The sequence below is a fragment of the Carcharodon carcharias genome, chromosome 9, assembly GCF_017639515.1.
Source record: "Carcharodon carcharias isolate sCarCar2 chromosome 9, sCarCar2.pri, whole genome shotgun sequence".
Taxonomy (NCBI): domain Eukaryota; kingdom Metazoa; phylum Chordata; class Chondrichthyes; order Lamniformes; family Lamnidae; genus Carcharodon; species Carcharodon carcharias.
The window spans coordinates 100,622,444-100,694,532 of record NC_054475.1 but is presented as its reverse complement, the minus strand read 5'-3'; the positions used below and the strand labels follow the sequence as shown (position 1 = coordinate 100,694,532).

The window sequence follows — 72,089 nt, the reverse complement described above, 5'->3', positions numbered from 1 at the left end:
CACTCATTCTCTAAAACATCCGATTTTCTTTCCCATGAAAGAAAGAATACATTGATATAATGCCTTTCATGGCCTCTGGACTGCCAAAGCACATACAGCCATTTAAGTAATTCTAAAGTATATTCATTGTTGCAAAATGAAGAAGTGCAGTAGCCAATTTGTGCACAGCAAGATCCCAAAAATATCACTGAGATAAATGCTAGAAAATCTGTTTTAATGATTTTTGCCGTGTGGTAAGAGTCCCCTGTTCTTCTTCAAATAATGTAATGCAATCTTTACATCTCCTTCAAAGGGCAGATGAGGATTCAGTTTAATGCCCCACCAAAAGTAGCATCTGCAACAATGCAACATTCCCTTCATACTGCATTGGAATGCTAGCCTTGATTATTTCCTCAAATCTCTAGTGTGGGGCATGAAGCCTGTTGTATGGTGGCCGAGTTGTATTATTAGTGATAGAGTTGATGTGCAGATACTTCTTGGGTGGAAACATTAAGGGCAAGATTTTTCACTCGCCTGTTGGATGTGCACCCCTCCTAAACAAGCATAAAATGACGTGTGATGATGTCGGGCGAGTGTCCCGATATCATCGCGTACTCGCGCGATATGTCAGTCAGCGGGCATGTGCGGGAGTTGGCAACATGCCCACCAAAAATTAAAAGGCCTATTAAGGCCATTAAAGATATAATTGAAAGAAATTTTTCGCTGCCCATCCAACCTTATGATTGGTGGGCAGGCAAAAAGGCCAATCAGCCTTTGAATTTTTTGCAAAACCTCATCCACAGGTGGGATGAGGTTTCGATCCATTATTTAAAAAAAAAATTTCATACTAATTTCTAACATGTCCCTGCTCATGTAACAGAGTCCCCACACAGGCAGCGCTGAGCGCTGCAGCACATGTTTCATGCTGGGCGGGCCTCACTTGTTGCAGGATTCCTAGCCTCTGACCTGCTCTTGTAACCATAGTATTTATATGGCTAGTCCAGTTCAGTTTCTGGTCAATGGTGACCCCCAGGATGTTTATAGTGCAGAATTCAGTGATGGTAATGCCATTGAACATCAGGTGGTGATGGTTGGATTCTCTCTTGTTGGAGATGGTCATTGCCTGACACTTGGGTGGCGCGAATGTTACTTGCCACTTGTCAGCCAAACCTGAATATTGTCCAGGTCTTGCTGCATTTGGGCATGGCCTGCTTCAGTATCTGAGGAGTCACGAATGGTGCTAAACATTATGCAATCATCAGTGAACATCCCCACTTCTGACCTAATGATGGAAGGAAGGTCATTGATGAAGCAACTAAGATGGTTGGGACGAGGACACAGCCCTGAGGAACTCCTGCAGTGATGTCCTGGAGCTGAGATGACTGACCTCCAACAACCAAAACCATCTTCCTTTATGCTAGGTATGCCTCCAAACAGCGGAGAGTTATCCCCCTGATTCCCATGATTTTAGCTTTACTAGGGCACCCTGATGCCACACTCGGATCAAATGCTGCCTTGTTGTCAAGGGCAGTCACTCTCACCTCACCTCAGGAGCTCAGTTCTTTTGTCCATGTTTGAACCAAGGCTGTAATGAGGTCAGGAACTGAGTGGCCCTGGCAGAACCCAAACTGGACACCAATGAGCAGTTTATTGCTAAGCAAGTGCCACTTGACAGCACTGATGACCCCTTCCATTACTTTGTTGATGTTCAAGAGTAGACTGATGGGTGATAATTGGCTGGGTTGAATTTGTCCTGCTTTTTGTGTACAGGACATACCTGGGCAATTTTCCACATAGCCGGGTAGATGCCAGTGTTGTAGCTGTACAGGGACAGCTTGGCTAGGGGTGCGGCAAGTTCTGGAGCACAAGTCTTCAGTACTATTGCTGGAATATTGTCAGGGCCTATAGCCTTTGCACCATCCAATGCTTTCAGCTGTTTCTTGATATCACATGGAATGAATCGAATTGGCTGAAGACTGGCATCTGTGATGCTGGGCACCACTGCAGGAGGCCATGATGGATCATCCATTCAGCACTTCTGGCTGAAGATTGCTACAAATGCTTCAGTCTTATTTTTTGCACTGCTGTGCTGGGCTCCTCCATCATTGAGGATGGAAATATTTGTGGTGCCTCCTCCTCCAGTGAGTTGTTTAATTGTCCACCACCATTCACGACTGGATGTGGCAGGACTGCAGGACTTAGATCTGATCGTTGGTTGTGGATCGCTTAATTCTGTCTATCACTTGCTGCTTCTGCTGTTTGGCATGCAAATAGTTCTGTGTTTTAGCTTCACCATCCAATTGGTCTGAGCAGGGTTGGGTGGCAAAAGCTGCACCATGTTGACACCTCATATTTATGTATGCCTGGTGCTGCTCCTGGCATTCCCTCCTGCACTCTTCATTGAGCCATGGTTGATCCCCTAGCTTTATGGTAATGTAGAGTGAAGGATATGCCGGGCCATGCAGTTACGGATTGTGATCAAGTACAACTCTGCTGCTGCTAATGGCCCACAGAGCCTCATGGATGACCAGCCTTGAGTTGCTAGATCTGTTCAAAATCTATCCTACTTAGCATGGTGGTAATGCCACACAACACAATGCAGGGATTCCAAAATGTGAAGGCAAGAATTCTTCTCCACAATGACTGTGCAGTGGTCACTCCTACCGATAATGTCATAGACAGATGCATCTGTGGCTGGCAGGTTCGTAAGGATGAGGTCATGTATGTTTTTCCCTCTTATTCGTTCCCTCACCATGTGCCACAGACCCAGTCTAGCAGCTACATCATTTAGGACTCGGCCAGATCAGTTAGTGGTGCTACCAAGCCACTCTGGGTGATGGACAATGAAGTCCCCTCCTTCTGCACCCTTGCCACCCTCAGTGCTTCCTCCAAGTGGTGTTCAACAAGGAGCAGTGCTGATTCATCAGCTGAGGGAGAGCGGCACATGGTAATCAGCAGGTTTCCTTGCCCATGTTTCACCGGATGCCATGAGACTCATGGGGTCCGGAGTCAATGTTGAGGACTCCCAGGGTAACTCCTTCCCAGCTGTGCCACCACCTCTGTTGGGTCTGTCCTGCCGGTGGAACAGGACATACCCAGGGATGGTGATGGTGACGTTTGGGACATGGTCTGTAAGATAAGGTATGATTCTGTGCAGATGACTATGTCAGGCTGTGAGACAGCTCTCCCAATTTTGGCACTATCGGCAATCTGAAATTGGCATTGTCATTGCATAGGTTGATGGCGGGTGGTCTGTCCAGTTTCATTCCTTTTTTCTTCTTTGTATCAGTTTGATACCACTGAATGGCTTGCTAGGCCATTTCAGAAGGCAGTTAAGAGTCAATCACATTGTTGTGGGTCTGGAATCACCTGTAGGCCAGACCAGGTAAGGACCACAGATTTCCTTCCCTAAAGGGCATTCGTGAAGCAGATGGGTTTTTACAACAATCGACAATGGTTTCATGGTCATCATTAGACTTTAATTTCAGATTTGTATTGAATTCAAATTCCACCATCTGCTGTGGTTGTATTCAAACCCAGGTCCCCCAGAGCATTACCCTGGGTCCCTGGATTACTAGCCCAGCAACAATACCACTACACCATTGCCTCACAATATCTTTCAGGTGGTTTCCTGGTATGTGTGGAATGTCGCAGCTCCACAGCTTCAGATTCTTCGTCAGGAACCTCTTTTCTAGAGTTGCCTGAACATCAGGTGCTTCACTGGGCACTTGCAGTTCTGTATTCTCAGCTCTTACAGGAACATTAGACATGTCAGTCCTGGGTTGATTATCCTCAACAGGAAAAGCAGATCGGGTCATAGTCACTGGTGGAATCATATCTTGATGATTTGTCTGTCTCTTCCTTAAATGGTCCACAGGTGTACGAGTGATCCAGTGTTCCATGTGGTAAGTTAGAGGTGCAGCCACTTATTTCACCTGGTAACCACTTTGGTCCTTCCCCAATGGTTTTCACATAAACTGGATCTCCCACGGTAAATTTCCTCTCACAACTATGCCAGTTGTGTATAGTTTTCTGGCTTCCCTGACTCCTTTCCACCTTGCCCTCTAAATTTGGGATTAAGTTCAATCTCGTCCTGAGACGGCGTTTCAACAATAACTCCGCAGGTGTAATAGCTGTTGTTGTGTGAGGGGTAGTCCTGTAATGAAAAAGAAAGCGTGCTAGCTTGGTTACCAAAGAATCACCAGTTAGCTTTATCATGCCTGCCTTGAATGTTTGAACTGTCCTTTCAGCCAGTCTGTTTGAGGAAAGGTGATATGCAGCAGTTTTCGCGAGTGATACAGTTGAGGCTGATAAACCATTGAAACTTAACACTTGTAAATGTCGCGCCATTATCAGAAATGACTAGTTCTGGTAGTCCGTGAATGGCAAAACTCTGACATAGTTTCTCAATTGTAGCGCCTGACGTTGGTGACTTCACCTCATATACATCCAACCATTTTGAATATGTCAGGAAGATGTAATAATTGTCAAAATGTTATTGGGATTTATTGTAAAGTAGAGTAATAGTGGGGTCTGGGAGGGAGGTGGTGGCGTGTTTGTGTGTGTGTGTGTGCGTGTGTATGTGTGTGGTGTGTGTGGCTTAATTGAATTAAAGACAGCTGCTCTGAAGGCTTTGATATACAAAAGATAAGCTAGGTTTAAAATGTTGAGTAGGTAAACATAGGTTAAAGGGAATATTTGGGGAGAAAGCGGGAGCAGGCTATTGAGTTGGATGATCAGCCATGATCATAATGAATGGCGGAGCAAGCTCGAAAGGCCGAATGGCCTACTCCTGCTCCTAGGTTCTATGTTTCTATGTTTCTATTTGCATTTTTAAATAAACCAGACTAGATTGATTTCAAAGGGGGGTTTCACATAGTCAGGGAAGTTAAGAAACCATGTGTTTATTTTTCCCAAAAATTTCTGGTAAAATTGGTACTATGAGAGATTTTTATTATTAGAAAGGTAAAGTCCAAAGAATTAGAGAAACAATGGGAATTTGCATTCAAAGGAGAAAATATGGATAAAGGAGAGAAGGCTGTATGCAAGGAAAGGTTTTCTAAGGTCTAACAAGTGTGAAAAGCCTTCAGCATCTACACCTCGAGCTGCTGTCTACAAAGAACTGAAGTTAGAAAACTCACTTTGAATTGAATTGTTCAGAGTCTTGTGTTTCTTTGCCTGGGTGTTTTAAAATCTATGGGAAAAATTTTCCCCCATCGGTGGGGATGTGCAGCAGCGGGCATGGGCAAGCCCACCTCCAATCGGCACCCCTGATTGGGTGCACGCTGCCATTTTACATGGTCGAGCCAATTAAGGCCCACCCAGCGTGATGTCTGCCAGGAAGCACTGTGCGCTCCCTATGTGGGTGAGGGGGATTCCCTTAGCCAGGAGTGCGCTTTTTCGCACATGCGCACAAAGGAGCGCACTGATCTCCCTGAGGCTAAGTGCTGCCTCAGGAAGATCGGCTCCAAATTAAAAATTGTTAAACAAATGATGGATAGATTTCCCTGACATGTCCCCTTAAGTGACACTGTCACAAGAGTTGGGACATGTCCATAACTTTAATTGAAATCTTTCTTTAATACTTAAATACCCTCATGAAACCTCATCCAGCCCGTGGATGAGGTTTCATGCTTTTTATGAAACCTGCCAGGGCTCCCGGCCTGCCCGCCAACCCTAAAGTTGGACGGGCAGGTCCATTAATGAGGCTAATTACTTTTTAAATGGCCTTAATAGTCTGTTGACAAGTCGGCGGACACACAGCTGATTCGGCTGCACCCCCGCTGACCTGAAAATGGAAATGACGCAGGTTGACGTCGGGGGCTCCACCCGACATCATCCCACGTCATTTTACTCGTCGGCGAGTGGGCCCCGCCCTCACTTGCCAACCGGAAGATCCTACCCCATGTCTCTTATTGTTGCCTTAACAGAAGTGTAACTGGGAGTTAGATTAACTAAGGGATTTAGAAGTTATCATAGCAGTAATTTGTAGATATATGCGTGTCCTTAAAACCATTTCTTCTATTAATAAAGGTTTAATTTAGTTTTATAAGAAACCTATAAGGCTCAGTAGTATTATTACTACTGAATTCAAGGCACGAATCTCAAAATTCATACAAATTGCAAAACAGTTGTGGCAGTTGTTTCAAGTTTCCCTTTGGGATTTGAGCAGCTCAGCATTTACCATCAGCTGTGCCATAACAAATGGGCATCAACAATGAGCAAAGACTTTGTTCCCAGGAGAGGTCCGACGTAGTCAATGTGTAACTGCACCCAGGGTCTACCTGGCCACTCCCATGGGTGTAATGGGGATGTCACTGACAACTTTTGCAGTTGCTGACATTGCACACAGTGCTTTACTAAACTCTCTATTTCGCCATCCATCCTTGGCCACCATAGGGAGCTGTGGAAAACTCCTGGATGGGCACTGTATAGTTCAACTAAAAGTGGCTCCCTTCCCTTTGGGGGAACTATTACTCATCTATCCCTCAAAAGGATGCCATCCTGGTTGGTTATTTCATGTCTTCTGTTGAAGTACGGTTTCATTTAATCAGATACGGGCTCCTGAGACCAAACATGAAGCATTTGTTCTCGTTCTTGAGATAGGACTGGGTCCGGACTTGTCCAGTCTCTGATCTGTCAAGCACATACAAGCAAGGAACCTAAGAAATATAACAGTAAAGCAAATTCCTGTGGAACTGGGACATGCTCATCATTTTCTTGTAAGGCAAACGACTAAGGGCATCGGCGTTTGCAATTTGATTGCCAGGCCTATGTACGAAAGTGTATTCAAGTGCTGCCAGAATTAAGGCCCTATTAGTACTTCTGCATCTTCTTTATACATGCCACCTTCTTTCTAGTGCAGACCTTAATCTTGGCCTTGTTTTTGACTTCACTATTGGCCAGACTTCTCTCAGATGCAAGCTCAATAGTGCAACGGGTAACTCACCTCCTGACTCCCCAAAGCCTGTCCACCATCTACAAGGCACAAGTCAGGAGTGTGTTGGAATACTCCCCACTTGCTTGGATGAGTGCAGCTCCTACAATACTCAAGAAGCTGCACCCCATCCAGGACAAAGCAGCCCACTTGATTGGCACCCCATCCACAAACATTCACTACTTCCACCACCAACGCACAGTAGCAGCAGTGTGTACCATCTACAAATTGCACTGCAGGAATTCCCCAAGGTTCCTTTAACAGCATCTTCCAAACCCATGACCACTACCATCTAGAAGGACAAGGGCAGCAGATAGATGTGATCACCTCCACCTGGAAGTTCCCCTCCAAGTTACTCACCATCCTGACTTGGAAATGTATCACCATTCCTTCACTGTTGCTGGATCAAAATCCTAGCACTCCCTTCCTAACAGCACTGTGGGTGTACCTACACCACATGGAGTGCAGTGGTTCAAGAAGGCAATTCACCACCACCTTCTCAAGGACAACTGGGGATGGGCAATAAATGTTGGCCCAGCCAGCGAAGCCCACATCCTGTGAATGAATTTTTAAAAATCACATATTTTGCAGAAAAGACAGAAGTACTTTCAGTTTGGAATCTTTCCTAAAGGGCAGCACCTCCAACAAAGCAGCACTTCCACAGTGCTACACTGAAATAATAGTACAAATTATGCACTCAAGTCCTGCAGCTTGACCTCAACCCACAACCTTCTAATTCACAGACACAAGTAGTACCAACTGAGCTAAACTGACATATGCAACAGGCATTTAGATTTACCACAATGTTGATTCTATCCTGGCTTCAGTGTTTTGGTAATTTTCATGATCTGCCAAATGTCGACAAAACTGTGCAATAAAATATTTCAAAAATAACAAAGAAACAGAAATATTAAAGAAATGATGAGCCAATTTCTCCATAAGGCTAAAGCTAGTTCCATTCCTACCTGCAGCTGCATGTTTTTCCCTCACCGATACTGTGTGACCTGGCAAGTGTTTCCAGCAATTTTTGTTTCTATTTCAGTAATTGATTGCCAAAGGCCATAGGTCTTGTTGTAACTTCCATTAGACATAGCAGTACACCCTTACATGGTATGAATATTGATATGGTAGGACACACTTTACCAATGCAGTTTTCTTTAAATATCTTCCTGTTCTGCAGAACTCTTGGAACAAGTTTCTGAACATATTCTGTGATATTGGTAATAAATGTTCAGCTTTGCTCATTGCATTAATACGTTCCATGGTCTGATACAAAAAAAAAATTAAAATGCATTAAGTATTGGTTTTTATGCCACAGGCATTAGCTGACTTTAATTTTAAAAATCCCAAAAACCCCTAGGGTGGGATTTTCCACCCCCGCCTGCCACCAGGATCATCTGGTCCTGCCGAAAATCAATGGACTTTTGATCGAGCCACCAAATCTCCCACGGCGGGTTCCACCACATTGGGGCCAGAAAATCCCAGCTCTAATGTTTTCTATTTTCTGGCTTCTAAATTGAGACTTTTAACAGTTTCATTTAACAACTATAAATCTTGTAGGCCCTCCACCCAAGCATTGGAAGATAAATGGGCCTCTCACAACTTGATTACTATGCTTCATGCTTAATGAGGATCCTGCTTGAAAAGGGGTAGGAGTAATACGTTTGAGTGCATCATGTTACAGGCAGGAGAGAGATGATAGGGATGGTACCCTCTTTTCCCACCTCTTGACTGACTGAAGACAGATGTGTTTTAAAAGAAAAAGTATTTTATCCCCAAGTGCCGTAACTGTCAAGGACAGACAAATAACAGGTTTTTTCATATGGTTATAAAAAGAAAGATGTGTTTATTATTCAACACCCAAATGTATTCACAACCAATGACACCCACTTGCACACTCATACAGACACACACACACCTGCACTCAAGAAAAGATTTTGATTACAAAAGGTAGCATGCACTTAGGTCTTAAAAGTTCAAAAGTTCTCTGTCACACTTGCTTTTACTAAGATGAAGTCTTGAAAAATTGCAGACCTGTAATTCCTTTTTGATACACTAAAGAATAGAGTCTGGAGGTTTAGGGAGATGAATCCACTCTGGGTTATTATTTGCAGTAGCAAGTTTCTCTTGTTCCACTCCAGTTGAGATGCACTTGAAGCCCTGTTGTGAAACCCTGGTTCAGTTCCTCAAATAGAGAGGTGAAGGCCAACCCTAATACTCTGCCCACTGTTGGCTCTTAGGCAAGGTCTTATTCCTTTGCTGGTCTGGATCTTTCTCCCTTTTCCTGCCCCAAAAGTGTGCCTTCTTAAATATCTTTAACACATCCAGGGCTGAATTTTATGGTCTCCTGCCAGGCGCGTTTTCAGTGGGGGCACTTAAATACAAGGGGTGGCAAGTACACCACATTCCGGCCCAGCCCCAAGCTGTCCTGCATAACACGGTAAATGTACAGGCGCCGAAATTAGCAGCCAGTCCGCCAGATTTAAATCAAAAATTAAGGGCCAATTGAGCTTATTAACAAGTCTAGTGATCCATATAAAATGCTGCCCACACCATAATATGGTTGGCGAGGGCAGGTGGGCGGGAGTGAGCAGGCCATATTTTTAAAAAATTTTGGTAAAGGCAGAAAGGAAGGGGGCACATAATTCGGGGGCGCCCTTCATGCACCAGGTTGCACCCCCACAAGATGCTAACTTCCCCCCTTTGTTCCTCTCCACCTGACTTCCAAAATGCACCCTCCCACCACCCTCCACCTCTTCCCGCCCCCTCCCTCCCCACCGCCAGCCTCCCTGAGCTGCCCAATCCCTCCCCATTCAAGATCCCTGATTTACCTAAGATAAAAACAAAAAACTGCAGATGCTGGAAATCCAAAACAAAAACAAAATACCAGTAAAACTCAGCAGGTCTGGCAGCATCTGCTAAGAGGAGCACGGTTAACGTTTCCAGTCCGAATGACCCTTCAAGTTCTGTTGAAGGGTCATTCAGACTCGAAACGTTAACTGTGCTCCTCTCCGCAGATGCTGCCAGACCTGCTGCGTTTTTCCAGGTATTATTGTTTTTGTCCCTGATTTACCTGGTTGCCTTTCTTGTGGGCTGTCTTGCAGTCCCAGCAGCACCCACTATTGGCATTGCTGGTACTCCTAGAGCTGCTGGCTAAGCAGATTGGCCAATAGCTCTCAAGGGCAGAACTTTCTCCCACTGAGGGGCAGAAGTCCCACTCTCGACCTGCTTAGCCTGCCGGCAAGGTATTACGCTGCAGTGTGGGCTTCTTTTGGGTGTGTTGGTTGCCAGCCGACTCTTACAACAGGAAAGGGGGACAAGCAGTCCATCCACCCCACAAAATCTAGCCCCTAGTTTCTCTCATGTGACTAGACTGTTTCTGTTCTTTGTCCTCACAAATGGTTTCTGACAACTAGGCTATTGTCAAACAATGGGGTCCAAGTTTCACCCATTCACACACCATCATAGGGTTTTCTTCTCACCCATGCTCTGAACTTCAACTCCAAAGTTGAAAAGCCTGCAAACAGTACTGGGAAAGTAGTTTCTTTAATTATTTGGAAAAGGACAGATATTAGCCACATGAAAGGTCTGTTGCATTTTAATGACTTCTGAAAGCTATGCACCTAAAGTTTGTTTGCATTTTAATAACTTGTCCAGGCATGAAGGATAGCTGAGAGTCTTGTGTAGTTTCATGTGTATTGACAGGAGAGAAAAGGTCACCTGATCTCTCAACTCCATTTTGTTTTAAAGTTCTCATTCTCCATTTTGTTACATCATAAAGTACCCATTTCAAATGTATGCTCCATGAGTCCATAATCCATATTCTGTGAATGTAACAATAACCCCATGTGAAGCAAGTTGCACTTTTGGTGGGAACTAGGTGGAGATCCTTAGTTACATAAATTCCATTGTTGGTGGTGATACCGCTCAGTGCAGAATTCCCCAGAGTGACTCTTAACACACATCTTATTGAATCTTTTTTAAAAATTATTTACATATCTAAGTTGGTAGGGGACTTGAATGCTTGCTGAGAATCTGATTTTAGAATTTGTTAACCTTCAACAATTTATGAGCAAATGTCACTATTTCTACACTTGGGTATAGCACATAAATAAAAATTGCGTGGGGATGAATGCACAGCCAGAAGGGAACTTGCCTGATTTTTTTGTCACTAATTAAATTTAACAGAAAATTGGGCTGGCTCCTTTATGAATGTGTGCTCCTCCAATTTTCCTATGTCCATTTAACCCAGGCAAACCAATACACTCAAGAGCAGGAACAAGAATGTCTAGTCCTTCCCAACTATTAGATTGCATGTAACAAGCACTTCAATCGATAAAGCAGACATAACAATCCAAGTGTCTGACCATTGAGTATGGAGAGAACCCAAATCCCAGATTGATTCCTGGGATGAAAGGTTTGTCCTATGATAGAAACAGAACATGCTAGAAATACTCAGCAGGCTTGGTAGCATCCATGGAGGGAGAAACAGGGGGGAGAATTGTCCCCATGTCAGACGGGCTGGTCAAGAGCGGGCGGGGAGCCGATCACCACCTGCGATTGGCTCCACACTGCCATTTTACTTATGCAGGCCAATTAAAGCCACCCAGGGAAACGCACAGCCAGTATTGCTCAGTGCAGGCAGAGGGAAGAGGGAGAATCAGAGACTGCACTCTTTCGCGCAAGCACGTGAAAGAGTGCAGAAGTCTCCCTGGGGCACGGAGCTGCCTCAGATAGATTAAGTGCACATTGAAATTTTTGAATAAAGAAGCATAAAAATTTATTACACATGTCTCAACATGTGACAGTGTCACATGAGCTGGAACATGTTTATGAATTGTGCAAAAATGATTTATTTATTTCATAAAACTTTCAGAAAACCACATCCTGTCCATGGATGAGGTTTCATGAAAAATGCAAAGGCCGCTTGGCTCTTCACCTGCCCTCCAATCTTAAGGTTGGACGGGCAGTGTTGATAATTACTTTAATTGTTATTTTATGGCCTTAACAGGCCTTTGACAGTTCAGCAGGTGTGCAGCTGCCCTCAGCGCGTGCCTGCCAAACGAAAGATCTAAATGAAGCGCGGTGACATTGGGACGCATGCCCGATGTCACGGCGCGTCGTTTTACGCATCGGCATGTCGGACCCACCCCCACACATCAACATCAAAATTCTGGCCAGGGTTAACATTTCAGGTTGATGATCATTCATCAGAATGGAGAAATGTTAGAATTGTAGCAAGTTTTAAGCAAGTGAAAGGGCGGAGTGTGCGAGAAGGAACAAAAGTGATTGTCTGTGATAGGGCAGATGACAGGAGAAATTAAATGAGAAAATGGCCGGTAGTGCAGGGCCAAAGGAAGTGGTAATGGGGTAATTTTTAAAATGTGTTTTTAACAGAGGTGTGAATGGCAGAATGATGAACACCTACTACCCAAAAGTATAAGCAGTTGAATCTGTACAATGCAAAAGGGGATAAGGCAATTTTTGCAGATTTGAGTTTAAGTAATTATTTTGGACAGGGGGTGGGGGGGGTTAATTTAAACAGCCCTGATTTCTCCTCTCACCACCCATCCGTAAATGGAAAGGTGTTTTGATTTTAATTTTCCCTTTTAAAAGCTGTGGCTTATTTCCCAATCCCTCAGTTTTGATGTGATCCACTTTCTATTAATAACACCCCACAGCAAACTTGGAATAGGATAAACTCAGAGGGGTAGTTTATTTGCATACTCCAAAATGCGGGAGAGGTCTGCGTAGTCACTGGTACATTCACACAATAAAAGAGGGACAGAGAAAGAAAGAGTTACAGGACAAAGACCACAGAGAAAATAAGAATTATTGTTTCACGTGAGTCCAGAGTCCAGAATCAAAGTCCAATGGTATATATTCTTTCACGGAGTTGGCAGGTTGAAAACTGATGCTGGATAATTCAGTTTTCCAGTAGGGATGATTTCTATGATGGGATAGACACAGAGATAAATTAGTGTTGTGGGTGCTGGTGCAGAAGTTCAGAAGTTCCAGTAGAAACAGTGTAGATGGAGATAGGCATTCACTTGGACTGAGCCCTTGTTCTGGGCTGCTGCTTGCTAGATGGAAAATGTCAGACATTGCTTCGGCTTTTTTAAAGTCTTTGTCCAGTTTTTTAAATTTTAGGAAGTAGCCAGGGTATTTCATACAAATAAAGTGTGAGGTCTTAGCTCCAGGACAGTAGTGCACAGTTAATATTTTAACAAATTGCTGCATTTTTTTGGCTGCTCCATCAGTAGTGTGTTAGTCTTGATGTATCCAACCCCACAAAGAGTGACACTTGGTAAAGATTTGCACTGTTAGTGAGTGAAGGAGAAATTAACCAACATAATGTATATCTTAATTGTTCTGAATATTTCATGACATTCAATACCATGCCTGTGTTCTTAGACTTGAATCTACCCCTCGTGAGCTGTTAATCAGAACAATGCTTCTAACCTTTAACCAACATTTTTATCAGTGCCTTTTAGCTGACATTTATCAGTACAGTAGGATTGCCACTGGACCAAAGGGTTTTTATGGACAGTTTTGTGAAGGATTATAATGGACACCATTCTCCAAGCAGCATATTGGAAGCATTAAGAATTCAAGGTAGCAATCTTTGTAAGTGTACGTGTGTTGGTCTTTGACGAAGCACCTAAATAAACTTACACTCAAGCCACAAGACACTTCCTTTGAGTGATCTGCAAATTTGAAAGAGACCAACAATCATGAAATTATTTATCATCTGCCACAGTGGTACAGGGTTGAACAGAGCAGGATTTTCATATGTTTTATAAGTATTACCCTTTTTATTCGGACCTGTCTCCCCCCTCAGCAGTACCACAACGACATTTCCAGCAATATCACAGATCAGGGATCATGTACTGCCATAGGATTTGTAATCTGTAATTAAAAATCTGTAATCAGTTTAAAATGATTGTCTTTGTGTTTTTTGACCATTCAAAGCTGTAAGCTTTTTGAGGTGGTTTGAAGTGTCGTGAAGGAGTCTTACAATGTGGGAAGTATTTTCTTCTCAGGCTAAGCTGCAGAAACTGGGTTGTGTAGTATAAAGGGCTAATAGCTATTAAGCTAATAGCTAGAGTGCATCATTAGTGATGTTAGTTGATGTCAGATCACATCTAACTTGAACCTGAGGGAAGAAAGTTCTAATGGAGTCCTGCTGAAGTCCATCTCTATAAATAGTGTAAATAGTTCATAAATGTTCACTCACTTGCAACAGCATGGTTTCCAGCTCCATTCTATCAAAGGCACCCAGAGCCTAGTCATGTACAGGTTGCAGTCAATGAAGACAAACAGGATAGATGATACAGAACTCCCAATTGAGCTATCCAACAGAACTGGCATGAATTAGTTACCAGAGTAAATATCATGTGCTTCATGCCATGCACCTGAGCTAAAAGAAGTTTAGCGATTCAATTAAGTCAAACAAATATTCATTTGGTAGTACAGAACTTGAGTATTGTTGAAAAAAGAGACATGTCTAAGCTTTTTGCCTTGAACTCATCAGGACACTTGCAAGAATACCAATATAAGGAGGGGAAACAACAATTTATACTGTATGTGAAGAGAATGCTGATTGGTTGGCGAGTGGCATTGGCAAGTAGAGAATGCACCACTGATAGTGACTGACAGTTAACTGCTAAGCATTGTTTGAAATTTAAGCCAGGTGCAGCTTGACCCTGATTGGTCAAGGCATTGCCCTAAGGAATGAGTCAGGGAATGGCTGTCGCTTATTTTGTTTAGCTGAAACAGGTGCAAGATGTGTACGTGTTCTTTCTGTCTGAAAAAACAGGGCCCCGTGCATTAATAAATGTAGCTTCCAGTATATGCAAATATGTCACACTGCAAGTCCGACTGACAATCTTAAATTGGCTTTTAGTGCAATTCTTAGCACATCGAGGATTATTTAGCAAATGTTGTGCAATCGCAGAATCACATCTAATGTTGGACACTGAATTTTGAGTTTTGCAAGCACGGGCTGGTTAGGTATGACCCTGCCCATTGTGAGCAGTGGCTGGGACATGCTGTTTAATACAAACCGCCAGTCTTTGGGATGTATGGCCTACATACCTAGCACCACACTGATACTGAAATTCATACACCACATTACTCACTTGTGCGATAGGCAGAACGTCTTTTTGGCTTGATGGCAGCATCCCATTAGTGGCGAATACCACTAGTGCTGCTACTGCATAGTAGCAGTGTGAAATGGCTAGCTTCACCGATTGTTCAAATTTTTGGGATATTTCCCCTTCCAGGGTAAGCTGAGATAGACAGGGCACTTTTCAGTGCGATATCAGTGAGAAATAATCTGATCAGGGTAGCCATTATTATCCAAACGAGTTGGAAGAACACCACTGTTATCTTCTATTAATTCAGTGTAATAACTGTTACACTAGGTCTAAGACTCCTTGTCTGAATCACTCTAATCAGGTTTCCACCCTTGCCACAGTAGCAAAATAATTCTGCAATTACCTCCCTAGCCCTCTTAGTCTCTCCACCTCTTTTGTCTCTTAAGAAGATCCTTAAAACCTATCCCTTTGACAAAGCTTTTGGCTATCTGCCATAATATTGCCGTATATGGTTCCTGTGAAATGCCTTGGGACATTTTATCATGTTAAAGGTGCCATTTAAATTGTTGTTGTTGTATTACACACATCCATGACACTTATAATAAATTCCCTTTTGACTGGTATGATTGACCTGACCCATCATTGCTTTGATTAGACATTGCTCTAATTGTGAGCTGCAATAACTGGATGCAGCAAACTGATCACAGTGTTGCAATAGACATGATTTGCACCCATGCCTCTTGGTCGCTCTGACTGGGTGCCAAACACCAAGCACTGATTTTCCTGTCTCTATTGGTCTGGTCTGATGTTGTGCATTGTTCTGACTGTGCAGTGTTCTGACTGTGCCTTGTCCCGACTGTGCATTGTGGGTTAAATATAAGTAGGACTGCATCTTCAGCTTTTTCATTTCCATTCTAGTGGTTAACATTCATCTATCACCCACTGGTTAAATATCAGCTTTGATTGGATTTGAGATGCAGTTAAGATTAGTACTAAGATTTGCTGTTAGATTTGAGATTAAGACTTACATGGCCAGAATTTTGAGGTCATCGGGCAGGCGTGGCGGGCGGGCCCAGGGGCAGCCGGGAAACAGTCCACCACCCTCAATCGGGCCCCAGCCGTGGTTCCACACTGGCGGGCCAATAAAGGCCCACCCAGCGTGAAACACATCTCCACACTGGCCAGGAAGGGCCGAGCAGGGGTGGGGGCCTGGTGGCCACCGGGTCCAATGGCAACAAAGCGGCCAGTTTAAAAACAGCCCAGGCAGCCCCTGGAAGGCTGCCACGGAAGGACATCTCCTGTACCCTCGCTATGGATTCAAGTGCGGCTGGACACAGCAGGCAGGGTGGGCACTCGTCCCCGCTTTTCTGATGAGTGCCTTGTCATCTTCCTGGATGAGGTGGCAGCCAGGAGAAACACCCTTGTCCCCAGGGATGGGAGGAGGCGGCCAGCACACCTCACCAAGAGGGCATGGGAGGATGTGGCAGCACTGGTGAGCAACCTTGACATGGTATGGCGCACATTGGTGTATCGCCGGAAGCACTTCAATGACCTATTGCGCACAGGAAGTGTGAGTATCATGTTGGCATGGGTTAGTGTGCAGAAGGGTTAAATTGTGGCTGTGCCCCCCATGGGCCTCAGGGGTGTTAGAATCTGAGTGCCAACTGTCAATCACACTGGAGCTGGCCCAGGGGGTGAGCCCTGATTGCTTGGACTGAGTACCTTGCGGCTCGAGGGCCATGACTTGGATTTGCCCTGCCAGATGCTTCTCAGCTGGGGTTGGCCAGGCTGCAATGGCGCTGAAGGTAGAGAATGGACTAATCAATGCTCCTGTGTTGTTTCAGGAGAAGACGGCCCACAACAATATTGAAAGGTCATGGACTGGTGGAGGGCCCGCAAGCCTCCTAATCATGTCCATATACGAAGAAGATGCCCTGGAGTTTGAGAGCTGGCATGCACCCTATGCAACCAGGCATGGAGAGGCGGGGATGCCAGATGTAGGTAAGAGCACAGCGCACAGAGTTGAGACTTTCGGCTTGTGCAACCATTCTAGTGTAGTCCCTTCATTGATGTGAGCCTCGAACCTGGAGTCCCCATTGATCATTGGAAGACAGTGGCACCATGATACAGATCTCCATTGTCTCACCAGGGTGCCTGGCATGGACAGTGACAGTGTGTTGACTTTAAATAATGACATGTCCTTGTTCTCCCCTTTAGGTCCACCGGCAGGTGTGCATTCTGTAGACCCTGAAGGGCCACCAAGCACCACCAAGCTTCTGTTGCATCAGTCACACTAACTCTCTGAAGCAGGAACCAACAACTCGGTGGGCATTAGATCAGCGGCTAATATCTCGGTGCACATTGGTGAGGGCACTTCACACTCGCTTGAGGTGCAGGCGGAGGCAGAGATTGCCCAGGGTGCCGGCAGTCGGAGGACTGCTCGGGACCAGGAACATGCTTAGTCAAAGGCTGGTGATGAACCTCTGGAGTCATCCATTAGGCAGCAGGTGCTGAATGTCCAGCGAGATGTGTGGGAGGATCTGGCGGAGATCCATGAGTGTCTGCGTACCATAGTCTCCGTGATGGAGGAGTCCATGCGGAGCATGAGCACTGCATTGACCATCATGGCTGAGCGCACTGCCTCCTCCATTGAGAGAGTGGCAACGCTCATGGAGAGTCAGATCCAGGAACAGAATCAGGGGTTCCTGGGGTTGCGCTCGGACCTGCAAGCCCTCACACTGGCAATGACCTCAGGTGGTCAGTGTCTGTGTGGGAGATGGATGAGACACCCAGTATCCCAGCTAGGTGTCCATCCAACAATTGTGAGCAGGGAGGTCCAGAGCAACCTCATGTTGGCGCAAGAGCTGCTTGTCTTCTCTGCGGGCTCCTCTCATTGCACTCTAGATGATGGCAGCAGTTCATCACCCATCCGCCAAAGACCATCACATCTGATGAGGCTGCGATGACTGGGGAGATGCCAGTCATGACACTGGCCACTGCCTCCCAAGCAGGGCCAGCACAGGTTCTTCTGGCCAGAGGACGACTGCCAAGGTCATCAAGGTCAACAAGAAAGCACAGTCAGCAGGCTGCCTCCAATGTGTTACGGCCGATGTAGTTGGTAAAGCTGAGTTGTTTAAAAATCCCAGGGGGAAATTTTAAACAACTGTCATAACCTGTAATTTTAAGTGTTACGTTTGAGATGTGACTCTAAATTCAGGGATCAGACCACCAATTCTCGAGGTTTTACAATAAATTAAATGAAACATTTTATTAATTTGCACAGGTTAAAATACATATACAAATTACTACTGTCATAACTTTTAACAAATTCCCAAACTAATCTCCATTAAGGCAACTGTAACTCATAGACTTAACCAGACACCAGGCAAAGCATTTTCACCTTACAAATTCAAAATAAGGTTATTTTCACTTTGGTTCCTGTGGAGACAGTTGGAGGCTTACAGCTGCCTTTTGATTTCACATTGCCTCTGCTCTGCACACCCGAAAACTGCTTAAGTTATCACCGCCCATTGAATGTAAATTCTCATTGCATCATCAACCTCTGAACTAAGCCTCTGTAACAATAAAACCCCTTTCATAGTACCAATTTTATTAGTAATATAAACATATTGCTTGGTATCTGCTGAATAGGTGTCAGTATTCACTCCACTCCTTGAATGCTGTGTTCAAAAAATGCAAATGCACGCTATCCCCCCTACATATCAAAACTAGCACACTACAAAGCACCAAAACCAGCTGGCTTTAACCCAGTTAAGAAACACCCACAGACTAAACCTCTATTTTAAAAGAAAAATATTTTCCAAAATATTATATACATTAATAGCTTCATGACAAATGCCAGTGCCAGCGAGGGAGGAGCACCAGGGCATAGCACTTGGAAATGTAAATTAAAAATACCGAGAGACAAGTCACGGGTGATTTTATGTTCATTTATGTTGACGTTATGGGCTGAATTTTCCCCTCATCAGGGTGGTTGTGCGGGGGCGGGCAGGAGCGAGCACAAACACGATCGGGGCCCCCAATCGGGTGCGTGCCGCCATTTTACGCTCGGGTGCGTTCCCTGTGCCGGCGGGTGGGGCAGGGGGGCGGTATTCCCTGAGTCGGGACCTGTGCTTTTTTGCGTATGCACGCAAAAGAGCGCAGAGATCTCCCTGAGGCACAGAGCTGCCTCGGGGAGATTAGTTTAAGTCTTGAAAAATGTAATAAAGGTCAAAAAAAATTTTAAGGACATGTCTCCTCGTGTGAAACTGTCACATGAGCTGAGACATTTCCATTAATTTTTTCAAAACATTTTCTTTAATTAATGAAATCTTCATGAAACCCCATCCCACCTGTGGATGAGATTTCATGAAAAATGCGATGGCCGCCTGGAACATTCTTCCCTATGTATACTGGTCTGGGGTTGAGGACCAGAAACATTTATGTAAAGATTATTGATCTGTCATAATGAGCTAAATTGTGTTTTTGTTGTCATGGCCTGAGTCTGCTTCACCTTCTTATTTCACTGAAGTGGGGAACACCATTATGTAATGCTGGACATAGGTGGCTCTGAACTTTATTGCACAGGCACTGAGTGTTCTTTGTGTTCAAAAGAAATGGTCTTTTCAAACATCCAGGATGGAGGCAGCAGCCCTGGCATGTGGTTGAAACTGATCTTTGGTAGCCTGGCTGAAGGAGCATTGGATCAAGGCATCCTGCCTCCTACAGCTTGTCGAGGTCTACTTCCACACCCTCAGTGTTCTCTTTACCATGCTCATCTTCGGACTCACTATTCATCACCTGTGGCCTGTGCAGCAGTGTCAAGATCCTCTTCCTCCAGTGGGTCCCCCCTTGCCAGTGCCAGGTTGTGGAGAGCGCAGCATGCAACCACTATCAGTGACACCCATTCTGAGGGTATTATAGTGTTCCCCTGAATGGTCCAGGCATCAGAAGCGCATCTTGAGAAGACTTATGGTCCTCTCTTCCACTGCCCTTGTGGAGGCATGTCTCATATTGTAACGCTTCTCTGCCTCTGCTCTTGGGTGGCAGAGAGGCGCCATGAGCCACCTTGTCAATGGATAGCCATTGCCACCCAGCAGCCATCCATCCAGTCAGGCTGGAGCACTGAAGAGCCTCGACACCTGGGAGTGTCTCAGGATGTAAGCATCATGGGAACTGCCCGGGTAGCTTACACAGACTTGTAGAATCTGCATCCTGTGATCACACACTATCTGTATGTTCATGGAGTGGAAGCCCTTCCTGTTGACGAAGGCACCGGGCTCACCTGCTGGCGCCTTGATGGCCGCATGTGCGCAGTCTATAGCACCCAGGATGTTGGGGAAGCCAGCAATGGCCGCGAAGCCTCTGGATCACTCAGCCTGGCTGGGCACGTCCATACGGTAAAGAATAAAGGTCAGTACCCGCCTGAACAGATCTTCTGTCACCAGCTTTATGCAATGTGGACAGCTGATTGGGAGACTCCACGCAGACCCCTGGAAAGAGCTGGAGGCAAAGAAGTTGAGGGCCGCTGTGACCTTCAGAGCCACAGGCATGGGGTGTCCACCCACACAGTTGGAGCTGATCTCAGGCCCAATCATCTGGCAAATGGAGGTCACAGTCTCGCTGGAGAGGCGGAGCCTCCTTCGGCATTGCACCTCGGACATATTGAGGTCTGTAAACCCTGGCAGCAGATAGTGGCATCTTCTGTGGCCCCTCACGCTTTGGATTTCCAGCTGGCCCTGCGCCCCTTGTGCCTGTGCCTCTCCTCCCACAGGTCCTTCCCCTGGAAGCTGTATAGGAACACCTGGCATCCTCACCCTTCTGCCCCTCTCTCCCTCCTCAGAGGAGGTGCCTCCAGGGGAGACCACAATCCCCATTACCAGGGTCACAGAAGGCTGTCTGATATCTGGAAGGGTCCACATAGTCTGAATCCTCTGGGGGGCCTGGCAGACAGCGATAAGTCCTGAGACGAAGCCTGGAAATGCTAAAAATGAAGTTCCGAACAGAGATAAGGCTGTCAAGTACCAATAAGCAACCAGCAGCAAACTATCTCCAAAATGCCCCACAACTCACACTGGAATGACCCTTTTTATCCAGCTCATGGGTGAGGTTTTTGAAAATGTCGGCTGGCTGCCTGCCCGTTTTACCCGTGCGACAAGCACGAACTCACACAAGCAAGGAAAAATTGCCTTCTATTGGACTGTAATGGGCCTTAGGTGGCCTGTTATTTAATGGCGGACGTGGCTCTGACCGATTGAAATATCACGTGAGTGCGCAATGACGTCAGGAAGCTCGCCCAACATCATCGTGCGCAATTTTACGCCCAATCAAGTCAAGCGTGCACCCGCCCACAGGATGTAAAATTCTGCCCCATATTCTCATTACACTCACAGAGAAATTTCACAATGCTTACAGTGTTAGAATGTTATGCTATCAATCTAATTAGATTTTAGTAATGCAAGTGATTTGATGCAGTGTGACATTCAACAGCAAATCCTACACATTTTAGTACTTACACCTGTAGTTCGATTTGCTACCCCAGCACAATCATTTTAGGCAACAAGTCCTGAAGGCTATGACATGCCATGTTCCAAGCACAAACAGATGGCAAATCACTTGCCTTAATTATCTGATAAGTGCTTTATTCATTCATGATCTGCTTTATTTTTTTTAAAAATCTGATCACATCTGAGGAGTTTTCTCAGTCTCTATCCTAGGCCTCAAAGGGCGTCTGTTGTTTCATGCAGTTTGGAACTTGTGTTCTTTTTAAAGCTTTTTCATTGAATGTGGGAACATTCTATTTTATTAAAATATAAGATATTCGCAGTGGATAAGAATCTAATTCGGATTATTTAAAATGCAGCTGCAGGCAGTTCTGAACACAATAGTTGGAGGTCCATTTGCTGTAGCCACCTGCTGGTGAAGAGCCGTCCTATCTGAAACAAATTTCAGGCTTGTTTAGCTATTGGTGTCAGTAGTCTCAGCCCCAATACTCTGAGGAACCGAAGTCTATAAAAACGCCTTGATGTTGCACATTATACATCGCTGATTCTCAGAGAAACATACTGCAAGGAAGTGCCTTAGAAATCATTTACACAGCACTAAGGAATCAAAACTTAAATCAGAGCTTCTGCCCTTGAAGCAAGTTAATGAGGTGAAGTACGCTCGAGTGGAATCTGGAATATTAGCAAGTTTGTGACATCGCTTCCATTGGATTACTCATCTCAGGCAGGACAAGGAAAAGGGTAAAAAGACAACTTTTTTATCAAATAACAAATTTTGTCCTGATAGAGATTTTGTTCCCAGAAAGGAGAAAGCAAAAAGGAAGAGCGTGAGAAAATAAAATAAATAAAGGGGTAGAGGAGAGAAAGCAGCTTCAAGTTATAATCTGGATAAATAAAACTGCACAAGTGTAATTATTTATGGGTGGAAATTCAGAAATAATTTAAAATCAAAAAGGACAAGGGACAGAACATTATTTATGTTGTCTTATAACGTGGAGTTGCTCAAAGATAAATTGTCAGAGTAAAAGCACTGAAATAAGTTGATAAACTATACTGAGGATTTGAAGAAAGGATTATGTATTTTTAACAAAATTCAACTCATGATCTGGTCATGGGTCTGGTAACTCATTGTATTGTGACAAAACGCAGCTTAAGTGCAATATCATGACTAGAACTGGGACTTCACAAATTACACCATTATGGCAACTCCAAGAGAGATTATAAAAGTTTTTTTAGAAGTTTAAATATGATGATATAGGGATTTAATAAATTGACTACAGAAATCTCACAGCAAAAGTACAGTTTACCCACTAGAAATGTTTGATTTATAAATTGCGTACGACTGTGGTCTCAATCATTAAAACAACATTGTCGAGGAATGTCTTCAGAACCGCTGCCGCTGTGGTGCCATAACCTCGGCAGAAATGCATTCGACATTTTGGCAATGGAGAGGATCAGAGCTACTGCTGTACATCTGGTAAAGCTACATCAACAGAACAGGAGTAACTCGGGAGAACTTCCTGACTAATGAGTCAAATTTTACAATAGCTGCACATCTAATCTGTCAGTAGTTAGGCTTGCCCTGCTCTCTTCAGCTCAAAACATTTTTTCCCACAAAGTTGCTGAAAGCCCAAGATGATAATATCACAATGAGGAAAAGTGAGTACCTGAATGGGGGCAACCAAGAGGGTATCTCCTTAAACAATGAGATTCAAGGGTTGGGAAATAAACAGCAAAAACACTGGGTAGGAGGGTAAATAAGAGAGCATGAATTCAATGTCAAATCAGGTACAGAAATAGAAATATAAAAAGGGAAAGAAAATGTGGATTAAGATAGAGAGAAAAAAGAGATTGAAAGGAACAGTAAGAGAAAATATTAAAATTTGACATTTTGAATATCTCCCTGAATAATGGAAAACCTGAAGGAGAGGTTGATTGGTAGTAATTAGAAATTAGCATTTTGTTCAAAGTATACTTATACTACTTATTACTAGCTTTAAATATCTGTAAATATCTTGTATATTGAATTCAACAACTTTAGGTCTTGAGCTCCCTCCCCCATCCCCACCCCCTTTCTGCTTCCCCCTTCCTTTTGTTTTTTTTCCAATAAATTATATAGATTTTTCTTTTCCCACCTATTTCCATTATTTTTAAATATTTTAAAATCTTTTATGCTCTCCCCACCCCCACTAGAGCTATACCTTGAGTGCCTTACCATCCATTCTTAATTAGCACATTCGTTTAGATAATATCACCAACTTTAACACCTATGTGTTCTTTTGTTCTATTGTTGGTGACATCTTTTGATGATCTGCTTCTATCACTGCTTGTTTGTCCCTACAACCACACCAACCCCCTCCACTTCTCTCTCTCTCTCTCTCCGCCCCCCCCCCCCCCACACACCTTAAACCAGCTTATATTTCAACTCTTTCTTGGACTTGAACTCAAGTTCTGTCGAAGGGTCATGAGGACTCGAAACGTCAACTTTCTTCTTCTCCGCCGATGCTGCCAGACCTGCTGAGTTTTTCCAGGTAATTCTGTTTTTGTTTTAAATATCTGTAGTTCGTTTAATTCATATCTACAGGACAAATAAAGCAGCTTCATGATTTTGACCCAGATTTTGAGATCAGCAGCAAATGAATGTTAATTGCCATTCATCATGCTTACACTTGCCCACAGACTTTCTGTGGTTTTTTAATACGTTGATTTATAGTTATCAGTCAAAGCATCACAGTGCCCTCCACAGACAATTGAGAGCCCATGTGAACAGCGCAAGTAACAGCATGTCTCCTCAACCAATCAGGTTGAAGAATCTTTATTGAGGTGTTCAAATCAGGAAGTGTAAGTTCGAATAGCTAATCCAATTCAAAATCATATATGGAAAATAAATTAAAGACTGATTAAGAGACAGGAAGAAAAATAAGCAAAGAAAAAGTTTAAGAATTTTTTTTTAAAATCTCTAACAATAATCAAATTCTGAAGGAATGAAACTCCAAATGTCGATTCCAGTGCCAGAGTCACTATTTGGCATTAATTAGGACTTATCACTTCATTCATAATTTGCTTAAATAGACAATCTCTAACATTTTCTGTTTGGCTATCTAATGGGTAAGTGTCACAACTTCACATCCATCATGTGTTAGAATGCTGAGTCCCTCAGTGAGATATTGGTGTTGCAAAGCTTTAAAGGAGCAGGAAAAATCAGGGAGCAATTTCCTGATAACCATGTTTAACTGCACATGTGCAGAGTTGCTGTCCAATATTTACTCCTTAATAAATGTAAACACTGATAGTGTCAACATTGTTCTTACCGCAAACTCCATCCCATTCGATGCATGTCATAATGAGATAATGAGACAGACAGCAAAATACCATTTTTGTGAAGTTAACGGCAGAGTGGCACAATTCAAATAGCAACTTTTGGATATTCACATTTAACTATGCATCTTCTCCTCACCTGAAATTGCTGTATCATTGCACATACATAATGGAAGATAATATTAGCCTCATCGTTATTTTGACAGCAAATTCTGGTCAATTATGTTTCACCTCTCTAAAGAGAGCATGGCACATATAGTAATAATAGGGATTAATAAAAGTACAACTTCTTTTTGCTCTTATCTGCCAAAACATCTCACTAATCCAAGATCATCCTGGAATGCAAAGATAACACTTGACTTATTTTCTCTAATGGAAATCAGCTTCTTAAATCCCTCTTCCCTTCCTCCTACACCCTCACATCCAACAAGTTCGAGGACTTCTGTATCACTAAGATTCAGTCGTCAGCCACCTCTGCCGCTTCCCACCCTTTCCTTTGCCCACCAGACCAAACTTCCCCAAGATGAGCTTCTGGCCACATAGCCACTCCATCTCTAAGGCTGCCTACCTCCACCTCTATAACATCGCTTGACTCTGCCCATACCTCAGCACATCTGTTGCTGAAACCCTTAACTGTACCTTTGTTGCCTTTAGAATGTACTATTCCAAAATTCCCCAGCCTCCCAACTTCCACCCTACCTAACCTTGAGTTCATGCAAAACTCTGCTGCTGCTATGCTAACTTACACCCATGGCCCCATGCTCACTAACATATACTGGCTCCCTGCCTGGCAATGTCTCAGTTTTAAAGCTCTCATCTTTGATTTCAAATCCCTCTATGGGTATCCTGCCTATCTGTGTAGCTTCTTCCAGCCCTATAAACCTTTGTGATCATTACACTGCTCTAGTTCTGGCCTCTTTTGCATACCCAATTTAATTCACTCCACCATTGGTGGCCATGCCTTCGGTTGCCTAGGCTAAGGGCTAAGCCGAGAAGTGCCCTCCCTAAACCTCACGGCCCCTTAACTTTTTTTCCTCCTTTAAAACAGACTACCCTCTTTTGAACATCTGTCCTAATATCACCTTATGTGGCTTGGCCTCAAACTTTTGTCTGATAATCGCTTCTATGAAGCACCTGGGATTTTTTTATTCGATCAAAGATGCTACATAAATGTAAGTAGGTGTTCATGTTATACATTATAGGAAAAGTTAGAGAAAGCCAAGCTTAACAGCTTAGAAAAAAAGCAACTAAGATGAGACCTTATCAAAATATATATAATTTCTTAAATGGTGTAAATAAATGAAATCCTGATTAGAACTTTGATCCCACTCCTCTGGGAAGGGTGGGGTTGAAGGACACAAATAAAACATTGTGAGAAGTAAATTTGGAATAGGTATCAAGAAAAATATCAGAGTGACATCAGAATGATAAATCTACCAAGCAGGGTGTTTGAGGCATAAAACAGCAAGACACTATTTGTCATGTTTGCGGCTACTAAATGTAAATTTTATTTTAAAACAATCAATAGATCTACATGAAGTAACAGTGCAATGGTTCCTTCTGTAGCATATAATGGACCAGTTGCAGCAAAAATAAACTTTCCTGATGGCCAGTTTGGTGGCTTAATGTAGTTTTCAAAGTAGGTTGTCCCTTACATAGTGCTTACCCCTAACTTTTTAAAAGCTGAAGAGTTGAAGGTCTATACAGATTAGACACGCTCCTGGAGAGGTATCATTTGATATATGCATGTTACTTACAGCTCTGGGAGAATATGGTCCAACGCAATTTTTTTGGAAAGATATTTCACTTTCCACTTCTCGACCTTTTTCCTAATTATACTAGCATGTGTCCATGTAAAAATTTAAAATACGTAATTTAAAGACAGGAATCTATATTGTGGAAACAAAATGCAAAAAGGACAAATGGGACTCTGGGTTTTATATCATGGGGGAATGGGGTGGGGTGCAGGTTGAATACAAAGTTGGTGATGAGTCTGGTTAGAACACAGTTACTGTGTGCAGTTTTGACAATTCAATGTAGAAAAGATATTGGAGCCACAGAAAGCGAAATGCAGACTTTTTTTCATTAATCATTTTCAGGATGTGACATGTCTGGAAAAGCAGATATTTAACCCATTCCTAGCTGATCCAAGAAATTGCTGGTGAGGCTTGTTCTTGAACCGCTGTAGCCCATGCCTGAAGTTCTTGACCATGTTAGGGAGTTCTAGTGTTTTGATCTAACAATGGCGAAGGAATGAATGTTATTGGGATGCTAAGAACAATGGCCAGGATTTCCTGGTGGGCGAGCTGGGGGGGGTGAGGCCCGCTTGCCGACGCGTAAAATGACGCAGGATGAAGTCAGGTGGAACTCCCGACATCACCGCGCCCCATTTAAATTTTCAGGTAGGCGGGGGCTCGGCAGAATCAGCTGTGCGCCCACCAACCTGTCAATGGCCAATTGAGGCCATTGACAGAGTCATTAAACTAATTAATGGACCTGCCAATCCAACCTTAAGGTTGGCGGGCAGGCCAGGAACCCTGGTGGGAATTAGAAAAAGCATGAAACCTCATCCATGGGCGGGATGAGGTTTCATGTAGGTTTTTAAAAATGTAATTAAAGTGTCTGTAAAAGTTATAGACATGTCCCAACTCATGTGAAATTGTCACATGAGGGGACATGTCAGGGCTTTTTTTTCTATTTTTCAGATTTTTAAATGTACAGCCGAACTCCCTGAGGCAGCACTTAGCCTCAGGGAGATCAGTGCGCTCTTTCGTACGCATGGGCGAAAGAGCGCACTCTCGGTTTAGGGAATTCCCCCCTCCCCCTGCCCGCACAGGGAGTGCACAGCGCTTCCATGCAGATGTCACGTAAAATGGCAGCACGCCCCCAATTGGGGGCACCAATCGGAGGCGCACCTACGCGTGCCTGCTCTTCAACTTCCCCCCCCCCGATGGGGGGAAAGTTCTGCCCAATGAGAGCATATAGATTAGCAGCCAAAGGGGAGATTGGAGGTTGGGTTGGGGGAGACCGGAGAACAGAGGGTAGATCAGGGCATGGAGCAGGGAAGATCAGTGATCAGAGGGGAGATCAGAAGTCAGAGTCAGAAGAGATCAGAGGCCAGAGGGGAGATTTGAGGCCACTTGGAGGAGATCAAAAGAGGCAGGTGGAGTGTCTGATCGCAGCTGGTTTCCAGCAGGTAAACTGGATTCAACCGGTAAGTAGTAAGGCATTTACCTCCTGAATCCAGCAGACCTCACCTCTCTTAGCTATCGGCTTTCCTAAGGCTCAGGGATTTCAGTAAACCTGCGTTAAATTTAAATATGAGAAAACAGCCTCATTATAATATTTAGATTTTCAACATGCCTCCAAGGAATGGGTTGCCTGCCCAACACCCATACTACTTCTATTGGGGTTGAGGTTGAGATTCAGATCTTAACATTTTAACATTCCGCCTCACCCAAATCCAGCTGCTTTGGGGAGTTAAAATTCTCCTCTAATGGTCCAGGGTTTGGTATAGCATCAACAGAGGTTTCACAGTGAGACCAATTTTTTATCTCCAACAACTGGAAGAGGTGGGGCCACTGGCAAGTTGTTCAAGCTGAGATTGTGGCCTGAATTCCTGAAAATTTAATGAGAAATTTTAAAATTATATTTAAAATCCTCTTCTTACATGATGCATTCTGCTCAAGGCCCTCTCATGGTATATCCTGAACCATGTTGTCCATAGCTCTGAAGGGATAAATGATAATTTGATGCATGATGCATATAGGCAGAAAAGGACAGGGTATTATTGTCCGCAATATCAACATGCAAACCTTTGATGTATTCATATCGAATTCCTTTCCATTATATTGTAAGGGAGGGATTCTCTAAATGAGAGGCTTCTCATTTATCTTATTTATAACCAGATTAGGTCATGGGCATTGCTTTTATTTTCAAAAAATTTATTTTATTTAATCAATTTAGCAAAGAATCAAAACAGTAGAACTTGGATGCTGCAATTTACATAGTGCAATACAGTTCAATAAGATTACAGTACCTTAAACCTTTTTACTTATCTATATAAGCTGAGGTGGTTTTACAGTATTTCCTGCCTCTTGGTGTGCTATGGCAGAAGGTCTCTAAACTGTAGCTTTTTCCAATTGAGCCCATGGCATCTCATAGCACATACTCCTGGACCTTGGAAAGTTTCAGCTCACAACACTTGATTGTGGACGCAAGAACACCAGTTAGTTTTGGGCAGACCAAAGGGTGTCTTTCACTGAGTTGGTGGCATTCTAGGAGATGATGATGTTTATCTTGGTGTGTATCCCCGGAAACTATCCATTTTTTGTAGGGTCCTGTGTAACAGTGCTGCTTGGGATTAATTGCAACAAAAGCGACTTTCAGACCTTCTTTGCAAATGTACATACCACAAGGTGATTGTCTCTTTCATAATGCAGCTGCCTCGAGGCAGTGTGCGGTGGGTGCTGGGACTCCGGGTGTGTATGAAGGACCTGACAGGGAGGGCACTTCTCACCGCCAGTCAAGCTATATTTCAATGCTTGTTTGAAAGTGTAAGTTCTACTACCTGGGGAAATGTTGCATTAAGAAAAGGTTTGTTCTAAACAAATATTCGGGCTAATCCAGGAGATGATGGCTCCTCTGCTGACCCATGAATCTTTTAAGGTGCAGGAGATAGTTGTCTGAAGCTAAAAGGGACAAGAAAGAGGGAGCAAATATGTTGCAGTTCCTTTATTTGTCTGTGTATAGATATCACAGCAAACACAATGACTACAGAGGTCCAGCACTTTTTTGCTGGGGTGCGTTGCGCCACCAGCCACCCCTGGTCTGCATGCTCCATCATGGAAAGACAGCCCATGTGACTGTCCCCCGGTATGTGTCAGAAGATTCTAAATTGGGGCTCTCCTCACATCATACAGCCCAACTGGCTGATGTTACAAGAGGATTCCAAATTTGGACCATGCACATGCAAATAACGAATTTATACGTCACTCTGCAAGCGTTAACAAGCATTAAGCTGAAAGATGGACCCAAATTGTAGATAAGGGCATTTTTAAGAACTTCTCCTATTGCAAAGTGCCTGGAAGTACTCTGGAGGTTTTTGGAGGTGTTGTGCAGTGAGTGTTACTGCATCCTCATAGGGATGTCAGACGATTTGGTGACCTGTCCACACAAAGGCTATAACAGGTATGCGGTCAGTAGTGGCAGTGCCTCTGGGTCTGCAGCATGACAGAGTTGGAGCAGAAGCAGCAGAGGCGGGAAGCTCAGCACAATGCCCTCTGCCAAGTTGGAGCCAGGTTCCCCCATGCTCCTTGACAGTGACAGAAAGCTGGACGGTAGATCAGCCAATGCACTCATCATCTTAGTGCGCATGTCCATTAGTGCTCTCCTGTATGCCGTCCCATTGAAGTCCTCATCAAAGCTCTCTGTAGCAGAACTCGTCTACAAGCACATCCACTGGTGAGCTGAGAAATGAACTATCTTTCCCCTTGGCCTGGTTACAGGGCATTCGTGTCTAGATGACTCACCAAATACAGATCCCAACTCTATACATGCCTCCAAGGTATGTGCACTGCTGGTATCTGAACTGATGACTGCAAACATGAGATCAAGTTTTGATTTTTCATCAGTGCCGTGCTGTTGCTCTCTGTTTTCCTTATTGGGATGCAGTGACTGGGCAGGTGGTAATTCTTGGGTGTCTAAAAACAGGAAATCAGAAGGGGAAGATTGGTGTGAGGGTAGGGGGTGATTGAGAAGCAAGAGGTCCTGCTCAGGGGCTTGCTCATCAAGCCAACTAGCAGAATGATAGTGAACTGGGAGATCAAAAGGACATAAGATTCCATTATCCTTAATGCTCTTAGTAATATCAGATGCCATGAGCTCCATCACAGCTGGTCACATGTTGCCAAGAACCACTTCCTCTGTAGGGCTCAGGAGATGCAAGCTTCCTTGTCACCCTCCAGTTCTGCTCAGCTCCCAATCATACCGCCCAGGCTTACTGTAAGGCAGACTGCAGAACAGGTCACATGATCTCCTTCATTTACCCTAAATTTAAAGATGCGGTTAAAAAAAACAATATTATAACCTGATGAGTGTAACAGTGTTTACTGCTGTGTTTGGGTAATGTCCATCCATTGCTGAATGGTTGGAGTTACGTGGAGGCAGCAAGAAGTTGGTGTGAGGCTGTAGCATTGATATGTGTGCAAGGGTGAGATCAAGTATCTGAATGTTAGGAGTGAGTCCTCATTGCCCAGGAGTGCTGCTGGGTAAATGATGGGGTGCAGTGCTTTGAGCAGCTTGTGAGGCTGGTGGTGGGATCAGTAAAAGATGTCAGGTGGAGATGTATTCACTGACCTTGACCTCATGCATGAAGTCATCAGAATTTTTTTTATACATTCATTCATGGGAGGTCAGCATCACTGGCAAGACCAGTATTTATTTCCCATCCCGAATTGCCCTTGACAAAGTGGTGGCATGTCACCTTCTTAAACCACTGCAGTCCATGCGGTGCAGGTGTAGGGTAGGAGTTCAAGGATTTTGCCCCAGTGACAGTGAAGGAACAGCAATATAGTTCCAGATCAGTATGGTGTGTGACATGGAGGGAAACTTACAGCTGGTGGTGTTCCCCATCCCTGCTGATCTGTTCTTGTGAGTGATAGAGGTTGCAGGTTTTTACACTGCTATTGAGGGAGGCTTGGCAAGTTGCTGTAGTGCATCTTGCAGATGGTACGCACTGCTGCTATTGTGTGCTGGTGGTGGAGAGAATGAATATTGAAGGTAATGAATGAGGTGTCAGTCAAGTGGGTGGGCAGCTTTGTCCTGGATGGTGTCAAACTTCTTGAGTGTTGTTGGAGCTGCGCTCATCGAGGCAAGTGGGGACTCTTCCATCGCACTCCTGGCTTGTGTCTTGAGGATGGTGGACAGGCTCTGAGGAGTCAGGAAGTGAGTTACTCACCACAGAATTCCCAGCCTCTGACTTGCCCTTGTAGCTACAGTATTTGGTCCAGTTAAGTTTCAGGTCAATGGTGACTCCAAGTATGTTGGTTTTGGGGGATTCATTGATATTAATGCTATTGAATACATGGGGAGATGGTAAGAATCTCTATTGTTGAAAATTGTCATTGCCAGGCACTTGTTTGGCATGAATGTTATTTGCCACTCATCAGCCCAAGCCTGAACATTGTCCAGGTCTTGCTGCATGCAGATGTAAACTGCTTCATTATCTGAATTATAAATAGAACTGAACATTGTGCAGTCATCAGCAAACAACACCACCTCTGAATTTATGACGGAGGAAAGGTCATTGATGAAACAGCTGTAGATGGTTGGGCCGATGATATGGCCCTAAGGAGCTCTTGCAGTGATGTCCTGAAGCTGAGGTGTTTGGCCTCTGACAACTACAAACATCTCCCTTTGTGCTAGGCGTGACTGCAGCCATTGGAGTATTCCCCGATTGCCATTGACTTTAATTTTACTAGGGCTCCATAATGCCACATTTGGTGACAGCATAATGCTGCTTTCATGTCAAAGGCAGATACTCTTACCTCACCCCTGGAATTCAGCTGTTTTCTGCATGTTTAGACCAAGAGGTCAGGAGCTAAGTGGTCCTGTTGGAACCCAAACTTGGCATCAGTGAACAGGCTATTGCTGAGTAAGTGCTGTTCGATAGCATTGTCAACAACATCTCCTATCACTTTGCTAATGATTGAGAGTGGACTAATGGCACAGTAATTGGCTAGATTGGAATAATCCTACTTTTCGTTGACAGGATATATCTGGGCAATTTCCTACATTATCAGGTAGGTCCCAGTTTGCACATTATCAGGTGGCTGTACTGGAATAGTTTGGCTAGGGGCATGGTTAGTTCTGGAGCGTAAGTCTTCAGCGCTACAGCCTGGATGTTGTTGTGGCTCCTTATATCTGCTGTGTCTAGTGCACTTTGCCATTACTTGATATCACGTAGTGTGAAACAAGTTGTCTAAACAGTGACATCTCTGACGCTGTGGATCTCAGGATGTCGAATTGTGTCAACCACTCTGCAATTCTGGCTAACAATGGTTGCAAATGCTTCAGCCTCATCTTTTGCACTGATGAATTGGACTCCGACAGCACTAAGGATGGGTTATTTATGGAGGTTTCTCCTCTGGTTAGTTGTTTAACTATCATTCATGATCCACCATCATTCATGACTGGGTATGGTGGAGCTGCAGATCTTTGATTTGATCAATTGATTGTGGGATCATTTAGTTCTGTCTATGGCGTGCTACTTAGCATGTTGTCCTGTGTTGTAGCTTCACCAGATTAGTATCACATTTTTTAGTATGCCTAGTGCTGCTGGCATGCTGTCCCACACTCCTCAGTGAACCAGGATTGGTCCCCTTGCTTGATGGTCATAGTAGAGTGAGTAGATCATAAGGATATGGATTGTAGTGGAGTACAATTCTACTGCTGTTGATAGTCCAGTGTCTCATGGATGTCCAATTTTGAGCTACTAAAGCTAGGTCTTATCTAAATCTATCCCATTGAGCACAGTGGTAATGCCACAATGGAGAATGTCCTTCAATGTGAAGACAAGACTTTGTCTCCTGGACTGTGTGGTGTCAGTGCTACCAACATTGCCATGGACAATGGATCAGCCACAAGTAATTTCATGAGGAGAAGGTCAAGTAAGTATTTTCCTCATGATGGGTTTTATCACTGCCTGCCACAGGCACAGTCTGTCAGATACGTCCTTCAGAATTCAACCAATTTAGTCAATAGTGGTGCTACTGAGTCACTCTTGGTGATGGACATTGAAGTCCCCCAGAGTACGTTCTGTTCTCTTGCTCCCCTCGATGTCTCTTCCAAGTAACGTTTAATGCGAAGGAGTACTGATACATCAGTTGAGGGTGGACGGTAGTGGTAATCAGCAGGAGGTTCCCTTGCCCATGTTTGACCTGATGCCTTGAGACTTCATGAGGTCTTCTTGGTGTACTGCTCTCAGCTCATCAGGTCTAGACTCTGAGAGTTGACCTCCCTGACCACTTGCTCCTGCTCCCTTCTGAGGATGGTCCTTAAGCTTGCTCGCTCCCCACCCTGGGAATCATGACATGTCCCCTCATGACCACTCCCTGTACAATGTATTCAATGCTGCATCCATCACCCTGGAACTGTCCCTCTGCCCTAGTGTTCCACTTTCCATGTTTTAAATAGCAGCAACATTATTAGGTCATGGATTCATATCTGCACTGAGTAAGCCATTTGGCCCCTTAACTCCATGCTGGCTCTCTGCAGAGTAATCCAGTCTGTGTACCCTAGTCCTTGCATCATCAGCTCAGCTTTGATTTGTCTGGCTTACCTAAACCTGTAATAATCTTGTACAACTCTATCAAATCTCCCCTCAACCTCCTTTGCTCCAAAGAAAATGATCCCAGCTTCTCCAACCTAACTTTGTAACTAAATTCTTTTATTTGTGGAACCATTCTAATAAATCTCCTCTGCACCATCTCAAGGACCCTCACAGTCTTCCTAAAGTCTGGTGACTAGAACTGGACACAATACTCTAGTTGGGACCTAACCAGGACTTTATAGGTTCAGCATAACTTCCCCGTTTTGGTCCTTGATATTTCTATTTATGAAACCTAAGATCCCACATGCTTTTCTAACTACTTTCTCAATGTGTCGTGCCACCTTCAAAGATCTGTTCACATGAATCCTCTGTTCTTGCACACTCTTTGGAACTGTGCCAGTAAGTCGATATTACCTGTCCGTATCCATCCTGCCAAAATGTATCATCTCACATTTCTCTGTATTAAATTCTATCTTCCACTTTTCTGCCCATTTTGCTAATCTATCTATGTCCTGTTGCAGCTTTCTCACTGTTTGCTTCACCTCCAAGTTTGATTTTTTTTATTCATTCACGGGATGTGGGCTTCGCTGGTTGGGCCAGCATTTATTGCCCATTCCTAGCTGCCCTTGAGAAGGTGGTGGTGAGCTGCGTTCTTGAGTCTCTGCCATCCATGTGGTGTAGATACACCCACAGTGCTGTTAGGAATGGAGTTCAGGGATTTTTACCCAGCTACAGTGAAGGGACGGCAATATATTTCCAAGTCAGGATGGTGAGTGACTTGGAGGGGAACTTCCAGGTGATGGTGTTCCCATTTGTCTGCTGCCCTAGTCCTTCTAGGTGGTAGTGGTCATGGGTTTGGAAGGTGCTGTCTAAGGAGCCTTGGTGAATTCCTGCAGTGCATCTTGTAGATAGTACACACTGCCGCTACTGTGCATCGGTGGTGGAAGGAGTGAATGTTTGTGGATGGGGTGCCAATCTAGCGGACTGCTTTGTCCTGGATGGTGTCCAGCTTCCTGATTTGCAGAAGCTGCAGTCATCCAGGCAAGTGGGGAGTATTCCATCACACTTCTGACTTATGCTTTGCAAATGGTGGACAGACTTTGGGGAGTCAGGAGGTGAGTTACTTGTCGCACGATTCCTAGCCTATGACCTGCTCTTGTAGCCACAGTATTTATAAGGCTAGTCCAGTTCAGTTTCTGGTTAATAGTAACCCCAAGGATGTTGACAGCAGGGGATTCAGTGATGGTAATGCCACTGAACATCAGGGGGCGATGGTTGGATTGTCTCTTGTTGGAGATGGTCATTGCTTGACACTTGTGTGGCACGAATGTTACTTGCCACTTGTCAGCCCAAGCCTGGATATTGTCCAGGTCTTGCTACATTTGGACATGGGCTGTTTCAGTATCTGAGGAGTCGTGAATGGTGCTGAACATTGTGCAATCATCAGCAAACATCCCCACTTCTGACCTTACGATGGAAGGAAGGTCATTGATGAAGCAGCTGAAGATGGTTGGGCCAAGGACATTACCCTGAGGAACTCCTGCAATGATGTCCTGGAGCTGAGATAACTGACCTCCAACAATCAAACCATCTTCCTTTGTGCTAGGTATGACTCCAACCAGCGGAGAGTTTCCCCCCTGATTCCCATTGACTCCAGTTTTGCTAGGACTCCTTGAAGCCACACTTGGTCTAATGCTGCCTTGATGTCAAGGGCAGTCACTCTCACCTCGCCTTGGGAGTTCAGCTCTTTTGTCCATTTTTGGACCAAGGCTGTAATGAGATCAGGAGCTGAGTGGTCCTGGTGGAAGACAAGATTGGCGTCAGTAAGCAGGTTATTGCTAAGCAAATGCTGCTTGATAGCACTGTTGATGACACCTTCCATCACTTTACTGATGATGTAGAGTAGACTGCTGGTGCGGTAATTAGCTGGGTTGGATTTGTCCTGCTTTTTGTGTACAGGACATACCTGCGCAATTTTCCACATAGCCAGGTATATGCCAATGTTGTAGCTGCACTGGAAGAGCTTGGTTCGGAGCGCAGCAAGTTCTGGAGCACAAGTCTTCAGTACTATTGCCGGAATATTGTCAGGGCTCATAGCCTTTGCAGTATCCAGTGCCTTCAGCCATTTCTTGATATCACGTGGATTGAATTGAATTATCTGAAGACTGGCAACTGTGATGCTGGGGATCTCCAGAGGAGGCCAAGATGGATCATCCACTTGGCACTTCTGGCTGAAGATTGCTGCAAATGCTCAGTCTTATCTTTTGCACTGATGCGCTGGGCTCCTCCATCATCGAGGATGGGGATATTTGTGGAGCCTCCTCCTCCAGTGAGTTGTTTAATTGTCCACCACTATTCATGACTGGACTGCAGAACTTAGATCTGAACTGTTGGTTGTGGGATCGCTTAGTTCTGTCTATCACTTGCTGCTTCTGCTGTTTGGCATGCCAGTAGTTCTGTGTTTTAGCTTCACCAAGTTGACACCTCATATTTATGTATACCTGGTGCTGCTCCTGGCATGCCCTTCTGAACTCTTCATTGAACCAGTGTTGATCCCTGGCTTGATGGTAATGTTAGAGTGGGGGATATGCCGGGCCATGCAGTCACAGATTGTGTTTGAGTACAATTCTGCCTCTGCTAATGGCCCACAGAGCCTCATGGATGCCCAGTCTTGAGTTGCTAGAGCTGTTTGAAATCTATCCCATTTAGCATGGTGGTAATGCCACATAACACAATGGAGGAATTCCTCAATTTAAAGGCAGGATTTTGTCTCCACAATGACTGTGGTCACTCCTACCAATACTGTCATGGGCAGCTGCATCTGTGGCTGGCAGGTTCGTAAGGATGAGGTCAAGTATGTTTATCCCTCTTGTTGGAACCCTCACCACGTGCCGCAGGCCCAGTCCAGCAGCTATTCTCTGTATTCCAATATCCAAGTTATTTATGTTTCGCAATTAAAAAGCAGTGGTCCTAGCACTGACCCTTGGGGGCCACCATTGTCTACCATCTTCCAGTCTGAAAAACATTTATTTAGCATGACTCACTGGTTAAGCCATTTTTTAAAATCCAAGTTGACATTGACCCTTCTATTCCATGAGCCTCAATTTTGTTAACAAACCTTTTTATGTAATACATTGTACCTTTCTTAAAATTCAACTCGATAACATCAACCACATTCCCCTCATCAACCTTCTCTGTTATTTCATCAAAAGATTAAGTTAGATTAGTCAAACACATTCTGCCTTTTACAATCTATGCTAGTTTTCCTTAATTAACCTCTACAAGTGCCTGTTAATTCAGTCCTTGGTTATTATTTCTAAAATTTTACCCACCACTGTTGTTAAACTATCCAACATGTACAGGAATAGCCTTACACCCTTTCTTAAACAATGGTGCCACACTTGTCACTTTCCAATATTCTGGCACCTCCTCCATATCTAAGAGGGAAGAAAAGAACATCTTGCATTTATATCATGCTTTTCACAGCCACATCTCAAAGTGCTTTAAAGCCATTCAAGTACTTTCGATCTGTTGTAGTGTAGGAAATACGGCAACCATAATGTGATCAACAAGCTACCACAAACAGCAAAGTGATAATGACAAGATAATCTGTTTTTTGTGATTTTGATTGGGGGATAAATATTGGCCAGGGCGTTGGGGATAACACCCTTGCTCTTCTTCGAAATAGTGCTTTTGGGAAGTTTTACACCCACCTGATTAAGTTGACAGGGCCTTGGTTTAGCATTTCTTCTGAAAAACAGCACCTTCGACAGTGCAGTGCTCCCTTAGTACTGCACTGGAGCTTTGATTTTTGTACTCAGAACATGGAATGGGACTTGTGATGCAAAGAGTGCTACCAACTGAGCCAGAGCTGACACTCTAAAGAAGGGTAGATTGGAAGATTATGGCAAGCACTTCCACTATCACCACCTCCACTACCCTTAACAACCTGGGATTGTAAGCCATCCAGGCCGGATGACTTATCCTCTCTAACATAGCCAGCCCTTCCAGTACATCCTGCCTATAAACCTTCACCCCATCCATTGCCTCTACCATCTCTGCTTCTATCGATATTTTGTAAGTATTCTTTTCCTTAGTAAACACCAATAAAAAGTACTCATTAATTATTCTTGCCTTGCTGTATGCTTCTAAGCATATATCCCCTTCTTTTTCCTGAGGAGGACCCATTGCACCTCTTACTATCTGTTTACTAATTACATGCTAATGAAAGATTTTTGGGCTCCCTTTTATGTTAATTGCTATTCTAACTTCATTTTCTCTCTTTGCAGTCTTATTTTCCTCTTCATTTCTCCTTTGGACTTATTGTATTTGGCCTGGTTCTCATTTGAAGAATTCACCTGACATGCACCATACACCCACTATTTGTTTAATCATTTTCTCTTTCTCTCTTGTTATCCAAAGAGGTCTTGATTCCCCAATTTTTTGCCCTTATTGGAATGTTCCTAGCCTGTACCTGAAGCATCTCCTCGATGATCACCCACTGTTTCATTATAGTTCTTCCTGTCAGTCTTTGGTTCCATTTTACCTTAGCTAGATCCCCTTTGATCTCATTGAAGTTAGCCCTCTTCCAAATTGGAAGTTCTACTTTAGATTGTTCCTTGCTCTTCTCCATTACTAATCTAAACTGCATGATATGACGATCACTCTTACCCAAATGTTCCCCTCCAAACACTGGGTCCACTTGGTTCACCTCATTCCTCGAGATCAGATGCAACAATGCCTTCTTCTTAATTGGACCAAGAACATCCTGATCAAGGAAATTCTCTTGAAAACATTTCTGAAATTCCTCCCATCCTTACACTTAATTCTAACATTATCCAAATTGATAGTTTCATTGTTACCACTCTATACTTCTTACACATCTCTGCGATTTTCCTGCAGATTTGCTCTTTATTTCTCTCTCTCACTATTTGGAGGCCTAAAGAATACTTCCAGTAGTGTGATCATATCTTACTTGTTTCACAACTCTAACCAAATGAATTCTGTTCTTGCCCCTCAAGGACTTCCCCTCTTTCTAACACTACAATGTCTTCCCTAATCAGTACCGCCACCCCACCTGCCTTTTAACCTTCCCTATCTTTGAATAATAAGTGCCTAATCCTCAACAGTTTTAAGCCACATTTCCATTATTGTTACTGCATCATATTCCCACATGGCTATTTGCATTTGTATCCCTGCCAACCTTATTCACCACACTTTGTGTGTGAACATACTTGCATATTAAACCTGCCTTTCTTATAGCCCTCCTTAGTCTACTACTATCTAACATGGTACTATATCCTTCTCTATTACTATCCAACACTCTCTCCTTTATGCATGAAGATTTTCCACCTATGTTACAGTGCCTGACCTCGCCTGTCTCAGCTCATCTGCTGTTGTCCATGACCTCATTACCTCAAGACTTGCCTTTTCCAACACACTGCTGGCTGATCTCACATATTGTACCCTCCATAAACTTGAGGTCATCCAAAACTTGGCTGCCTGTGTCTTAACTCACACCAAGTCCTGCTCCCTATTACCCATGTGCTCACTGACCTACATTGGCTCCTCCTGCCCAACAACCCTCTAAGATATCTGCGCTCCTCTAATTCTGACCTCTTGTGCATTCCCAATTATAATTGTTAAGGCATAAATATAAGTTAAATATAAGTTGTTGTTGCTGCTATTCCTTGTTCAACTTCTATATGCTGGTGCCCAACCCCTGCCAATTGAGTGCAGCTTCGCTTTAAGAGGGACGGATCACTTGTAAGAAGAGCTGGCTGGCTGCACTATGTGTAATGAGCACAATGCTGACCAGTCCCATGCTAAGCGCAGAGGCAGCTGTCTGCTCAAAAAGGAAGCCATCAGTGAGGAAGGTGCTTACCCTCATGCTACAATCACAGTAATGAGGTAATCCCCTCATGGTAATCACCTCCACAGAACCGGCACAGGCAGGTTGTGAATCGCAATCCCTGCACCCAGAGAGACAGGCAGACAAATATTTAGGCCAACATTTTATAATACCAAGTACATCAATCCTGATAGAGTTTAATGAATTCTTAATGAGTGAATACCAATAATAACAAAGCAAAAAAGCAAGTAACACCTAGTTTTAAACATTCTGGGAATGACACAGTACTTCTGATTGTGCAACAAATATTCCTTAAAGCAAATATACTATAAGGCAATCCAAAATAATCTATAATATTTTCTAATTCACAAACCTATTTACCTCAAACCCAAGATTATAAAGGTTATTCATAGAATAATATAATCATAGAATGATACAGCAGCGAATGAGGCTATTCAGCCCATCATACTTGTGCTGTCTCTTAGAAAGAGCTAACCTATTAGTCATGCTCAGCTGCTCTCTCCTTATAACCTAACAATTTTCCCCTTCAAATATTTATTTATTCAATTCCCTTTTTAAAGTTACTGTTGAATCCATTATAACAACTCCCTCCTCCATCCCCACCCCCTTTCTGTTTCTTCCCCCTTCCTTTTGTTTTTTACCAATAAATTATAGATTTTTCTTTTTCCCACCTATTTCCATGATTTTTAAATATTTTTAAATCTTTTATGCTGCCCCCACCCCCACTAGAGCTATACCTTGAGTGCCCTACCATCCATTCTTAATTAGCACATTCGTTTAGATATATATCACCAACTTCAACACCTATGTGTTCTTTTGTTCTGTTGTCTGTGACACCTTTTGATGATCTGCTTCTATCACTGCTTGCTTGTCCCTACAACCACACCCCCCCTCCACTTCTCTCCCCCACCCAACCACACCGCCCCCCCCCCAACACACACACACACACACACACACACACACACACACACACCTTAAACCAGCTTATATTTCACCCCTTCCTTGGATTCACCTAGTTCTGTCGAAGGGTCATGAAGACTCGAAACGTCAACTCTTTTCTTCTTCACCAATGCTGCCAGACCTGCTGAGTTTTTCCAGGTAATTCTGTTTTTGTTTTGGATTTCCAGCATCCGCAGTTTTTTGTTTTTATAACAACTCTGTTCATTTTTCTCCTGTATGTAAGCCCTGGTTCTTTATCAATTAACTTGTTTATTTTTTATTTAGATCCCTTTTGTCTCTATCTTCTTGCACCAACTAATAGATGAATGAAAGTTTTTCTTTTCAAAACCATTTAGTCCATAAACAAAACTTGATGGTATGAGGCTTGGCTAGGTGGCTAATACTTTTACTAATTAATCAGAAGGTCATAGGTGAAGACCCGCTCCAGAACTTGAGCACATAATCAATGTTGACACTGATGGAAATGCTGCACTGTTGGAAATGCAGCCTTTCAGATGAGACAAACTAAAGCTCCATTCACTCTCTCTGGTGAATATAAAAATCCATTGGTATTATTCAAAGAAAGGCGGTGGATTTTTCCTGGTGTCCCAATATTTATCCTTCAACCACTATCACTAAAGTCAGATTATTTGGCTAATAAATCATTGCTGTTTATGGGACCTAGCTGTGTGCAAATTGGATGGCATTTTCCTCTACATTACGATCACTACACTTAAAAAGTACATTACCAGCTATAAAGTGTTTTGGGACATCTGGATGCTATGAAAGGTACAAAAATGTAGCTTCTATCCTTTCCTTACTATTAGAGGTGAAGGTAAAAGAGGTGAGGGAAATGTTTCAGGACGAAACTGGGGAAAAAGGAGTTTTAGCTTGACCTTGTTATCCAGCAAACAAGACATCCAGAAGTTGTGAAAGGTTCTAGATAAATACAAATTCTTTTTTAATAGCAAAACACTGCAAGTACCTAATATGAAAAGTACATTCTTAATGTACTCATTGGTTTTAATAATGCAGAGCAGAATTCATTGTCGGTACAAAATGTTAAGAGAAAAATGCACCAGAGCATGAAAGCAAAGTGTGCCAAAAAACTGAATGACCAGAATAAGTTGTATTTCAGACTGAACTAAAAGGCAAAGAAGGCCTACTTTTAATTCACTATTAATAATGGACTGTGGAAGTTACTTAAAAATGAGTGTGGTCAGGAGTGTCTTGCAATTGAATTTTGAAGTCTGTGCTCCAAGAATGAGTTTACAAATTTTAGGAGGAAACAATTGTGAGCTGGCTTTCTTCAAGTCTGTGTCCTCTTCATTTGACCACTACAGTGTGTGGTGGTCTTATCTCCTCAATTAACTTGTTCTACTATCACCACGAGTTAGAAAATTTTCTGAAACTTTATCAGCAAATGTTCAGTACCAACACAGTACAAAATAAGATCATAATTATCGAAAAAGTAAAATGAAACCCAAAATCTCATAGTTTAGGTGAATAGATTTAATACCTTTTATGATTATAGGCAGGTGCTTTTGTCTAGCCCACAAGCACACCTGTGATTACTCTGAGATACACTGCTCTAAAAAAAAGTCCGCAAAATGAAAAAAAATGACAGTGAAAGCGTTATAGCAGAAATATCCCAGTTTCAGATTTTTCTAAAAGTATAAGTTCAAGGTGAAGTAAGTCAATTGTATTTTTTGCGAGATCTTATTTTGTTCTTTGTTCTTCATTTATTTAGTTTCCTGCTGAAGGCAAGAGTTTTTCATCACTGTCATTTAAGTGCAAATCTACCCGTTACTTGTAAATCTGTGCCTGATTCCAATCACTAAATGGCTGTGGCGAACACTGTGATGTTTCTCGCTCTTCTAACCTGTCAGATTGTCATTACTTATGGGCAAGAAGCATCTCCCAAAAATAGTTCTAGTTCAAACTTTATGACAGAAAAATTAAACAGATTTCCTACGCCAAGCCCAGCAAGACCCAAATCTGTGCTGCCGTTTACAGATGGATCTCAGAACACAGCTATCCCTTCAGATGAAACAGCTGGGTCTTCATATCCTCCTATGTGTATAAAACAGACAGAAATACGGCATGCTTTCAAATACATCAATTCTGTGGTCTCCTGTATGATCTTCATGGTGGGAATCATTGGAAATTCCACACTGCTCCGAATCATCTACAAGAACAAATGTATGAGAAATGGACCGAATGTCTTGATCGCCAGTCTTGCCCTGGGAGATCTGCTGTACATCCTGATAGACATCCCAATTACGATATACAAGGTATGACGGATAACAGAGAAGTGGCAAATAGGCTCTACAGAGAACATATCTGGCTCCTTGATGGGTAGGGAGCATAAACAAGCTTTACCATGAGAAGGTTAGACTTCATTGTGTCGATAAGGCTGTATAGACAGGGAATGATGAGATTCTATTAGAAAAGTAGCAGACTGTTCTTTGGGAGGGATGGAAATTGGCATACTGGGATGTGTTTACAAAGAGCCAGGTTTTTTTGTGGAGGGGGAATGATCAAATGCTATAGATGTAAAATAATTAGACTCTAAGGAGGATCTTCTTGGAGGAAGAATTAGACAACTTGAAGGAAGAGAAGGACCAGACCTGATAGAACAGTTAGAATTCGTTGGGAAAAATATTAGCAGGAGGAAGAGAAAGATTATTATTATTTGGAAAGAGGAACAAAAGCCTTTTGGAAAAAATTGTGTTCCTTTATTAGGAAGCAGAAATAAGCAAAATATTAGGGACAGGGTGTAGGCTTGATCAGGGAACAGGAACAGGCTCTATTACACCAACTTGGAGTAAATAAAAGCAAAAAAGTTAGCTACATAAAATACAAGTTGTACATTGTGAATACAAGAGCCATAGGAAAAACTATTTTCCAATGTAACCTAGTCATATATATGAACTACTATTGAAAACAAAATCAGCACATCTGCACAAAATGGTGAGAACAGCAACGTAAGTCAAGTTAGTGGAATTGTGTTGATCTTCAAAGTAGCTGAACAATGGCCAATGGAATATGAAAAGGGCATTCAATCTATCAAGCTAATTTAAGCAGAAACCACTGATTCATTAGAGTTAATTGCTTATGTATCTGTGGAGTCAGCAATAGCTAATACTCAGTTGTTTCCCAGTGGCACTGGCAGTCAACGTATATGTGGACACTATTGATGAATCAGAATTATTGTATGTTTGTAAGGCATTGAGGATTTCAGATAAACACATAATTTGTGATTTCACTCCTGAATGACTCATCATACATTGTTTCCAATTGTTTCTCCCTCTCAGCTGACTTTAACTCTATGTTGTTCCACCCTAGTTCCCCTTCTTATTATTTACATGCTTCTCCATGGTGACATTATCCAGTAACTTGGGATCAGCTTCTACAAGGGTGTTGGTATCACTCAGTTCCACTTTCACTTTGACCTCCCAGGCTATTGCCAATCTCTACAATTGCCTAAGCAATATTAAGATTTGGATGTACCAAAACTTCCTCCAACTAAATACCAGCAAAATGGAACTTACCCTCTTCAGTTTTCATTTACACCTACACACTTCTCCTCTTCACTCCATCAATCTTCACAATTTCCAATTCAGCCTTGGCCCACAGATGCAGAATCATAGTGTTTTTGATTATAAAATCTGGCTTCTTCCCTCATATCCTGTCTCTTTCCCAAATTGTTGTCAAAAATCTACACATCTTTATCACTTGAAGATTTGATCTCTCCAATGCTTTCCTTGCCAGCCTCCCTACTTCCACCATTCATATGGGGGAGGCGATGGTGTAGAGGTATTGTTGCAGGACTAGTAATCCAGAAACCTAGGGTAATATTCTGGGGACCTGGGTTTGAATCCTGCCACAGCAGGTGGTGGAATTTGAATTCAATAAAATTTGGAATTAAAAGCCTGTTTGTTGTAAAAAAAAACCCCACCTCGTTCACTAATGCCCTTAAGGGAAGGAATCTGCTGCCCTTACCTGATCTGGCCTACATGTGACAATGTGATTGACTCTTAACTGCTGTTAAATGAATGGCAATTGCCCTCCTTACTATAACATTTGCTAGTGCCAAAATTGGGAGATCTATCTCACAGACTAGTCAAGCAACAGCCTGAAAAATTCATCCTCATGGAATCATAACTTATAGATAATGTCCCACCACCATCAGAACAGGACAAAGGTGGTGGGAGGGAGTTGCCCTGGGAACCCTTAACATGGACTCCAGACTCCATGACATCTTGCGGCATCAGGCCAAACTTGGGCTCTTGCTGATTATCACATACTGCCCTCCCTCAGCTGATGAAGAATGTACTCTGGAGGTGGACTTCAATGTCCATCACCAAGAGTGGGTTGGTAGCACCACTACTAACTGAATCCTAAAGACATAGCTCCTAGACTGGGTCTGTGGCAGGTGGTGGGGAAAAACATCCTCACCTTCCTGTCCATAATGGTATCACACAGTCATTGTGGAGGCAAAGTCCCGCCTTCACATGGTTGTGTGGCAATACCACTGTGCTAAATGGGATAGATTTCAAACAGATCTAGCAACCCAAGACTGGGCGTCCACGAGGCAGTGTGGGCCATCAGCAGCAGCAGACTTGTACTCAAACACAATCTGTAACCTTATGGCCCAGCATATCTACCATTACCATCAAGCCAAATGATCAACCCTGGTTCAATGAAGAGTGCAGGAGGGAATGCCAGGAGCAGCCCCAGGCATACTTAAAAATGAGGTGTCAACCTGGTGAAGCTATAAAACAGGACTACTTGCATGTCAAACTGCATAAGCAGCAAGTGAATAGACAGGGCTAAGCAATCCCACAAACAATAAATCAGATCTGAGCTCTGCAGTCCAGTCATGAATGGTGGTGGACAATTAAACAACTCACCGGAGGAGGAGGCTCCACAAATATCCCCATCTTCGATGATGGAGGAGCCCAGCACAGCAGTGCAAAGATAAGATTTCAGGATTAAGGATTCACAACAATCTTCAGCCAGAAGTGCCAATTGGATGATCCATCTCAGCCTCCTCCAGAGGTCCCCAGCATCACAGATGCCAGTCGTAAGACAATTCAATTCACTCCACATGATATCAAGAAACAGCTGAAGGCATTGGATAGTGCAAAGGCTATGGGTCCTGACAATATTCCGGCAATAGTACTGAAGACTTGTGCTCCAGAACTTGCCGTGCCCCGAGCCAAGCTGTTCCAGTGCAGCTACAACACTGAACATAACCGGCTATGTGGAAAATTGCCCAAGTATGTCCTGTAAACAAAAAGCAGGACAAATCCAACCTGGCCAATTACTGCCCCATCAGTCTACTCTCAATCATCAGTAATGTAATGGAAGGGGTCATCACCAGTGGTATCAAGCGGCACTTGCTTAGCAATAAGCTGCTCACTGATGCCCAGTTTGGGTTCTGCCAGGGCCACTCAGCTCCTGACCTCATTTCAGCCTTGGTTCAAACCTGGACAAAAGAGCTGAACTCCCAAGGCGAGTTGAGAGTGGTTGCCCTTGACATCAAGGCAGCATTTGACCAAGGAGCCCTAACAAAACTGGAGTCAATGGGAATAAGGGGGGAAACTCTCTGCTGGTTGGAGTCACACCTAGCACAAAGGAAGATGGTTGTGGTTGTTGGAGATCAGTCATCTCAGCTCCAGGACAACACTGCAGGAGTTCCTCAGGGTAGTGTTCTCGGCCCAACCATCTTCAGCTGCTTCATCAATGACCTTCCTTCCATCATTAGGTCAGAAGTGGGGATGTTCGCTGATGATTACACAATGTTCAGCACCATTCACGACTCCTCAGATACTGAAGCAGTCCATGTCCGAATGCAGCAAGACCTGGACAACATCCAGGCTTGGGCTGACAAGTGGCAAGTAACATTCACACCACACAAGTGTCAAGCCATGACCATCTCCAACAAGAGAGAATCCAACCATCACTCCCTGATGTTCAATGGCAATACCATCACTGAATCCCCCACTATCAACATCCTTGGGGTTACTATTGACCAGAAACTGAGCTGGAGAAGCCATAAATACTGTGGCTACAAGAGCAGGTCAGAGGCTAGGAATCGTGCGACAAGTAACTCACCTCCTGACTCCACAAAGCCTGTCCACCATCTACAAGGCACAAGTCAAGAGTGTGATGGAATACTCCCCACTTGCCTGGATGACTGCAGCTCCTAGAACACTGAAGAAGCTGGGCACTTTCCAGGATAAAGCAGCCCACTTGATTGGCACCACATCCACAAACATTCACTCCCTCCACCACCAACGCACAGAAGTAGCAGTGTGTACTATCTACAAGATGCACTGCAGGAACTCACCAAGGCTCCTTGGACAGCACCTTCCAAACCCACGACCACTACCACCTAGAAGGACAAGGGCAGCAGATACATGGGAACACCACCACCTGGAAGTTCCCCTCCCAGTCACTCAACATCCTGACTTGGAAATATATTGCCATTCCTTCACTGTCGCTGGGTCAAAATTGTGGAATTCCTTCCTAACCACACCGTGGGTGTACCTATGCCACATGGACTGCAGCAGTTCAAGAAGGCAGCTCATCACCACCTTCTCAAGGGCAACTAAGGGTGGGCAATAAATGCTGGCCCAGCCAGCGAAGCCCACATCCTGTGAATGAATATTAAAAAAAACATAATTCATCAAAGTGCCACAATTCATGGCCCAACACATACTAAAACAGATATATGCTCTCATCCTTCACTGGCTTTCCATGCCCCAGAGAAAGTATATTAAAATCTTTTTTCTTCAAATCTTCCTATGACCTCTTTCACTATTATTGTGATCCTTTCCAGCTGTATATTCCTGTGCATATCCGCTGACGTAGGGTTACTCCTACTACCCCATCCTTCTGCATCACTCCTTCAGCAAATATACCTCCACCTTCCAGAACTCCTTCCCATCATACATCTGTCTTGTCACCTCCCTGAGTTTACAAACACCCACTAAAGACTCTTCAGTCATGTTTTTGCCTCAAGGACAAAAAAAAAGAAAATTTCATTTGATTTCTCAAGACTTTCTAGTCAAGGAAAAAACTGGTAAACCTCATCATTCTGATAATTAAACTATTCCAAGGGATTTTGTCAGATGTTCCTCACAAATTAATATTGACTATCAAAGCCAGAATAATCTCTGTTCCAGTTATAATACTCTCTCTGAAGAGAATCTAGAGTCTTTGTTGATCATGCCTCTGGGGTGCAACACTAAGGACACTTTCCTCATTCCTAAATAAATTATTTGTCTTTCCCTATTTCTCTCTGAAGAGCATCTAGAGTCTTTGTTGATCATGCCTCTAGGGTGCAACACTAAAGACCCTTTCCCCATTCCTAAATAAATTATTTGTCTTTCCCTATTTTATTGTTCCCTACATCTCTTACCCAAAGCTGGAATGTAGAAGAATGAGAGGTGATCTCATTGCAACATGTAGGATTCTGAGGGAGCTTGACAGGGTAGATGCTGAGAGGATGTTTCCCCACGTACAGAAATCTAGAACTAGAGGGCACAGTTTCAAAATAACTGGTCTCCCAATTTAAGACAGAGATGAGAAGGAATTTCTTCTCTCAAAGGGTCGTTAGTGTTTGGAATTCTCTCCCCTCGCGAGCAGTGGAGGCTGGGTCATTAACTATATCCAAGGCCGATTTAGACAGATTTTTGATTGACAAGGGAGACAAGGGTTATGGGGGGCAGGCAGGAAAGTGGAGTTAAGGCCACATCAGATCAGCCATGATCTTATTGAATTGTGGAGCAGATTTGAGGGGCACAATGTTATATTTCCACATGGTAATTTGTGCCTGTAACTCATCAATCTTATTTATCATGCCTCATGCATTCACATGCATGCACAGTAACCCTGATTTAGGCTTCATTACTCTCTCCCTTACTCGCACCCCATGTGTTAACTTACTGTTCCTTTTACTAATGCTATCTATCTTTCCCAGTATTCTATGCACCTTGGTATTCCTCCCTGATATTGTCTCTTTGTTACAACACTCCTGCCAAGTTAGTTTATAACATCCCCAACAGCACTAGAAAAACAGCTTGCAGGGAATTCAGTCCTGTCTGGCCCGAAATGGCCCCATCTCCCCCAGAGCCAGTCTCAATGTCTGAAGAATCTAAAGTCCGCTCTCCTGCGTCATCTTTCCAGCCACGCATTCATCTGCTTTATCCTCCTATTTCTATACTCGCTTGCATGTGGTAGTGGGAGTAATCCAGAGATTATTCCTTTAGAGGCCGTACTTGCTCATTTCCTGCCTAGCTCCCTAAATTCTGACTACAGGATCATATCACACTTTTTGCCTATGTTGTTCATATCAATGTGGACCACAATTGCAGCCGTTCAGTGACATCATTGACCTTGCACCAGAGAGGCAACACACTATCCTGGGTTCACATCTGCAGCCGCAGAAATGCCTATCTACCCTAACTATCAAATCACCTATCAGTATTGCTCTTCCAGATTTCCTTGTAATCCTTGTGCAGCTGAGCCATGAGGATCAGATGAACCATCACTCTCATCAGTATTCAGACCTTCTACTGGTTGGAGAGTGGGGTGTAATCACAGCACTCCTGCATTACCTGCCCATTCCTTTTTGACTGTATAGTGGTCATTCCCTCTCTTCCTGCATGCACTTAGGCTGGGGGTTGTATTATCTATAAACCTGCTATCCATGAAACTCCCAACCTCGCGGATGTGCCAGAGTGACATCAGCTGCTGCTCAAGTTCTGAAACCCAGAGCTCAAGCTGCTGTAACTGAATACACTTCCTGCACAAATGCTTATCCAGGACACAGAAAGCATCCTGGAGTTTCCACATAGAACAGAAAGTGCATTCTAGGGGTCACAGCAGCTGTGCCATTTCTTTATTTATTAGTTAACCTTGCTACTGCTAATAAACCTTAATGATATTAATAAACCTTACTAATACTGATAATTCCTACTAATATTTAATACACATTAATAGTAGTAATAAATTTTACTTAAAAATAAAATATGTTACTACTTATTATTATCATTTTTAATTTGCCAGTTGTTTAGAATCAGTCACTAAGCAACAATATTCACTGCCCAATCAAATTACAACTTTCCTGTAATGTCACCTCGATTTTTGTTTCCAAATGAGGTTCCAACTGTCCATAGGCTCCACAGTGGCTAACGCCACTGCTCAGTGAACTCTAACCCCACTGCTCAGTAAACTCTAACCCCTCAGCTCTCTGAACTCTCATTGCTTTTCTAACCCCACTGTTCTCTGAACTCTCATCATTTTTCTAACCCCACTGCTCTCTGAAATCTCATCCCTTTTTAACCCACCGCTCTCTGAAATCTCATCCCTTTTTAACCCACTGCTCTCTGAACTTTCATCACTTTTCTAACCCCACTGCTCTCTGAACTCTCATCATTTTTCTTACCCCACTGCTCTCTGAACTCGCATTGTTTTCCTAACCCCACTTCTCTCTGAACTCTCATCACTTTTCTAACTCCACTGCTCTCTGAACTCTCATCATTTTTCTAACCCCACTGCTCTCTGAACTCTCATCATGTTTCTAACCCCACTGCTCTCTGAACTCTCATCACTTTTCTAACCCCACTGTTCTCTGAAATCTCATCACTTTTCTAACCCCACTGCTCTCTGAACTCTCATCGCTTTTCTAACCCCACTGCTCTCTGAACTCTCATCATTTTTCTTACCCCACTGCTCTGAACTCGCATTGCTTTTCTAACCCCACTGCTCTCTGAACTCTCATCGCTTTTCTAACCCCACTGCTCTCTGAACTCTCATCACTTTTCTAACCCCACTGCTCTCTGAACTCTCATCACTTTTCTAACCTCACTGCTCTCTGAACTCTCATCACTTTTCTAACCCCACTGCTCTCTGAACTCGCATTGCTTTTCTAACCCCACTGCTCTCTGAACTCTCATCACTTTTCTAACCCCACTGCTCTCTGAACTCTCATCACTTTTCTAACTCCACTGCTCTCTGAACTCGCATTGCTTTTCTAACTCCACTGCTCTCTGAACTCGCATTGCTTTTCTAACCCCACTGCTCTCTGAACTCTCATCACTTTTCTAACCCCACTGCTCTCTGAACTCTCATTGTTTTCCTAACCTCACTGTTCTCTGAACTCTCATCGTTTTTCTAACCCCACTGCTCTCTGAACTCTCATCACTTTTTAACCCACTGCTCTCTGAAATCTCATCCCTTTTTAACCCACTGTTCTCTGAAATCTCATCCCTTTTTAACCCACTACTCTCTGAACTTTCATCACTTTTCTAACCCCACTGCTCTCTGAATTCTCATTTTTCTTACCCTACTGCTCTGAACTCGCATTGTTTTCCTAACCCCACTGCTCTCTGAACTCTCATCACTTTTCTAACCCCACTGCTCTCTGAACTCTCATTTTTCTTACCCTACTGCTCTGAACTCGCATTGCTTTTCTAACCCCACTGCTCTGAACTCGCATTGTTTTCCTAACCCCACTGCTCTCTGAACTCTCTTCGTTTTTCTAACCCCACTGCTCTCTGAAATCTCATCCCTTTTTAACCCACTGCTCTCTGAACTTTCATCACTTTTCTAACCCCACTGCTCTCTGAACTCTCATCACTTTTCTAACTCCACTGCTCTCTGAACTCTCATCGCTTTTCTGGCCCCTCTGCTCACTGACCTCTTGTTCCTCTTATGGCCCTGAACTCCCACTGAGCTTTCGCCACTTTTCTGGACCCTTACTCTCTTGAACTTTCACTGATTTTATGGCCCCCACCTATTGCAATTTCCAGGTGTGGTGCTCATCACCACTATGTCTTCATCAACTATGTCCTCATGCCCCAGGGTTGACATTATCTATTTCTTGCACAGCCTACTATGGCAATAAGAGTTTTTTTCTATTGAATGGAACAAACGAGATTCATGACAATGATATACTTTTGCTTTTATTAGGACCCACCATCTCCACTGCTTGTTTTTTAAAAAATATTATTTGCCCATTTTAGATTACAAAGTAACTGCAATTTGACCAACACTAAGTCCAAGCTGTTTCTCTTAGCACTGATATTAACCATTTGAGTGGGTATCATTGATACATTTCTGTAGGAAGTTGCTGCATATAGGATGGTTCATCCTAAAATGTCAAAGGAAATTTTGGAAACTGAAATGTAATGACATGACTAAACAGTTACAAAGGCCCACGTCTTGTCAAATGGGTCATATGTTGAAAAATAGCTATAAAATGCATTGAAACAAAATTAAATAATTTTAAATAATGTAATATTTCAAATTTTTTTAAAATTGAGTATAATTTAATTAATTCACTCCCAAATCATATAAACTGGAGAACAATCTAATCTGCGGTACTGGAAGATTTTACCAACCCCATGCTTTGTGAGCAGATTACCTTCCTGGGACCTCCTGCCATACAGCTCTTTACTGTTCGGAGATTTTTTTTCCTTATATATCATACATAGAAAATTCTGGTTATGGATATAGCTTACCAATTGACACTTTCCTTGTGGGAATTCCACATAAGGCATCTCCACTGAAGAGTAAATTCATTTGATTGTCCTTCCATCCAACCTGGGGTGCAGTTCCTTATCCTTCAGCTCTCAGGGCAATTCAGCCAAGACTGAGAATTTTATAATTTGTGGGAATAAAACAATATTTTTCATAAATCAGCCTGGTATCACTGGAAGTGGCTCAGTGTCATGCTTTGTTTTGTAATGTTTCTGTGAAGCACCTTGGGACATTTCATTACATTAAAGGTGCTATATAAATATAAGTTATTGTTCTGTTAATGTCTTAATAGCATTAATTTTTGGTTTAAATGGCTACTGGCTGTAGAATATTATGGGACAAAATTTTTCATGCACTTATGACTGTTTATTCATCATAAAAAAATTGAACCTTTTTTCCCATTATTATATGATTCTGTCCTCATCCATGGTTCATTACTCTAGACTCAACTATTCTAATGCACTCCTGGCTGGTCCTTCATGTTCTACACTCCAAAAACATGAGGTCATCCAAAACTCTGCCGCCTGCATCTTAACTCGCAGCCAGTCCCCTTCCCCTATTCACTGCTGAGCTCGCTGACCCACATTGGTTCCCGGTCATGCAACATCTTGATTTTAAAATTCTCACCCTTGCTTTCAAATCCCTCCAAGGCATTGCCCCTTTTTTTCTCTGTAATGTTCTCCTACCCACATCCCTCCGTGATATCTGCGCTCCTCTAATTCTGGCCTCTTGTGCATTCTCAATTATAATTGCTCCACCATTGGTGGCCGTGCCTTCAGTAGCCTAGGCCCCAATTTCTGGAATTCTCTCCCTAAACTTTTCTGCCTCTCAACCTTGCTTTCCTCCTTTCAGACACTTCTTAAAAGCTATCTCTTTGACCAAGCTTTTGGTCATCTGATCTAATATCTCCTTATGTGGTTCAGTGTCATACTTTGTTTTATAATGCTCCTGTGAAGTATCTTGTGATGTTTCATTACATTAAAGGTGCTATATAAATATAAGCTATAGTTGTTTTAATGTCTTAGTAGCATTCAATTTCTTTTTTTTTGTTTTAAATAGCTATTGGCTGTAGACTGGCCGTTTGGCGTTGAAATATGCAAGCTTGTACCATTTATCCAAAAGGCATCCGTTGGTATCACAGTCCTCAGTCTGTGTGCACTGAGTATTGACAGGTAAAGAAGCTCTCAGACACTATTATTTTATTTTGACCTTGTTCAAACAGTTAACTAGTGGAAGAAGCAGTTATTACTGTGGTGATCACAGCAATCAACAGACAGTTTATTACTGAATTAAATTAAATAGCTAGCTGCCAATATACCATTTGGCAAAAAGATAGTATATTGAACAAAATCTCTACCTGGATTAAGTAGCTACTCTTAACTCCAGATATTAGTCCTATCTGTTTGGGATAAGGGCAAAATATTTATGTATTTTCCCTGAATATATTATAATTGTTGGCCTTAGTCAAGACACTGTGCTCATTACCAAATGTACCAGGCTACTGGTCCATCTCAGCATCAATAAGATAAAGCATCTGTGCTTAAACTCAATGCCAGGTTTACTTTTAATTTCCTAAAACCAAATGTTAGAAGTGTTCTTTGTAAATAGCATACTCTCCATTCTTTACAAAGTTCTCTAAAAATACAGTAAAGGATATTGCTTGATTTTCTTTGATGGTGTGAATGTATTTGTGTACATTATGACAATATTCCAGTCAACAGCCATTTGCAAAATAATATTATGTTCCAACGTGCATATTTCCTTTAAAAAAAGGTAATGAAAACTAAATTTGCAATCCATAACAAGCCATCATGGTGAGTAAATGATATCATCCTTGTTAAGTATGGACTAAGGATTTGCTCTGATCTCCTGACTGCCAGCTGGCTTGATCATACTCAGATGTCATAACTTAATAGTACATATTGTATTATGCATGGAGGCATTTCTTACACTATAAAAACATGGTGATTTGTGTCTTCAACATTGACCTTAAAGTGGCATTATTTCTATGCCAGGTTCAAGCCCGGAAAAGTCAGATGCCACAAAAACCATCACAACCACAATGAAAGTGTTCCCATTGCAATCTATCACAGCACAAATTTCCTAAGCTTATGCTATATAAATGTGTCTGTGTATTTATGTGATTATATTCACTCACCATTATCTGTGTTTGTATGGATATGTGGGCTAACTGCCAAATATAATGGTTAACTGTACGTATAAAAGCAAACCATTTACCTGTAGCATGCACATAATAGTGCAAAAAGCACAGACAATTGATGGACTAGCTGGTCTTTTCCTGCCTGTCAACTTTGAATTTTCATATGAGGCCACGTGGTTATTGTGGATGAATTTTCAGTATTGCTCAGTGTGTGTAACATACTTAGCGTGAAATAATCATCCCAATTCGACACCATATACCAATCAAATCTCTCAAAAAACACACAAAACGGGCAGCTTTTCAATTTTTAGTCTGTTTTTTCCAACTTAACTACAGTATTTTATGAAAACCCTTTTCCTCAGTCTACCCCCAATCTGCCCAATCTAACCTCTGTGTCTAACCTAACTGGCTGCCTTCCCAACTATCCTATACCAAATGACAGCATTGCTGCAATGCCTCCCTATCTAACTATCTCCTGCCTGACTTTAAAACAAAAAATGTGTTGCACTTTCGGCATATGTACATGTGAGGAGATAGATGGCTTATGTTATGCCCTGAGGCCCAATTAGAACTTTCACTCTCTTATACCAGATGGTGAGTCTTTGGAATCAGATGAACTAATGTAAATTAGCCTAATCCTAGAATAATTGTTGCAAAGTGAGGTGAAAGTGCAGCTGAGGGATAAAAGTGAAATCTTGTAACTCAAAGTTAGGAAGACTTGGGGCTGATCACCCTCTTATTGAGCTCAGCAATCATAACATGAGGTTTCTCGCAGACTTCACAACATCATGAATGTTGTCTGTAAGCATGTTTCTCTCGAATAAATCTTTTACTGTAAGACTCCACATTTGGAAACCTCATTGCCCTTAAGAAGGTGGTGGTGAGGCACCTCCCTGAACTTCTGCAGTTCATATAGTGAAGTGATTTTGACACAGCGGCAATGAAGGAACAGGAATATAGGCCTGAATTTTCACCATGAAGGAGAAGGTGTCTGGCTTATCCAAAATGGCGCCAGAGGCCCAAATCTGGAAGTCCCGTCCCCAAACGCTGGGGCAGGAAGGTTGAATTGGGGTGGGTTGTAGTTTGCACATCTGTGGTTCATCAAGGCAGCTGCACTTCTGGGTACTGGGTGAATTGACATGGAGGATGTAAGAGCAAAGGATGATGGGTGGGGGACATAGGTTGGCATGAGCTGGCACTAAGTTCGCATGGGGTGATAAAGGGCCATGGGGTGTTTTTTTTAATTCATTCACAAGATGTGGGCTTCACTGGCTGGGCCAGCATTTATTGCCCATCTCCACTTGCTCTTGAGAAGGTGGCGGTGAGCTGCCTTCTTGAACCGCTGCAGTCTATGTGGTGTAGGTATACCCACAGTGCTGTTAGGAAGGGAATTCCAGAATTTTGACTCAGCAACAGTGATCTGGAGGAGAATTTCCAGGTGGTGGTGTTCCCATCTATCTGCTGCCCTTGTCCTTCTAGATGGCAGTAGTCGTGGGTTTGGAAGGTGCTGTCTAAAGAGCCTTGGTGGATTCCTGCAGTGCATCTTGTAGATGGTACACACTGCTGCTACCGTGCGTCGATGGTGGAAGGAGTGAGTGTTTGGGGATGTGGTGCCAGTCAAGCGGGCTGCTTTGTCCTGAATGGTGTCCAGCTTCTTCAGTGTTGTGGGAGCTGCACTCACCCAGGCAAGTGGGGAATATTTCATTACAGTCCTGACTTGTGCCTTGTAGATGATGGACAGGCTTTGGGGAGTCAGGAGATGAGTTACTCATCACACGATTCCTAGCCTCTGACCTGCTCTTGTAGCCACAGTATTTATATGACTAGTCCAGTTCAGTTTCTGGTCAATGGTAACCCCCATGATTTGATAGTGGGAGATTCAGTGATAGTAATGCCATTGAACATCAAGGAGCAATGGTTGGATTCTCTCTTGTTGGAGATGATCATTGCCTGGTACTTGTGTGGCACAAATACTTACCACTTGTCAGCCCAAGTCTGGATATTGACCAGGTCTTGCTTCATTTGGATATGTACTGCTTCAGTATCTGCAGAGTCATGACTGGTGCTGAACGTTGTGCAATCATCAGCGAACATCCCCATAAGAAGGTAGAAGGCCATAAGATGGCATAGAGGCATGAGGAGCCATGCGAGGTGGTTGGTGGGGCACCTATTGGCATAGAAGTATGAGCAGCTATGTGGGGTGGGCAGAGGGCCATATATTGGCATGGAGGGTATGAGGGGCCTTTGGAGGATTGGTGGAGAAGCATAGGTTTGCATGGATGGTATGAGGGGATATGGGGGTGTGTAGCTGGCATGAATGGCATGTGTTAGCATGTATTGGACATGGGGGCTGTGTGGGGAGGGGTAAGGGCTGAACGAATGGTTTTTGTTTTATTACTTTTTTGAAGCTAGGACAAAGTCACAAATCACCGAAGTGGCCTTTCGCACAGCCCACCTTTGAACTCTTTCCTGGGGCAGTGAGCTTGACTCCAGTTATCACCCCCCTGGAACCAAAGGGCAATTTCTCCCAAGTCGCACCTGCAGAGTCAGGAAATTTCTGATTCTGTGCTCCCAACCCTGGAGAGAAAATTCAGACCCATGACCCTGCTGCCCTCATTTGTATTGAAGGTAGAGGTTGCAGGCTTGGGAGGTGGTATCAAGGAAGCCTTGGCAAGTTGGTACAGTGCAACTTGTAGCTGGTACACACTGCTGTCACTGTGTGCCAATGGGGGATGATGCAGTTGGTAAAGCTGAGTTATTTAAAATTCCCAGAAGGAAACTCTAAAACACTGTCATAACCTATAATTTTAAGTGTTATGTTTGAGATGTAACTCTAAATTCAGGAATCAGACCACCTGTTCTCGAGGATATACATTAAACTAATTGAAACATTTTATTAATTTACACAGGTTAAAATACACATGTCTACAAATTACTACTGTCATAACTTTTAACAAATCCCCAAACTAATCTCCATTAAGGCAACTGTAACCCATAGACTTAACTAGACACCAGGCAAAGCATTTTCACCTTACACATTCAAAATGAGGTTCTTTTCACTCTGGAGCCAGCTGGAGGCTTATAGCTGCCTCTGCTCTGCACACCTGAAAGCTACTGAAGTTATACCTACCACCACTGATTAAATCAAATTCACATTGTCTCACCAGTGTCTTTGAACTTTATCTTTTAACAATGAAACACCATTCATTGTACCAATTTCATTAGTAATATAAACAAATTGCTTGGTAGCTGCAAGAAAGGTGTCAAATTTTCACCCCACTTCTTGAATGCTCTATTCAAAAAATGCAAACACACTCTACCTCTCTGTTTACATATCAAAGCACCCAGAATAGCTGACTTTAATCTAATTAAAATACACCTACAGACCTCTATTTAAAAGAAAAATATTTTCAAAAATAATATATACATTAATAGCTTCATGACAGATGGGCTGTTTTATCCTGGATGGTATCAAGCTTCTTAAATGTTGTTGGAGCTGTACTCATCCAGGCAAGTGTAGAATATTCCATCACACTCCTAACTTGTGCCTTGTAGGTAGTGGACAGGCTTTGGGGAGTCAGGAGGTGAGTGACTCACCACAAAAACTGAACTTCTGCACCTGTAGCCATTTATGTGGCAGGTTCAGGTAAGTTTATGATCAGTGTTAACTCCCAGGGTGTTATGCTGAGGGATTTTGCAATGCTAAAAGTGGTTGAATATCAAGAAGAGGTGATTGGAGATGGTCATTGGTACAATTGGTCTGTGATATAATTGATACTTGTCACTTACCAACCCAAGCCTGAATGTTGTCAGGGTCATACTCCATACATTCATGGACTATACTTCATTATCTGAGGAGTTAAAAGTGGAACTGAACATTATGCATTCATCAGCAAACATCCCAAATTCTGACCTTATGATGGAGGGAAGGCCATTGATGAAGCAGAAGATTTTTGGACTGAGGACACCAGCCTGAGGTACTCTTGCAGGGTTGGCCTTGGTGCCAAGATGTATGGACTCCAAAAACCATATCTAATTTCCTTTGTGCTGTATATAATTCCAGCCTATGGAGAGTTTTCCCTTGTTTCCATTGACTTCAAGTTTACTAGGGCTCCTTGAGATCACACCTGGTCAAATGTCGCTTTGATGTCAAGGGCCAACACTTTTGCCTTGCTTTTGGAATTCAGTCATTTTTTCCATGTTTGGACCAAGGCAGTAATGAGATCTGGGGTTGAATGGTTGTGGCAGAACACACACTAAGCATCTGTAAGCAGTTATTGCTAAGTAAGTGCCACTTGGTAGCACCATCAACAACACCTTCCATCATTTTGTTGATGACTGAGAGTAGACTAAAAGGACCGTAATTGGCCGTGTTGAATTTGTCTTACTTTTTGTGACCAGGACGTAACCAGGGCAATTTTCCACCTTGTTAGGCAGATGATATTGTAGTAGCTGTACTGGAACAGCTTGGTTACAAGCACAGCGAGTTCTGGAGCACCACAGCTAACTTGCTATCAGGGCTCAAGTGTTTTGCTCTATACAATGTGGTTGGCCATTTCTTGATTCAATCAGAGGAATCTTCAGAGTTGCCTGAAAGAATGGCAGGGAACATGTAAAAGAACTGCACCAACATTGGCAAAGTGTGCCAGAAAATATGCAAAGTATAATGAAATGTATGGTGACTCCCGTGCATCCTGTGAACACAAGTCCTAAGCACTATTGAAAACTTGGGCTCCCATTTACAGGAGGCTCTAACTTCTGGTCTATACACACAGGGATTGGTGTGAGGTCACCTTGATGGCAGGCCTCATGTTTTTTTTGTGGTATTGTTGATCACTAATCAGACTGCTTGTCTGACATCCAGTATTGGATGAGCATATGTTTTCTCTAATTATATATTGGCAAGAACAAAGCCATGGGGCAGAATCTTAGGGTCAGCAAGTGGGGGCGTGCCCCACTCGCCGACGCATAAAATTACGTGCAGTGACATCGGGCGTGCGTCCTGACGTCACTGCGCGTCATTCAGCTATTCAGTTCGGGGGGGCGCGCACTGGAGTCGGCTGCGTTCCTGCCAAACTGTCAAAGACCTATTAAGGCCATTTAAATATCAATTAAAATACTTAACTGAGCTGCCCGTCCAACCTTAAGGTTGGCGGGCAGGCAAAGAGCCCAGGCGGCCTTCGCTTTTATCATGAAACCTCATCCATGAACGGGATGAGGTTCCATGAAGGTTTTTAAAGTTTAATAAAATTTTTCAATAAAATTCTTTGACATGTCCCAGCTCATGTGACACTGTCACATGAGGGGACATGTGTTAAAAAATTTTTTCTGTCTTTATAAAAATTTTTAAAGATCAAACTAATCTCCCTGAAGCAGCTCTTTGCCTCAGGGAGATTTCTGTGCTCTTTCGCGCGCATGTACAAAAGAGCGCAGGCCCCGAATCAGCCTCCTCCTCCCGGCTGCACAGGGAGCACACAGCACTTCCGGGTGTGTGTCATGCTGGGCGTGCCTCAGTAGGCCCACCCATGTAAAATGGTGGCACACAGCTGATCACAGGTGGCGATCAGCTGCGCGCCTGTCCGTGCCCGCTCCCATCCAACCCCCTGGACGGGAAGAAAATTCTCCCCATGTCTTTAGTTCCAACTCCAAACTCTGTTCCCTAGCTACTGACTCCATCCCTCTTTCTGGCAACTGTCCGAGGCTGAACCAGATTTAGCAAACTTGGTGTCATATTTGGCCTCAAGGTGAGCTAACAACCACATACCTGTGACATCTCTAACACCGCCTATTTCCATCTCTGTAACATTGCCCAACTCTGACCCCACTTCAGATCATCAGCTGCTGAAATCCCTCATCCATGCCTTTGCTACCTCTAGACTTGACTATTGTAACGCCCTCCTGGCTGGCTTCCCACATTCTAACCTCCATAAGCCTAAGATCCATAACTCTGCTGCCTGTGTCCTTACTCACACTAAGTCTCATTCATCTATTACCCCTGTGCCAGCTGACCTACATTGGGACCTGGTCAAGAAATGTCTCGATTTCAATATTTTTATAATTGTTTTCAAATTCCTCCATGGTCTTGGCCTTCCCCATCTCTGAAATTTCCGCCAACCCACATCCTCCAAGGTATCTGTGCTCCTCTAATTCTAACCTCTTGAGGATCCCTGATTTTAATTGCTCTACCATTAGTTGCCAGGCCATCAGCTGCTAAGCTCTGGAATTTTCTTCCTAAACCTCTCTTCCCCATTACCTCTCATCTTCCTTTAACATGGGCCTTATTAAAACCTACCTCTTTGACCAAGCTTTTCGCGATCTGCCCTAATATCAAAGTTTATGACTCAGTGTCAAATTTTGCTTTATAATGTCCCTGTGAAGCACCTTGGGAAGGTTTATTACATTATAGGTGCTATATAAATACAAGTTGTTGTTGTTGTTAGCCAAAGTCATTCTCCTATGCAGGTTCCTGATCATCCAAGAGACGCATTCCTGGGGGATGATAGGAAGAGAGTCGGGTGAGGACTTGCTCACCCTGTCAGCCACCTCAGAGAACTGTAGGACAGCCATGTAGCAGAGAGAAGCAGCCAGCTAATACAGACACAGAGTTGCTGGCATCATTGACAGACACTTCATGACCCAGAAGCAGGAAGGTAATGTTAAATTCATACAGAAGCTTGGTGAGATTACACACATGATGCCACGCAGGGTTCTGGACTCCAGCATACAATAGGAAATTCAAGCACTGGCGTAAGTGCAGAAAAGATTATTACAAGGATGTTATCAAAAATGTCAGGATGCAATGATCAGGAAAGAATGAGCTGGCTAGGACTCTTCTCCTTGAAAATAGAAGCACCTGTTCTCCACATATATTCAGCGTATCAAGAGATGAGCCTTCAAACAGCACAGGGACATCATTGCAGGTAAATTCTCATGCACAAGATCACTAGACATAGTGTCTGAAAGGCTAGCAAAGGTTTTCCTCTTACAGAATTGGGAGTCCAGTGGAGTGTAAATGGATGTCTACCCAGCTTTTGTTTGTTGCCAGATGGGATCGCACCCCAAATGCTACATTAGAAAATCAGCCTCACAGTTACATGAAGACACAATTTATTTTGTCCATGGCAGCACCATGGGAAAGCAACTAGTATGTTTTTCAAATCCCGTTAATGAATTCCACTATGTTGGCACTAATTATCAGAAGCATTATCTTGTACTGAGACGATCATGAGGGGGCATCATAACTGTCTTTGTGAATATATTTCCTAAAAATGAAAATGTTTTAACGAGAAGATTTATTTGCAGGTACCGAGCAGTAGCCTCTTGGAGCCGAGTCCAGGGGATTGGGATTCCCTTGAGGAAAGCAGTGGAAGTAACAGCCATTTGGGTAATCTCGATTGTTTTAGCAATTCCAGAAGCTATAGGGTTTGATATGTTCTCAATTAAATATCGGGGAGAAGAACTGAAAGTGTGTCTGCTCCACCTAACCAAGCCATCAGTATTCATGGAGGTATGTGTCAATGTAAAACTTCCAAACCTTTATATTAACTTTTAAACAACATGGGAGAAGAATGACAAGATAATTAAAAATTTGGGAATGGCAATTCAATTTGTAATGAATGTGAATATTTAGACTACTTTGTTCAGTTACTTGCATTATGCAACTTGATCTGAATGTGTGATAGGGGAGGGAAGGGAGAAATTCTGAACACAGGTCCTGAAAAAGAAATAACTGTAACACAGCTCTAACCCAACTCTGACAAGTGCCCCAGTATTAACCAGCAGCTTGGAAAGTTGAAATTGACTGAAGAACCTGGCAAGGCTAGGAACATGGAGGCCCTACAGGTCATAACATCAGAGCCTCATTGGCATATCATAAGACTGCCTCTCACCTGTCAATTATGGACAAGGTTAGAAATTGTGGGACCTTGTTCTTTTTGCAAAATGGCTGCCACCTTTCCCACAACAATGACTATAAAGTACTTTATTGACATCCTGTGGTCATAAAATGCACTGTATATTTGCAAGCCTTTCTTTTAAACGCAACTCCAATTTGGCATGGGCCCCAGTTATGCCTGTCTTTTTGTGGGGTACATGGAACATTCCTTGTTCCGGTCCAACTCTGGCCCCCTCCCATAACTCTTTTCTCAGTGCACCGATGATTGTAGTGGTGCCGCTTCATGCTTTCGCCTAGGCCTGGAAAAAGTTATCTATCTTGCTTCCAATTTCCACCCCTCCATCACCTTCACATGGTCCATCTCCAACACTTCCCTCCACTTCATTGACCTCTCTGTCTCCATTTCTGGTGATAGACTGCCCACCAGTATTACAAGCCCACAGCTACCTCGACTACAGCTCCTCACACCCTGCTTCCTGTAAGGACTCCATCCCATTCTCTCAGTTCCTTTGCCTCTGTCGCATCTGTTCTGATGATATCACGTTCCAAAACAGCACTTCTGACATGTCTTCCTTCATCAAGGTTTCCCCCCTGTGGTTGACAGCACCCTCAACACTGGCCGAACCAGCTCCCGCGCATCTGCCCTCACCCCTTCCCCTCCCTCCTAGAACCATGATAGGGTCCCCCTTGCCCTCACTTTTCACCCCACCAGCCTCCGCATTCAAAGGATCATCCTCCGCCATTTACACCAACTCCAGCATGATGCCACCACCAAACACATCTTCCCCTCACCCCCCTGACAGCAATCCATAAGGACCGCTCCCTCTGTGATACCCTAGTCCACTCCTCCATCACCCCCAATGCCTCATCCCCTTCCCACGCAATCGCAGAAGGCGCAACACCTGCCCCTTTACTTCCTTCCTCCTCACAGTCCAAGGGCCCAAACACTCCTTTCAGGTGAAGCAGTGCTTCACTTGCACTTCCTTCAATTTGGTCTATTGCATTCGCTGCTCCTAATGCAGTCTCCACTACATTGTGGAGACCAAACGCAGACTGGGTGACTGCTTTGCAGAACACCTTCGCTCAGTCCGCAAGCATGACCCAGACCTTCCTGTCACTTGCAACACACCACCCTGCTCTCATGTCCACATGTCTGTCCTTGGCCTGTTGCAATGTTCCAGTGAAGCTCAACACAAACTGGAAGAACAGCACCTCAGCATCTAATTAGGCACCTTACAGCCTTCCGGACTTAACATTCACTTCAACAACTTCAGAACATGAACTCTCTACTCTATCTTTACCCCTTTCTTAATCCTTTTTTCAAATTTATTTTTATTTTACTTATTTATTTTCATTCATTTTTTAAACCCTTTTTCCCCAACTACCTCCCCCCTCTCCCCACAGGACCATCTGTCATTTGTTTCTATGTTGTTCTTTTACAGAGTGCTGACCCACATTCCATCACATTTCTACTTCTCTTTAGTTCCTAAGAAGAATCATACAGACTCGAAACATTAACTATGTTTCTCTCTCCACAGATGCTGCCAGACCTGCTGAGTTTTTCCAGCATTTTCTGTTTTCGTTTCCAATTTGACATATAGTTTTATTGCAAATTAAGGCACTCTAAACACAGCTCTAATCTGAATACTTGTTGCATGTCCAAGCCCAACTCCAATCCGGACACAAGAATATATTGAATCTTCCTTCAAACAGGAAATGAAGAAGTAATTAAAATATAAGCCTGACTTAGAGTGTGTGGGAGGAAGTGCACAGATGCAGTTCCAATCCATCACAGATACCAGTCTTCGGCTAATTCGATTTGCTCCACATGATTTCAAGAAACAGCTGAAGGCACTGGATAGTGCAAAGGCTATGGGCCCTGACAACATTCCAAAAATAGTACTGAAGACTTGTGCTCCAGAACTTGCTGCATCCCTAGCCGAGCTGTTCCAGTACAACTACAACACTGGAATCTATCTGGCAATGTGGAACATTGCCCAGGTGTGTCCTATATACAAAGGCTGGACAAATCTAACCCGGCCAATTACTGGTCCATCAGTCTACTCTCCATCATCAGTAAACTGCTGAGACGCTCAGTTTGGGTTCTGCCGAGGTCACTCAGCTCTTGACCTTGTTTCAGCCTTGGTTCAAACATAAACAAAAGAGTTGAGCTCCAGAGGTGAGGTGAGAGTGACAGCCCTTGATATCAAAGCAGCATTTGACCAACTGTGGCATCAAGGAGCTCTGGCAAAACTGGAGTCAATGGGAATCAGGGGGAAAATTCTCCGCTGGTTGGAATCATATCTAGCGCAAAGGAAGATGGTTGGAGTTGTTGGAGGTCAATCATCTCAGCTCCAGGACATCACTGCAGGAGTTCCACAGGATAGCATCCTTGGCCCAACCACCTTCAGCTGCTTCATCAATGACCTCCCTTCCATCATAAGGTCAGAAGTGGGGATGTTTGCTGCTGATTGCACAATGTTCAGCACCATTCACAACTCCTCAGACACTAAAGCAGTCCATGTCCAAATGCAGCAAGACCTGGGCAATATCCAGGCTTGGACTGACAAGAGGCAAGTAACATTTGTGCCGCACAAGTGCCGGGCAATGACCATCTCCAACAAGAGAGAATCCAGCCATCACCTCTTCACATTCAATGGCATTACCATCGCTGAATGCCCCACTTACAACAAGTTGGGGGTTTACCATTGACCAGAAACTGAACTGGACTAGCCATATAAATACTGTGGCTACAAGAACAGGTCAGAGGTTATGAATCCTGTGGCGAGTAACTCACCTCCTGACTCCCCAAAGCCTGTCCACCATCTACAAAGCATAAGTCAGGAGAGTGATGGAATACTCTCCACTTGCCTGGATGAGTGTAGCTCCAACAATACTCAAGAAGCTTGACACCGTCCAGAACAAAACAGCCTGCCAATCGGCACCCCATCCACAAACGCTCACTCCCTCCACCACCAACATACAGTGGCAGCAGTGTGTACCATCTACAAGAAACACTGCACTTTCCAAGCCTATGACCACTACCATCTAGAAAGACAAGGGCAGCAGATACACGAGAACACCATCACATTGAAGGTCCCTTCCAAGCCACGCAACATCCTGACTTGGAAATATATCGCCGATCCTTCACTGTTGCTGGGTCAAAATCCTGGAACTCCCTCCTTAATAGCACTATGGGTGTATCTACGCCACATGGACTGCAGCGGTTCAAAAAGGCAGCTTACCATCACCTTCGCAGGGGCATTTAGGGATGGGTGATAAATGTTGGCCCAGCCAGCGACGCCCATAAATGAATAATAAAAAAAATATTTCTTTCTTCCCTGGTTAGGATCACCTAACCTCTTACCTTATATAGTATTTAATCTTTTATTAAGCCTTTTATTAAACCAGCATATAAGCTGAGTAAAATAACCTCTGAGGACGAGATCCTGACATTCCTCATTGAAGATGGAGCTCATGGTATTTACTATCATACATAGATTTGTCCGTCTGTAAAGGACCTGGCTGTTCCTTACTCATGTCCAATAAAAACTTCCATAGACTGCATTAGGATTTCTTTTAAAATTATATTTCAATTTTCTTTTTTCTTCTGTGTAGTCTGTGCTACCTTGTAGAGTTTAGGTAGCTGCTGTTTGTTGATTATAAGCTCATACTTTGGGGACTGTTTTTGTACAGTTCTACAAGAATGTGAAGGATTGGTGGCTGTTTGGCTTTTACTTCTGCCTGCCTCTGGCTTGCACTGGTATATTCTACACTCTTATGACTTGCGAGATGCTGAGCAGGAGGAATGGGATGCAAATCGCTCTTAATGATCATATAAAACAGGTAAGGCATCTGCAACATTTAGATGCATCAAAATACATCTACAAATGACCCAGATTACAGGAAAGTAAGCTGGCACTCTGAAAATATAGTCTTAAAGTCTTACCAAATGTGGAATCCACAAACTTTTGTTAACTTTAACATGATGTAATTTATACCATGATCCATTGCTCTATACTTCAGCTTCCTTTGGCCACACTTCAAAGTAATAAACCAAGTTTCATCAGGCACAACACAGACAACAGACAAGATGATGAATCTAATGGAAGGGAGGAGGCAATTATCTGTACTATCCCAGAACCATCCTCAGCAGCTATTAAACCAAGAACGTTGTCGAAACAAGTCCAACTGTGCAATTAAGTAAAAAGATTAAATCAATGCAATAAAAACTCCTCCACTCATAAGCTTAAGATGCACTTGGGACTGGCCATGATAGCTTGTAGAGTAACTGGGACTATAACATTAATGTGTTTTCCTTTCCATATAAAGAAACAGTTTATAACCTATATTAATCTAATGACTCTTTGTTCAAATACCAGCACAATCTTACTAAGATGATCTTAGCTATTCTATTAGAGCAATAGACCTAATATTCAGGAGAAACGTTCACACAGTTTCATAATTTTTCTCAGCGACGTGAAGTGGCTAAAACAGTCTTCTGTCTGGTGGTTATCTTTGCTATGTGTTGGCTCCCACTGCATTTAAGTAGAATCCTGAAGAAGACTATTTATGATGAGCAAGACCCCAACAGATGTGAACTGCTCAGGTAATTTTCTGGTATATTTTATGCCTTTGCTTCTATTTTTTGATTTTGTGGTGTCCTGCACTATAGATCTTGGTTCTTCATTCTGATTCCTTTGTTCAGGTATAGCAGGGTCACTAAACCACAGCTTATGCTGTGAATTTACCACGGGGCAGGCCCCAAGTTTACCTCAGCTGTTGGCATAATGCTGAACCACATTCTAGCCATCTAGCCAACTCAGCTAACTGGCCCCAATAGGATACCTACATTTTAGTTTACTGCAAAGAAAACTGAGAATATTAAACTGGTAAATAAAATGGGACAAAAAAATCTGTGAACATTGAAAATTTTTCAAGCTTGACTGAAGGGGTGCTTGTGAGCTTCAGAAGCAAATATTTTGAGGCCATGGACCACAGTCTGGCAGCTAAGAGGGAATTGCACTTGCTAATGCCCTCCAGCACTGACCCCAGTAATGTTTGTGAGAGCTCCCCATTTACATGACTCCATTAGTCTCAAACTCCATTGGTGCCCATGCCAAAGTGCATCTGCGGTGACCACCTTCCTGATGCTGCCAAACTCATTTAGTTAAATCAGTGTAACAGTAACATGTCTTTACATATATTACCACAAAATGAAAATGCCACGTTTCCCTACATTAATGGATTATCATGCTAGACTTAAAATAACTCCCAACTACATCTCCTGCATTCAAAATTTCACACAGCCTTGGCTGGACCTAACTGCCTGTTTGTCTATGTTTCAGTCCCTATTTTTTATCTCCTCCTAACCAGAACCTAAGGTCAGGAATTTACCAGTCTATTGCATCTGCAGATTACTGACATTTTGTTTAATGTTTACAAACATTGGAAGAACAAACTCAATGTCTAACATATCAGCATATTAGGCATAGGCACAGAGTAGGTTTTTCCACATCCAATAAAATAGGAAGACAATGCTTAATATACACCACACAATGGCAGTAGCAATCATATTATCTGCTGTACTCAGTTAGCTGTCTTGTCTACTCCATCTACATGTCTGAGAGATCAGGACACTTGTGTTGTCTCAAACAGTTTAGGTACAATAGAAACATGGCAATGCACCTCTTTAAGGCAAGTACATCAAACTTTATGGCAGCAGTTTCCAAGTCAAATTCAACATTCAATTCTTCAGGTGAACTTATGTAGCACATGTCCAGCGAAGCAATGGACAATAAAGCTCTAGTGAGACAACATTTGAAATTATTGTGGCCACTTTCTTGTAGAAAAATAGAAACATTAGATAATTCAAATTCTTAAATCAATATGCTAAGAGCAGCAAAAGCAACTCAATTTTTCCCCATGAAAGATGTTAAGTAGATAGGAAGATTGGGATTGGGGTGGAATGATGGAATATATGTTGTATACTTGCAGCCATTAAGATTTGCAAAAGGATTATCCCATAATAAATTAATTTCAGACTTTTACAACTGCCAAAGAGTCTTCATTCAATCCTTTTAAAGTTCATTGAACTCACTTCCTGGATTGAAAAAGAGTAGGTTAATAGTATCTGACTATAATTTAATTAACTAGAAAAGTTAGTGAATAAATAAATAAAACAGGTAGCTATGCAGAGAAAGCCCACAGCCACCTACTACAACGTGCTAGGAAAATAAAAAGATGTTCAATTGTTAACAAGAAAAGGGGACTTTAACTTATGACACAATTAATTTTTATGCTGTTTCTGTTCAGTTTTCTTCTGGTACTGGATTATATTGGAATTAATATGGCTTCTCTCAACTCCTGCATAAACCCAGTGGCGTTGTATTTTGTCAGTCAAAAATTCAAGAACTGCTTCAAGGTAAATTGAATTTTGAAAAAAAATGTACAAATAGTTTTTAAATTTCATGTTATTTTCTTTTCTATGCAATTTCTTTCATTACATGCCATCCTTCAAAAGGATGGCAGATTCCAGCTTGAAAGCTCTGCAACCAGATACATGAATGCATGTGACAGAACCTCCCTTCACTGGAAGTGTTCAGAATCCGTTCAGCAGCTCAAATGAAATCAGGAACTTTTTTTTTAAAACAGGACAGTTATTTTTTGCTGTGGTACAGCACACCTGACATATATCACAATGAAAGTGGTTCATATTTGACCTTGAGAATGAAGATGACCTTCGTGGATGAATTTGACATTTTGGCTTAAGTCAAAAACACGGATTTCAGATTGCAATTCCTTCTCTCACATCAAGGATCCTCTGCCTGCTCATACATTCCATCACCTTTACCCACCCTACCACCCACCAAACCACACTCTTATTGCTAAGTCAGACTTTTGTCTCTCCTAATCATCTGACATCAATTTATCCATTAAGCACCTCAGCATCTTCCACTCAAAATTTTTGTCATATACAGCCTTCCAAGCTCCAGGCTGACTCTCAATGAGATGTCCTCCCTTTGCCTCTGCATCAAAACAACTCCTCAGTCTTGGTGATTTCAACTTCTACCTTAATTTCCCTGGTCTGGTCTCCTCCATTGTCTTACCTCTTAACTTTGTTTATTCTTGCTCTGCATATAACTTATGCATCCTCAACCATAGCCACACCCTGATCTCACGATCTCCTGATCTCTGTTTCCCAGATCTCAAGGCCATTTTCTGTCCACTTCCTCAGCTCCATTTACACCCACATCTTCCTCCCTTACCACAATCCTGGAAAACAATTCTGCCACTTGCTCAATCAATAATTCATTTCAATCTGCTCACCCCATAACCGCTGCTGTCATTCACTTATCAAACTACCCTCATCTTCAACCCTCCATAAATTCCAACTTGTTCAAAACTCAACCATCTATAATTCTTTACCACTTTCTCTCTCTCTTCAGACAGTGACCTACGTTGGCTCCCTTTTATCCAAGATATTGTTTAAAATGCTCATTCTTATTGTCAAATCCATATCTTGGGAACCCCTTGCAATTGTATAATTCCCTCCCATATTCTGCAGTGCTCCAACTCTAGCCTTTAGTGCACCCTCCCCACTCTTCATAGCACCACTAGTGGCAGAGCCTTGTCAAATTGGCCCTACTCTTTCAAACTTCTTTCCCAAACTCCTCTATGCCCCCACTGCTCTCCATCTGCGAACACCTTCTCAGAGTGTAAATTTTCAGCTAAGTCACCTTTCCCAGTCTCCCCGTCAATGGCTGAATTCATAGCCTTACTCTCCGTCAAATGTTTTTAAGAATTTTATACATTAAATACAAGTTGTTACCAAGTACAAATTGGACTGATTCCCTATTGAACAATTTCTAAAATCACCTAAGCCCTTAAGAGATAATTTTAAGGTGTCTCTCTGAAGAGAATAGCAGATGGCTGAGGACATGGCACCTGCCTTTTGGGTAATGACAGCAGGAAAATACAGAGAAAATTAAGTCCAAAATACAGTATTAAATCTTTTTAAATTGGTCTTTGCCTAGGTTAGAATGTGAAGATTGTGTCTGTTAATTTCCTACTAATTTGTTTTCCTATTTACCATTCAGTCCTGCTTGTGTTGCTGGTGTCAGCGGCCAGCTCTGAGCACACCAATGGACGAGAGAATGGCTGTTGTCAAGTGGAAAGCCAATGGCCATGCAAATGGTCTGGATCGGAGCAGCTCACGCTTCAGTAACAAGTACAGTTCATCGTGAACTTTTTTTAAAAAGTAGGAAAGCACTTCCTGGCTCTCCACTGCCACATAAATCGGTCTCATATCTGAACTCTCACATTATATTTTGGAAAATCCAAAGCAGATGTTTATCTGCACAATCCAAGTCTTCGAATATTTTCAGTAATGAGAAAAGCAAATGTTTTCTCTTGGGATCCCTACATTTCAGTATCAAGGTACATCTTTTATTCATCTGCCACTTAAATGATTACTTGCCAAAGAGGTCATCAAACTAAAATATGAATAGTTATCCTACTGGCCAGAAACTTGCTTGGAATGTCAAGAAACTGAAAATCAACTTCATTTTAGTAAAGATTTCTAACCATGAAGAGTTTATGAACTGCCAAATATCCAAGAAATCATAGAGATATGCAACTGCAACTATGCACCAATGCCCTGGGAGAGATCTTGCCCCGGTAGGCATGCCCACTTTATAAGAGAAACCTTTTGTCTTTTCTAATGGCTACCAATAAGGATATGCGCACATAATTTTCTGCACCAGATTATTACTTTGTTCATAGAATTCTCAATTAAATCTCCTCTGAATCTGTAACAATATTAATAAAGACTTATGCTCCAGAACAAGCCCTGCCCCTAGCCAAGCTATTCCAGTACAGCTACAGCACTGGCATCTACCTGACAATGTGGAAAATTGCCCAGGTCTGTCCTGTCCAGATAAATCAGAGCAATTCAAATCCAGCCAATTAATGCCCCATTAGCTGCCTCTCGATCATTAGCAAACTGATGGAAGACGTTGTTAACAGTGCTATCAAGCAGCAATTACACAGCAATAACCTGCTCACTAATGCTCTGTTTGGGTTCCGCCAGGGTCACTTGGCTCTTGACCTCATTACAGCCTTAGACCAAACAACGCCAAAACGGCTGAATTCAAGAGAGAAGGTGAGAGTGATTGCCCTTGACATCAAGGCAGCATTTGACCCAATGTGGCACAGAGGAGCCCTGACAAAATTGAAGTCAATGCGAATCAGGGGAAAACTCTCCACTAGTTGGAGTCATACCTAGCACAAAGGAGGATGATTGTGATTGCTGGATGCCAATCATCTCAGTTCCAGGATATTACTGCAAGAATTCCTCAAGATAATATCCTAAGCCCAAACATCTTCAGCTGCTTCATCGATGACCTTCCCGCCATCAGAAGGTCTGAAATGGGGAGGTTCACTGATGATTGCACGATGTTCAGCACCATTCGCAACTCCTCAGATACTCAAGCAGTCCG

The 72,089-nt window shown here is 43.1% G+C and overlaps 1 protein-coding gene across 1 annotated transcript; it reads left to right on the top strand.

Annotated features, from left to right (window-relative positions):
- The first annotated feature begins 22,039 nt into the window (after positions 1-22,039).
- LOC121282171 (endothelin receptor type B-like) lies at positions 22,040-71,018 on the top strand. The gene is made up of 8 exons (XM_041195715.1): positions 22,040-22,259; positions 42,995-43,272; positions 53,594-53,706; positions 61,998-62,202; positions 66,286-66,435; positions 67,065-67,198; positions 68,905-69,013; positions 70,689-71,018. Exons 2-8 carry the CDS (start codon positions 43,054-43,056, stop codon positions 70,833-70,835), a joined length of 1,077 nt encoding a protein of 358 aa, XP_041051649.1. The 5' UTR covers positions 22,040-22,259; positions 42,995-43,053; the 3' UTR covers positions 70,836-71,018.
- The last annotated feature ends 1,071 nt before the right edge of the window (positions 71,019-72,089 follow it).

Bases quoted from the DNA above. Each gene is read 5' to 3' on its own strand.
- LOC121282171 (XM_041195715.1), top strand. From the start codon at position 43,054: ATGTGTATAAAACAGACAGAAATACGGCATGCTTTCAAATACATCAAT. The intron at 43,273-53,593 runs GTATGACGGATA...TGTTTTAAATAG, and splicing joins TCCCAATTACGATATACAAG to CTATTGGCTGTAGACTGGCC. The intron at 66,436-67,064 runs GTAAGGCATCTG...AATTTTTCTCAG, and splicing joins TTAATGATCATATAAAACAG to CGACGTGAAGTGGCTAAAAC.